This window comes from Gossypium hirsutum, chromosome D01, assembly GCF_007990345.1.
Source record: "Gossypium hirsutum isolate 1008001.06 chromosome D01, Gossypium_hirsutum_v2.1, whole genome shotgun sequence".
In the NCBI taxonomy this organism is placed as follows: domain Eukaryota; kingdom Viridiplantae; phylum Streptophyta; class Magnoliopsida; order Malvales; family Malvaceae; genus Gossypium; species Gossypium hirsutum.
This window is the reverse complement of record NC_053437.1, coordinates 55,006,627-55,078,715: the sequence shown is the minus strand read 5'-3', so window position 1 is coordinate 55,078,715 and position 72,089 is coordinate 55,006,627. Positions and strand designations below refer to the sequence as shown.

At 32.3% G+C, this 72,089-nt stretch overlaps 3 protein-coding genes and 1 long non-coding RNA gene across 11 annotated transcripts; all 4 read left to right on the top strand.

The window, feature by feature from the left end:
• Window positions 1-13,137: 13,137 nt before the first annotated feature.
• On the top strand, window positions 13,138-30,776 carry LOC121213950 (uncharacterized). Its single transcript, XR_005909532.1, has 3 exons — window positions 13,138-13,469; window positions 15,653-15,655; window positions 30,766-30,776. It is a non-coding gene; the product is annotated as an uncharacterized lncRNA (long non-coding RNA).
• Window positions 30,777-38,982: 8,206 nt separating this feature from the next.
• LOC107922467 (L-ascorbate peroxidase 3) lies at window positions 38,983-44,630 on the top strand. Its single transcript, XM_016852516.2, has 9 exons — window positions 38,983-39,250; window positions 39,443-39,567; window positions 41,060-41,109; window positions 41,938-42,003; window positions 42,084-42,132; window positions 43,071-43,153; window positions 43,235-43,314; window positions 43,398-43,500; window positions 44,258-44,630. The coding sequence occupies exons 1-9, from the start codon at window positions 39,138-39,140 to the stop codon at window positions 44,453-44,455; spliced, it is 867 nt and encodes a 288-aa protein (XP_016708005.2). The 5' UTR covers window positions 38,983-39,137; the 3' UTR covers window positions 44,456-44,630.
• Window positions 44,631-46,747: 2,117 nt separating this feature from the next.
• On the top strand, window positions 46,748-48,324 carry LOC107922466 (myb-related protein 308). The gene is made up of 2 exons (XM_016852515.2): window positions 46,748-47,500; window positions 47,607-48,324. Exons 1-2 carry the CDS (start codon window positions 47,238-47,240, stop codon window positions 48,136-48,138), a joined length of 795 nt encoding a protein of 264 aa, XP_016708004.1. The 5' UTR covers window positions 46,748-47,237; the 3' UTR covers window positions 48,139-48,324.
• Window positions 48,325-66,682: 18,358 nt separating this feature from the next.
• On the top strand, window positions 66,683-69,559 carry LOC107921469 (polyadenylate-binding protein-interacting protein 5). Of its 8 annotated transcripts, none has more exons than XM_041087453.1 (4): window positions 66,683-67,191; window positions 67,311-67,392; window positions 67,978-68,372; window positions 69,169-69,559. In XM_041087453.1, the coding sequence occupies exons 3-4, from the start codon at window positions 68,217-68,219 to the stop codon at window positions 69,331-69,333; spliced, it is 321 nt and encodes a 106-aa protein (XP_040943387.1). In that variant the 5' UTR covers window positions 66,683-67,191; window positions 67,311-67,392; window positions 67,978-68,216; the 3' UTR covers window positions 69,334-69,559. The 8 variants fall into 8 exon arrangements, 5 of the variants coding, with proteins under 5 accessions (XP_040943387.1, XP_016706807.2, XP_040943386.1 ...); XM_016851318.2 differs by having other exon boundaries at window positions 67,965-68,372; XM_041087452.1 differs by having other exon boundaries at window positions 67,288-67,392; window positions 67,965-68,372.
• Window positions 69,560-72,089: the final 2,530 nt, after the last annotated feature.

Genomic DNA, 72,089 nt, shown 5'->3' with positions numbered 1-72,089 from the left:
AAGAATTATGCACCGACAAGAAGAACCAAAGTATGTTTGCTATATCTTGTAGTAGCTCCTTGGTAACCAAAAGGTAAGTGCAGGAGAAAATGTCTCTGCGGTTTTACAAAAGAAAATTCTGTCTAAGTGTAAGAACCAAGGTATGTTTGCTATATCTTGCAAAATAGGTAATGTTGACATTAAAAAGGTCATGTGTGATTTAGGTGCATCTATTAACGTTATGCTTATATATATTTTTAAACTACTAAACACGAGTCCTTTGAAAGAGGCAAGGGTGATCATTCAATTAGTAGATAGATCAGTTGTGTATCCAAAATGGGTGTTGGAAAATGTCCTCATCAAAGTAAATGAACTAATCTTCTTGTAGATTTTTACATCATTGACATGGAGGATGAAAAATTGACAAATTCTTCTGATATTCTACTCGGAAGACCATTTTAAGCAACGCGCGGATGAAAATTAATGTTCGGAGCGGAACACTCACTATGGAATTGGACAGTGAAGTGGTCAAGTTCAATATTTATGAGGATATCAGTCACTCCAGTGTAATAACAAATGTCTATAGCGTCAATATAATTGAAACATTAAAAAACTTACATTTTGAAAAGGATAAATTACAAGCTGTTTTTTGTAGGAGTGTAGTTCTAGATGTTCTGGAACAACTAGATGAATTATTGACGATCAAAGAACCAATGCGTGAAGCTTTCATTCGCATGGAGGCACTACAATTTCCCAGAAGTGTAGGTAAAAATTTAGAATTGTCTCATTCGCAAACTAAACTGTTACCTTCTATTTTGCAGGACCCTAAAAATAGAGCTCAAACCATTATCAGAACATTTAAGGATTCTGATAAAGTAAAAGGCGATCCCAAATGGAGAAACTCAAAGATGCCTCAATCCATTGATGATGGAGGACGGGAAAGAGGAAATTCAGAAATTACTAGACGTCGGGAGGATATACCCAATTTTAGACTAACTGGGTTAACCCAATTCACATAGTATCTAAGAAAATGACATGACTGTAATTAAAAATTCAGTAGGAGAATATCAAAAATTACACATTCAAGGGCTCAAAGAAATTTGGCATGATGCATATGAAAATGCCCGAATTTATAAAGATAAAACTAATGTGTTTTATGATTAGAAGATATCTCGTAAACAATTTTTAGTAGGAAAAAAGTGCTGCTTGATGATCCCACACTAAGGATCTTTGTAGGTAAACTTCTAACCAAGTGACTAGGTTCTTTCGTTATTACTGAATTTTTTCTTCATGGTGCAGTCAAAATTAAGAGCAAGAAATTCGGGAAGAACTTCAAGGTCGATGGGAAAATGTTGAAACCTTTGAAATTCTAAGTGAACGTAGAGGACGTTAATTATTGATTAGCCAAATGGATAATAGTTTTAGGGAGCTAACTGCATTTAAAAAAAGCGCTTTTTGAGAGGCAACCCATATTTATTTTATTTTGAATTCAGTTTAATGAAAAAATAATGATAAGATTATTATTTATTCTATTTTAATGTGTTCTTTTCTAGGAATGATGGTGGATGTTGTTCTTTTTCATCCCAAAATAAACCAGAATCGAATTTCTATTATGGCATGGGCACGCATGTTCAAGTGCTACAATTTCCCTTCACAAAACCCTACCCAAAACCTAACCAACCCAAACCGACCACTCATACTCGACCCATATATCACATTTGCCTCAAATTTTTTTCCATTTGGAATTGGTTTCTCATCTCTTACATGTGCGTATACTATGGATCATTTAGATGAATATTATTTAGGTTCTATGAGTTTTCTTCCTGGCACACCTACTGCATATTATTTTTCCCCCATGTACACGGATTACTCACAACAACATATTTTTTTGTCGAAAACTGCATCGTTCTGTGATTACATGCAAGTGTACATGATCGTACACATAATAAGTAGTAAGTAAAAGAGTTATCGTATTCATAGGGACTGTGTGGTAATTATTTGTAAAGTTAATTTTTAATCAATTTGGCTAAACAAAACAAGAAAAATAATTTTGATGGAATGTCACAATTTAAATTAAAGAATTAAATCAATGTTCAAATACCCACAAAACAAAACAACATACTTTGCAGAAATGATCACAACAGGAAATAAACACAAGGCTTAATATAATATAACATGAATAAACTAAAATAAAATATTTCACTTTAATAAGAATTCATTAGTAATCATAAAATTAATATTGCAAAAGATTCGTGGCAATATGAAAATTCATTAAACTTATTTTAATTAAGACATAGGCTTCTCCCGAAGTCCTATTATGTTCATATGTTAATTAGCATATCTTTAATTCAAAAACTAACTTAGAATTCACCCTCCCGGGCATTTATACAAGTTATACATACAACAATTATCTTCCGAAATCGACATGATATGCATCATTTAGATTTTATGTTTATTAACTATTTCCTCTTCCCATATTAGATAGTTAATCTTCCCATATTAGACAGTTAATTTAATAACTTACAAATATTGGTCATACTTTCACAATTATAAACATGCTTCAAACCTAAATGGATAAAATAATCATTTGCACAAAATATCCAAGAAACAATTATCTAATGAACTCAAATCAAGATTCATATCTATTTTGAATCAACAAAATTAAGCCATGTCATATTAAATTGAAAATATAAAGATGAGATGCAGTTTTATCTCTTGACATAGAAAATAATAATTTAATAGAAAGAGAAGGATAAGAAAAAGTAGCTGAGGGGGCTATCCACGACCATTTCACAATGCGAAGAGCAAACAACTAAGTGTAGGGGGCTACCTACGGCTGCTTTTTACGGCTTCCCATGGTGGCTTTCCTCCTCGCCTTTAGGTTAAAAATCACCTAAACACCATCAAGTTGATCTCCTAGTTGCTTTCATTTTGGCAAGTGATTGCCTGATTTTGTGGACTAAGTGTTTAACAAGCTGTGAGAATGTCAAAAAACACTTAAGAAAGATAAGAGTGAATTTTTGTATCTCAAGTTGTGTTGTTGTTGTGTGCTTTGGATGAATGGATGAATGCCCTATTTATAGCAGTCAAACCCATGCCAAAAATAGAAAATGCATCTCCCTTAATCTTCCATGCTTGTGTCGTCCCTTATATGATGGAAGACTAAGTCTTCCTTGCTAAATTTAGTAAGGAAGGTTGCTTGAATTCCTCTCCTAATGGTTGTCGTCCCTTATGTTGAGGAGGAATGAGTCTTCCTTGCTATTTTTAGTAAGGAAGTTACATTGTTCTCTTTATGCATGGCTAACCACATGTGGTCCAAGTGTGGTGGTATTTGATCGCTATTGTAATACTCCGAAAATTTTTACAGTAAGGAAAGTAATATAATATCTCTGATATAGTAAAATAAGGAAATAAAGTGCTAAAAAGGGGTAATTTTAAGTTATGGCAATATTGGGAAGTATATTATAACATATTAATTCAAAAAAGAATTAAATCACAAAAGTGAGAAAAGTTTTGTTACCCAAGAGTAAATACTCAAAAGTTGAGGGGTTAAAGTGTAAATATGAAAAAGTTGAAGGACCAATGGTGTAAATATTTTAAGGGTGGAATGATCTAGAAACTAAGAAAAATGGATGGGTTAGGACCAAATTGAAAAAGGTGAAGAAGTTTGAGGGACTAAATCACAATTTTACCAAATTAAATGATGACTCAAGGATGGAATTTTAAAAGATCATAAAGGGAAAAATGGTCAATTAGAAGAGAGAGAAATCTAGAAGATAATGATGATGTTGGACATATTTTAGATTAATAAATAAATAAATATTAGTTTATTAATATTTTAATTTGATTTTTTTAAATGATATTATTTTATTATTAATTTATTTAGTATATATATATGGAAAGAAGGATGAAAAGCAACCATCCCACCATTTTTGCATGCATTAACGTGAGAAGAGAAAATAAGAAAAAGTGTTGAGAAATAGTGTAGAGAAGAAAAGTAAGAGTGTTATAGACTTAGTAATCAATATTTTGCACTAAAACAGTTTTGGACAGCAGCAGTAGGTTAACTTTGAAAAATCACCATAAATTGTGGAAATTGAATTAGAGGATGAATAAAATATGAAATTAAATCTTATTGAGTCTAATTTCTCATAGAAGAAATTGTGTAAGCAATGGAATTGTAAATCATGAGATATATTAAATTTTGTGAGATAATGTCAGAATGATTTCGGGTTCCCCTGTTCTGACTTTGGAAAATTGTTAAAAAATTGTACATAAATAATTATGAGTTATAATTTATATGTTTAGAATCCTTAATGAGCCTATTTTCAAAGGAAACAAATGGAAACATCATCCAAATTTTGTACATTGAGATAATTAATTTTTAGTGAAGAGAGGTCAGAACTGTCAAGCAGTGAAACAAGGGAAACTTTAAAGAATAAACTGTACTATTTGGCTAAACCAAAAATTATGAAATTTTTATGGTAAGAGGATATGTGAATCTAGTTTTGGGGAAAATTTACAGATCCTAATTTGAAGCTCTGTATCTCTAGATAAAAATAATTTAGTGACTCTAACTCGGACAGACAGCTTGAATTTTACATACAAGAAAATAGTGAAAGTATGAATAATGTTGTTTAAATGTGTTATACACATTAAGGATGAGGAATGGAGAGGAGGTGGAGGAAAATTGGGAAATATATGAATGATTTGTGTATAATTGGTCATATGCTTGATTATAATTGATAAACGATGAAATAGAAATGATGCTTATATTTGTGCATTATTGGTCATGGTTTAAGCTCGTGTGTGAAAATAAAGTTTCATAGTTTATGTGTATGGTACATTCGGTATATGATTTGGCATGAAATAATGTCATGAATGATTGATGAATTAACACATGTTGGTAAGTGTGATACATGAATAAATGTTGTGCTCATCCATGCTTATAATGCTTATGCTATATGTTTATTTGGCTAAGATATTTGGTATACATGCTTAGGTTTTGGCTAAGTTGTGGCTGGATTATGCCACGTTAAACCTAAAAGTTATGCATTGAAATAGTAAGTGCCTAAATGGAAATATGCTTGTGATCATGAAAGGGGTAGTAAGGTTTAAATTATGAAATCACTAGTGAAATGGTTTATTATGTGATTATTTCCAAAAAGAATTATGTTTCAATACACTAGCTTGCGACTATGGTTGAATGACATGCTTATATCTTGTGTGATATGCATAGGAAACGGGTGTGGAAAGGTAATGAAATATTAAGTTTATACAGCTGAATTTTTATGATTAATTGTTAATGTAAAAATGATATATTGTATTAATTCGTATATTGTTGTTGAATTATGATTATGGTAAAAATGTGAAAATCAATTTGTATGTTCAAATTAAATGTGAAAATCAAATTGTAAGCTCAAATTAAGGGATACGCAGGATTGAGTACATACGTTCGGTAACCAGTGATGAATTGACGGATAAGTCCATGGTGGATCCATGGCAAAGTGTGAAACGTAGGTATGGTATTTCAATAAAGAAAACCATACTAAGTGTTGAAAAAGTAGGTATGGTATTTCAATAAAGAAAACCATACTGAGTTGTGAAAAGTAGGTATGGTATTTCAATAAAGAAAACCATACTGAGTTGTGAAAAGTAGGTATGGTATTTCAATAAAGAAAACCATACTGAGTGTTGAAAAAGTAGGTATGGTATCTCAATAAAAAAACCATACTGAGTTGTGAAAAGTAGGTATGATATTTCAATAAAGAAAACCATACTGGGTTGTGAAAAGTAGGTATCGTATTTCAATAAAGAAAACCATACTGAGTTAGAGTATAGTAAAAAAAAGATTCAAGCAAATCTTGGCATTGGGCAAACGATATACTCAAATCCGTAAGACGATCCTTAATTTGACAAGTATTTGTAGTGCAATTGAAGTTAAATGTTGGAAAATAAGTTGACATCTGATATTGAGCTCGATTGACTAAATTCATTATTTGAGATTGTGGTTGGCAGGAAATGTTGCATTATATATATATTGTGAAGAATTACAAAAGCATGTTAATAATTTGAAAATTTTAATTTGGATGAAATTTTATAACTCGATTCAATACGTTTACAAATGTATGTGTTCTGGTAATGCCTCGTACCCTATTCTGGTGTCGAATACGGGTAAGGGGTGTTACAGCTATTTTTAGCAGTGAATGGACAATTGAAGGCTTGTTTTAAGGAAGATGTTGTGTTGATTTATTTTGTGAAATTTTGGGTCATATCTGTTATATTTAGGAACCTGAAAAGTTTGTTAAGGGTTGCTATTTAAGTAGTGGATTTGTCAACTTATTTTCTTTGGTAACATGGGTAGGTAAGGAATGGTTTTGAGCCTTTTGTTTAGGTAGTACTGGGCCTCCTTGGAATTATTACTGGATCATTACCACTTTGAAATCTATATGACTGAATTATTAATCTTTCAACCTATACCTGTCTAAGATCCAAATACAACAAAAAATCTACCAACCTTTCCCTTAGCCCAATTAATCTAAAAAAAACACAAAATAACATGCTTTAACGTAAAATTCATAACCTTAACACATTCCATAGAAATAATAAAATATTATGAAATCCAATATAAAGCTATAGAAAGTGTTGTATTTATACTCAGATTTGGCATAATTTATAAATAAAAGAGTGCTTAAATATGTATATATTTTAGAGTTTACAACGACACAATCCAACTCCTAAAAAGCAAGAGGAGCATCCCTCTTCTGCTGTGGATGAACGACTAAACCACATTAATGCTCACCTTGACACAATAGGGGCTCAAATATCCAATATCCTTCTCATTATTATTCTTTTAAAATTGCTTATTAAGGGCAATGTGGGCTAAGTAGAAGGGTTCGTAGGACATGTCATACTATTGTTTGCTCTTCATTTCATGTGTTAATTCTTATACTAAGAGTATCTATTAATTTGTTTGAAAAAACCCTTTACTTCCTATGCTTATTTAATCCAAATGGTTGGGTGGATCAACATATCATAAAAGTTGTTAGTTCTTTAAACTTGCTTCATAAAAAGTACTTATATCTCGATTTTATGTTACTATAAAAAATAGAATAAAAAGCAAAGAAAAATAATAGAATAATAAATAATAAATAATAAATAAAAACGGTATGTATATACTACTTCATTGATGACTTTGTTATGAGTGAAGATTTTTGAAAATGTGACCAAATTGAGTCACTGGGTGAGGTGTTTGGGTTGTCATCTCATCTCACATCAAAAGATTTGTGTGACGAACCAAAACTTGCAAACACTCCACTAACCAGGCTACCATGAGTAGGGAAAAATAATATGTTTGGGGACGTATCAAATTGAGTAACCGGGGTGAGGTGCTTGGGTTGTCATCTCATCTCGCGTAAAAAGATTTAACTATGTCCCAAATTTGTTGAATAATTTGGCCGAGAATAATTGTCTTGCAAGTTTGATTGAGTTTCAATTTAGTGAAATGGTTTATTTTGCACATTGTTAAAATTTTAAAAACACTTGTTGGTTAAACAGAGTAAGTTCTTATTCATGTTAACACCTAAATTATTTTCATTACGCATGGCTAATAAATGAAACTTGATTTCGGAACAAAATTATTGAACGGTTTCTAGTATGGGAATACGCAACATCCTTGAGGACAAACATCAACTAAGTAAGGGGAATTTGATAGCAAGCTAATTTTGTGTGTTTATTTTACCTATTTTTGCTCAATTTTTTAATAGAATGCTACTAATCTTGTGATTTCTTGCTTAAATTTTATCAGGGATGCAATTAGAATGCTGAAGTTCAAAAAAAAGCAAAACCGGGCTAAATTGGAACAAAAAGCAAGACAAGGAGCTGAATTGAAAATTGCAAGATTATTTTTGGGTTGATAAAAAATAGTAGATTCTTAACTTTGACAAAATCCTATATTTAGAAAAAAAATTGATTTTGTGGTTGGTTGTTGAGCATAATTTTAGGAGTAAATAATGTAAAACTAGCTCTTTGATAAGTGTATATAAAGGCTTGTAATTGTGACTTGAAGAGACACTTGAATTAACACTTTAGAAAGCAATTTTCATATTCTTGCATCAGGCATTCTGCCATTTCTTCCTTCTTTTTATATTTTGGTACAATTCCCTTTGTACTCCTATATCCCAATCGAGTATGATTAATTTCATGTTCAACTAATCTTCATTTAGCTTTAGGTCGATTATCGTTCTGATCGAGAATCATGAGATATGAACTCGCGCTAAAACCTTACAACACAATATTCCTTATCTCTCCGAAATATGGGATATCCATAATCTTCCCTTAAATTTAATTCTGTTTCATCACAAAAAGTGTATGTTGGGTTGGAGTAGTTTGGTGTATAATTGGGAAAATGAGATGGTCATCTTCTGCGTTCGAGTTTTACAAACAAATTGGTGTGTCTAGGTGGGGAAAGGTCAGTTGGATTCCTTCAAGGGAGATAGTGATCAGATTTAAATGACCCACACGGTTGAGGCCGCTGATTCGAGTTGGGCTCCTCTAGATTGCAAGGCTACCAAGATCTTAAATTGCATACGCGTGTTACATGGTTAAATAGTCGATAAGGGTTGGTTTGTAGGTTGTACCGGAATCAACTACACAATGAAGAGTTGGTGGTTGAGGCGTTCTTGGTCGCTATAACCAGCTTATCGTTTGGAAGGAAAAATCCACTTTCAAGGATCGGCTCAAGTTTGAAATATTTCGAGTCTAAGGCTAAGAATTCGTATATTTAATTTCCTAATTCAATTTTAGTTATTTAATTTTATTTTGAAATTATAATTTGATTATTATTTTGTTTTGTTCATTTTTATATTTTTAACCTTAATAAACTAAACCCCCTTTTATTTATTTTTCAGCCAGCACGTTACAAGTTGTGGGCATGACAACTGCCACAACTTTGGAAACTGGTCACGTAAAAATGATATTAGGAATCTCAGTCCCTGTGGGATCGGACCTGCTTCTCTGTACTATTGTTTAATTTAGTTAGAATGTATGAAATTTATATTTGGCGGTCTCAACAGCCATCACTTAACTAACTTCTTATTTGTGAACCTACATCGACAATTACACTACTAAGCTGCACCAAATCAGCAATGGAACGATTACTATTGGTACTAGAATCGTGCAACGTTGAATGAGTTTGAATGAGATTTCATGGCTAGTTTTGTCTTTTGATATACTTCTCGGGGTGTTTCTCAACAATGACCTCTTCTCTCAAGGCTATTAAAGTGTAATGTCTATGCTTCAAGACTGCAACATGATAGTGTAGTGAGGTTTGCTACCATTATCCGAGATAGTCAAGGTCATGTGATTGAGTGCCTTTCTGACTTTAAAAAAGTACCTTTTAATGTTTGTTTAGTTGAGGTGTTTGCTATTCGAGAGGCTCTTTCATGGCTAAAGTCACTGGGTTTAGATAATGTTATGATTGAATCGAATTGCTAAGTGGTTGTGATTACTCTTACAAGTTATTTGGATGATGTGTCTGAGCTAGGTATGTTGGTTAATGTTTGTTTAGTGTCGAAGGAGCACTTTCAACATTTGTTCTTTTGTTGGACGTGTAAGAGGTGCTAATAAGACAACTCATTCTCTTACTCAGGTGGTCTTATTATATGCACCGCTCTGAATGGAATACTCCTCCCGTCTCTCTTTCTTGTGATTTTATGTTTTTGATAATCATAATAAATTTGTATTTAATTCAAAATTTTCAACAAAAAGTGTTGAATAAAAATAGGTACATAGCTACTTATCACTTAATGTTGAAAAAATTAACTTGATTTTAAAAAGTATATATATTTAAAATAAAGTATCTTTTAATTTTTTTATAAAATAAAATATTTAAATTATTATATTATTTTTTATCCAAAACTATCTACAATAATATAAATATTATATAAAAAGATTAAATTATAAAATAAGTAATTTAAAAAAATATTATCGAACAAAATAATTATATTTCGTACTTAATTTTTATTAGCAAACTACAGTTTTAATGTAAATTCAATACTTATAAATTTATGTATAGAAAATAATGAATTTAATGTATAAAAACCTCTTGATATATTATTTAAAATTAAGCATAGAATAAAATTAAATTGTTTGTTAAATAAAAATTTTAAATTATGAAAATTTTATTTTACATTTTGTCCTTAATATTTAAACCTTTCACCTTCTTCCAAATAAAATCAATTTTTAAACATAAAGGCTATAATATAAAGTTAAAATAAATAACATAAAATTGAATTTTCCATTTTTTTACAAAAAAAAAGCATTTTATTACTGACTCTTATTTTGAACTATCAAATATGTAAAAAGCAATATAATTATAAATATTAATTTGAATTGATTTAAGATTTTCATGATTTATTGTAGAAGGCTTTACTTTTTTTCAACAATTAATTTTTCAATAAAAACATATAAATTCACATAAAAATATTTTATTTTTATTATAAAATTTTGAATATTATAAAAATACTGAAATTGAATCACACATTTTATCCATGTTAAATTGCACTTTTACTATGATTTAAATTAATCTATCAAATATAAAATTCTTACCTCTACAATCGAAATTATAAGGAGTAGGGTCGATCCCATGAAAATTGATCTAACTGAATTTGGATTTCGTTATAACTAGAATGCGTCACAAGCAATTTTCGTGCCCATAACTTGTGCCAACTTGTATGAAATAGAATGGGGGATTAAATTAAAATAGAAAATTAAAATAAAAAATTAAACCAAAATAAAAACAATGTAAATATAAATAAAACAAAATTAAGTATGGATAAACCAAATAACAAAAACTCCAGTCTCAAGGAACAACCTCAAACATCCTAATTCTTCCGTAATGGTAAAATAACTACGAGTTGAAAGCAATTTTTACAATTTAATTCATTGGAAACCTAACAAACTAGAAAAACATGACTCAAATCAACGACCTCGACTACGCAAGTTGTTTAAACTTGATTATTAACTTCCTTGATGAATCTAACCACTCACTCAATTGGTTGCGTCAATTTGTTCTTTGGTGAGACAAATACAAAATGATAGTTTTGGAACTCCGCTTTCGATGATCGAGTTAGTAAATATTATTTATTAATATTATATTGAATTCTGGTATACTAATTTTCGTTATTTGGAAAGTTAGTTAAGGTACAAGTGTACCGGTTCAAAAGTCAATAGTTTATAAGATTTTTAAAGTTAAAATAATTTTACTGAATTACCGATTCATTAAGGTATAAAGACTAAATCGTAAACACCGTAAAAATTAACCGCTAGAATTTTTAATTAATTGAAAGTACAATTGGGCAATCGGACCTGTGTTATTTAGTGGCCGATTGTTGTAGTTTTTCTATTTAAAATTATTATCTATATTTTTCTAATGAAAATATGATTTGTAAGATTTTTAAAGTAAATAAAAAGGAAATGGTGGAAGGAAAGAGAAAGTTTTCTTCCATATTCCACCTCCAACCGATTTTCTTTATGGAAAGAAAAACATGGAAGCTTTCTTAGGGTTGAAAGCATTCGGCAACTATTAGGTGAGATTAATTTTTATGGTTTTGTAATCTCAGGGTTTGATTTAGCTAAATCGTGTGTCAATTTTTGAAACTATTGAAGTTTACAATTATTCTCATTGATGATTTCTTGAATTTCTTTATTTTATTTGGTTATTTTTGAAGCTTAGATATGTAAAACGACTAGTTTATAAAGTGAAACTTGTTAATTTTGAATATTGAGACTAAAGCGTAAATATTTCAAAATTTGTATGAAATTTTTTTGTAATAGAGGGCTATAGAAGGATGTATATGAAATTGGTTTAAAAATCAGAGCTCAAATTTGAAAAAATATAACTAATTCGATTTTAAGGACTAAATTAAACAAAATGCAAAAATTTAGGGCACATTTGAAAAATGAAATTGAATTAATATATGGTTACAATAGGTAGTTTTGAGATGTTTGAAATTGATAAATTGAAATAAATCATTATATAGATCGAGATTTGAGCTAATACGGGGATAATCGAGGAAAAGTCAATTTTGCAAGTTAGTCCTTGACGTTTTGTGCGTCACTGATTTTGTTAGGTAAGTTCGTATGGACTTACCTTATTAATTCTTGATATGTTTGTATTATTCTTTTCTACCGTTAGTTAGAAATGTTAGATATATATAAAGTTTTTGGCATCAAATAGATTAAATCGTAAATTATGAAATATATGATAAACATGAATAGATGTGTAGTATTGAATGAATTTGAAATTGTTATATAATTGGATGATGAGTATATGATGATATTACAATGTTTAAAGTGTATTTTGATTGCTTTTGAAATATGAAAAATGTGTATACGACTACAGAGATTGAATTAGTATGAATACGATAATAGTACCATATGAATTGAAATGTATATATGAAATGATGACATGTATAGAATGATGATAAAAAGATTAAAATGCTACTAAGACAGTGTTAAGACCCATGTGAACTTAGTGAATAGCTAGGATACAAATGACATGTCATTAGGGTTATATTCAACATGTAATATGTATCGGTGTTGGCTATGTGCCATTTACATTCAGCAGGTACTATGTACTAATGTTGGCTATGTGCCATTTATATTAAGTAGGTATTATGTACCGGTGTTGGCTATTACACCGTTTTTATACAGCAGGTACATTGTGCCCATGATGGATACCTTATTGATGGCTAAGATCCTGCATGTGTTGCGGATTCTCCACAAATTGTGTGACCAATCTTATCTCGTGTATCCAAAGTAAATTTGCTATAGCTCTCCGGGCGTAAACAATAATTAAATGAATATTATATGAATAGAAAGATTAAATGTGAAATCGAGTTATCATATGTATGAGTTGAGTATGGTTAAAAATATAGAACATGGATTAATTAATATATTGCCAAACGAGTATGGTTGGTATGTGATATGGATATAAACTTAAGGATATACATTTATTAATTGAGTACGGATTGGATTTCATATTTTATGCTATATTGAATTGTTATATGTATATATGTTAGTTGCTTTATAAACGTTTGATGTTTGAGCAAACTAGCAATTTGGTCCTTTCGTGGAAATAAAAATGAAACTTCGAGTTGTTCCAAAGAATCAAAACGGCCAGTTATTAATGGAATTCCTTGTCGGCTCTCTGTAAAATACTCGTTTGGACGAGGGCTTCAAACACATCATAAGCTAAACCTGTGCTGACGAATAACCAACCCGCAATGAATAGGGAAGGTATAGTAATACTATGAATGACCCAATATCGAATACTGGTAATAATATTAGCAAAAGAATGTTCTCCTGTGCTTCCAGACATGCCGAGCTCCACATATTCTTGTAGGGGATCGATTCCGTAAAAGATAGGATCAGTAAATGGGAATTCACCGAAACTCAATCTTTGTGAGATCGTCAATATTGTACCAAAGGTATTTTTAAAGTATAAGGATGCCAAGGGTGCCATATTAAGTATTGAATTGATTTAATTGCTTAAATTATTTTTAAAGTCAAGCTATGTTGTGTAAAATTTCATATGAACTTACTAAGCATATATAATGCTTACTCGATATCATTTTTTTGTTTCTATAGTTGGCATTTTGCAAAACGGGTCAAACGAATCAACTTGGAGCTCATACTATCCAACCTCTGATTTAATAGTCTTTTATTTGTTCTAGACTTGGTTATGTGACATGTATATAAGGTTGTATTTGTGTTAAAGTTATCTTGGATGTTCATGCTCTTGGTTTAATGATGTTGATGATGTTGGATGTTTTGATATTATTATGAGATACTTATGTGGCAAGTGGATAATCAACTTGAAATGTGACTTATTCGAGATAATAGATGTATAATGGCCAAGTTTGATTATGGTTTGTATGTGCTAAAATTTAATGAAAGGCACAATGGGAACTGGAATTGTTGTGAGCCACGTTTGAGACTAGTAAATGACTAAGTTTAATGTTTTGTTTAGCTTTGAATGATAAGTTTTGGTATTTGAAAATGGTATTGAACGTTTGTCATAATGTTGCCTACATAAGAGTACAGGGGCCTAGTAAGTAAAGCTAGACACGGAGAGCCTAAATTAACGTAGAGTCGCCACTAACAAATTAGGGCTAGGTTGGTTAGCCACCTATCGTCTAAAAGTCTAGAATTAATACTATGGAAAAATCCTAAAAAGTCTAGACTCGATCTCATCACCAAATTTCTGGTTCGGGAGTACGATTATGTGTAGGGAAGATTATAGCACCCCTACAACGCCTATCTGGGGATAGCCGACGAGGTTTTGGGAGCTAGGTTTTTTTATTTAAGCATATTAATGTCTTAATCTAGACTAAAATCTTATGGAAATCTTAAATAAAAACTCTAAATAAAATGCCTCCAGTTTACTTGTTACTCGATTAAGATGTGTTTACCAAACTTATCTAATTTGAAACTTAAATTAAAAATTTTTACTTTTAACGAGAACCCTAAAGGATACCTAAATAATTCTAGTAAAATACCTTCAATTCCTAAAATTAATTCTATTTTAGAATTCTAAAACAAACCTAGAAATTACCAATGAATTAAGAGAAATACAAAAATCCATCTACAATTTATTCGATCTTTTATTATTATGATTTTCTTAAAAGATTTAATTAATAACGTTGAACTTATCAATATTTTACGAAAATATCCTATGCCGGGTTTATGATTTATCTTACTTTAAAATTATTGATCTAAGGTTTAAATTCGTCAAAATCCTAAAATAATATATATTAAATAACATTTATTAGCTTTCTTAAAAAGTTTCTAAAATAAAATACTTAGAAAGAACTATTCATGATTTACAATTCACTTACAAAAATCATTAGTTTTAATCTTGAACAAAGTCCTAAAGAATATTTACATATTAATTTAAGATTCTAAAGAGGAATCCTATACGATATTTAAAATTAGTTTAAAACTCTAAATTCAAATGGTATAATCCTATACGATATTTAAAATTAGTTTAAAACTCTAAATTCAAATGGTATATAAGATCTTAAAGACTAACCTGAATTTAAATGTAAAAAAAATCTTATGGTTTCATTTAAATGTAACACTTACTTAACTAACTTCATGTCAACATTTATAGAATGAAAAAATGACCTAAAGTTCCCTCTTTTAAAAATGAATAGCAATAAAATAGAAAAATTAATTAAATTGGCTAAAGTTAATGAAAAGTTAAAACTCTTTCAAGAAGGGTAATAATAAAAATAAAACTTAAATAAATGAAAGAAATAAGACCTTAACATAATGATGATAATAGTATCAATAATACACATTATAAATAAAGATGAAATAAGAATAAATAAAAATTATACAAGTGTGAATAAATATAAAAAAACATTAAAATGAAGTGCATAATTGACATAAAATATATAATGTATAAATGCAAATGAAAGGGAAGATATAAGTGTAAATAACTTATTAAAGATGGAAATAAAATGACATAGCTTCATTTTGGGACTAAAAGATCAAAAATGTGGAAGACAAAATACTGATGTAGCAATTAATTTGCTTTTAATTTTGAAATTTTGGATTAAATTGAAGGTTTGAATAAAAAAATGGGGTAAGGATGTAAATAGGCCAGAGAGTGAGGGCGGCGCTGCAAAAAAATGGTGTATTTTGTATAAATTTAAAAAGTAAGGGCGATGGGAAAAATTACCCATTTTGGCAGCTATAAATAGGAAAAAAACTATGCATTCTTTCATTTTTAACCTTATTTAAAAAAATTATTCCTCCTTCTATGTTGGCCCATGACTCCACCACCGAAGAGCCCAATGACTCCCAGCTTCCGGTGGTGGAGTCGTCGCAAATGGTGCCCAAAATCCTTTTTTTTTTTGCAAAATCAAAATTTTCTTTTAAAAATCACTACTTTTCTTAAATATCAAAGCTTTTATTTCGAAATAGTTGAAAAAAAAATCAAAATTTTGTTTTAAAAATGTAAACTTTTTCCTTTAAAATGACTAAAAATATACATTTTTATTTTTAAAAATCTAAACTTTCTCTTTTCTAAAAAAAAATCAAAACTTTTCCCAAGATCAACCCCTTTTAAAAAAACCTTTATTTTAGAAAAGGGAAGGGAAAAAAAGGAATTTTAGGGCTTCTAGGGGAGAAGGACCAATGGTCTGGTGACGTCCTCTTCATCGGAGCCCAAACCCGATCCCTCAAAAGATGTATATGAAAAAAAAAGAAAAAAAAAGACACAACATGCTTGTTATTGTTGTTATTTTTTTTACCTTTTAAAAAAACAGAATATGAAAAACCTCATTCTCCCTTTTTCTTTTCTTTTCTTTTCTTTTCGTTTCATGTATATATACTGTTTTTCAATCTTGTTTATTTGTAATTTTTTGTTATGTTTCCATTGATCTTTTGATTAATGGTTTAGTACTATTTTGAATGTTTGTGATGTGTGGCAAAGGGGAGGCTAGGGTTTTTGAAACCCTAGCTGACCATTGTAACAGCTTGGGCCCTAAAAAAAGATAATAATAATATTTAATAATAATAATAGTAGTAATAATAATTTGGGCCCTTGATAGGCCCAAAAAGGAAAGAAAAAGAAAAGAAAAACAAAGGCTTCCATTTTACAAAAATCGGGTAGGCTTCGAACGGGCCCAAAAGAAAACATATATTTAAAGGGAACAAATGGGCCTCCTATTGGGTTTGGACAAAAATGGGTGTCTACAGTTGTCCCTCTTTGTTCGTGGCTTGTATAGCAAGGAACATACAAAGACATAGACACCTAACCACTATCAAATCCCACTCAACATCATAGTACAAGGAATAATGGATTTTGCAATTACCAAAACTGAAATAGATCAAAACATGCTACGTTATCCAAAACTAGAAAAGTAGATACCAAACCATCAAAACATGAAGAGTGAAACAAGATAAATTCAGACCTCACAACCAAATATTTGAAATGAGAAAGCAGAAGAAATGTAATAAACCTCACACCTCTGCCTTTATATTCAATGTAATGAAAAGTAAATGGACCTCCACACCTGGGCCTCTTAATGTAATGAAAAGTAAATAGGCCTCCACACCTGAGGCTCTAAATACGATGAAAAGTAAATGGACCTACACATCTGGGCCTCAAAATGCAATGAAAAGTAAATAGACCTCCACACTTGGGCCTCTAAATACAATGAATGCTTTCCTTTCTTCCTTTCTTGAATTTTCATAAAAGGTCATCATTTTGAGAATCATATTTTTAGGTTGAAAAAGATCAAATCCCTATCCATACATAACAGATCATGAAAAATCAAATTCCATGAGATATCAGCTTAACAAATTTCAAAATGATTTTCTGACCCGTAAATTAAATTATCAGATGATAATTCACTTAACAGACTTGGTACTATGAATTTTATAAATCCACCATTGAAACATAAATTTCTTACGTCAAGAGTCAACTCATTAATTCTTGTGAAGCCGAATTTCCTTTTCCTGACTTTGGACTATTCCAACTGTGAACCCTATACCATGCTCTTTTGCAAAATTGCGTATTAAAGTAGATATTCTTCAATATAGTTCCTTTCTCTTGCTCTCTACTTAGTATAAAGTTTGGAAATAATATTTGCATTCGAGCTACTTATTAATAAAAAGTATTTTTTGAGTATGATTTTATTGATGCATAATTATAAGAGAAAATTGATGCTGATTATAAGAGAAAATTGATGCTGCTTTATCATTTTGCAAAATTGCCTTAGCAAAAGTTCTACCGTGCATGAACGTTACTCGGGACGAGCAATGGTTTAAATTTGGGGTGTGTAAACTCAAAATTATATAGGGTTTTTTACATGTTTTTACCACTTTTTTTACTTAATAAATATGTTTGTCTTGAGTAATTTTTATTAAAATAAATGAATTTTACTTAATTAGTAATATTGGGCATGAATTTATAGTGTATGTGAAATTGTGCTTAATTACATGATTTTTGTACATATTTTAGATTATTTCATGTTAATTTATTAATATGTGATTTTTCACAATGTAGGAAGACCATTGAAGATATGACTAATGTGAATGAAACATGGACATGCACAAATTAATTCATGTGGACGGCAAGACCATGATATTTGGGTCATGAGGTTGATAATTTGACCCAATAAAAGAAGTGCCAAAAGATGGACATGTCGGCTACATTATTGGACTAAGAAACCGTCCAACAAGAGGGAACTAAATCCTAGTTTCGGCACAAGTAGATGGCTGCTCAAAAGCAAGCTTTGGGGTATTTAATTGAAGGTCATTGCAGTTGGAAAATAATCAGAAATTATCCCAACAACTTGTTGTTGAAACCGTCCACCTTATGGTTATTAATAGTCTTGGTTTGAATTCAAAATGAGGAGACTAAGTCATCCCCTTCTCCTTGAAATGTGGTCGGCCATGTGTGGTAGAAAAAGAAAGAATTTCAAATGTTATTTTTAGCAAACTTTACCCCTTACCTTCACCTATAAATACCATACACCTATCACTTCTCAAATCATCCCTCAATACTTATTTCCCTTCTCTCATTTGCATTTTCTCTACATTCTATTCCCATTTTCCTTCCCTTGCAAAGCTGCCCATCTCCCTTCCATCCTTTAGCCACAAAATCTTTGTCAAAAGCATTCTTTGGCTGGCCACCTTAGTAACTCCTTAGCAAAAGAATCATCAAGTAGAACGAATGAGCGCATCAGTCAGAATAGATCTGAAAGGCTGCTGAACTGAATAGAGTTTACCCTTTCCTCTCGTTATTTATTTTAATTATGTTTGCTTTGAGTTTATTATTTTTTACATCAACAATGATATTTTCAATCCTATTTGCTAGGATGATTATGTTAATTCAATAAGATCTATTTTTATTCATGTTTAACATGTTTAGGCCTCTGATCGGCTGTTGAATGTCACAGCAATAATGTGCAAGCGTACACTATCGATGCAAGTATAGTAGACAGATATGAGTCTGGCGGATATCGATCTCACGAGGATGGTTGTCTTTTGTCTATCAATGTTAGTGCAATAATTAAATAGGAACGAGATAAATTGTGACTGTAGTTGTCGAAGCAATAACTTGGAAACAGTAAGATAAAATATGATATTGACGAATTGGGATTCCCAATGTAAATATTCAACAGAATGCTAAATGCTCACAAGGTATAAAATGATAGGTAATTGTTGGTGTATTAAATTGCAATGAATATCTTACCAATCTTAACTTCTATATTTAATCAAAGACTTAAAAATGCATATTAGCCACACTTTCTGATGATGGAAATGGAACGCTGTTAAGAACAAGTAGATTAAATTCCTCTAATCCTCAAACAACTTCCATTGTCATGCTTGTTAGCTTGAACTGTCACTGCGCCTTCCAGTATCTGTGACTGCAATAACACTTCCATGCTAAAAACATTCAAACCCAAAGATTAAACAGTAGAAGCAAGATTGAAAAAAAATAACATTTAACCCAGAAATCATGTGTGCTTCCGTACTAACATGAAATAGAAAGTAATCACCAGCATTTAGAAAAGAAAAATAAAAGAAACAAGTGGGGAATACTATTCCTAGACAACTCGACTTGAATCTGTCTATTCCTTTTTGTGTCGCACTCAGAGCTCCTTGTCAAGAGCTGGTCTGTATCTTTTTCACATCGATTCACTCGTCGGAGACTTAAGCCACCATAGTCGAAAGCTTCAAAGGATAGGTGGAAGAAGATGATAATCCAAAAAACTCTTTTTTTTTTCTTTTTATGTGAATATTTATAATTTTCCCAAATAGCCCAAGTGTCCTTTCACCAGAATCATGTTGCCTCTATACGTACAAGTCAGTTGTACTAGACTGGATAACTCATGTATTTTTGTTTCTATCTGGACAGCTGTTAGGTGCGACGACAATTCTAGGCGCAATCTGAAATTACTCATGCAGTGACATCAGTACCAAAATATGAAAAAATTAAGGGTAGATAAACTAAGATTCACTGAGTCATAAAATGTAAATTACTAAACTGAAAATACTAAAATATGTGCTAAAGATAACTAAATAGGAACAAATTAACCAATAAGTAGGGAGAAAATATATGTTCTTTCTAGTATTATCACACCCCCAAACTTGAGTTTTTACTTATCCTCAAGTAAAACAGAAACTGGTAAGACTACCCAAGAATTCACTAAGCTAAATGATCATTCTAGCAACTTGAATCGCCTAAAATCCCAATGGATGATTCACATTCAAATGACAGAATATTACATCGACAATACATAAGTATGAATGACTAAGATTGCATCTTCATCAAAACCAGCATCATGCTTCAAATTTTAAATTCTATCTACCAATACAACATTTATTGCTTTTTTGTGAATAAGGGATATTATTGAATTACTGTACCCTTGTTCCTGAGAAGTAGTGCAACAAACCCCCAGGAAGTACGTAACTGCCCCGATACACACTCATGTCACGACAGCCTTTGGCTAGATTCATTTTTATAACGCTTGCATTGGAGTGTTCCATTTTTAACATTTCATAATACACCCACTTTGGAATGTCACTTATTCATAACTATATATACATATAAGTAGCTGTAAAAGGCAGATTCATTCAGAATTCAAGGAATGCTACTAGTCATCCATTACTAATGCAGCCTAAATCATTCATCAAAGAATTGAAGGTACAACATTCAGTCAAACTTATCCAACTCATTCATTGATAGTTCACATGATTCAAGAATTAAGCATTGAATGTAACAAAAAATATTTTCAACACATTTGCATAACCACAAATAAACCTTGCATGCTTCATTAAATTTTTTTTTGAAATGTGGGTGGATTTCCAATCCTCATATGCATTCCCCCAAACTTAAAGTTTGTATTATCCCTAATGCACTAAGATTACAATGCAATGACAATAGCAATGCAACGACAATATTAACTAACAAAATAAAAAGTACAGCTACATGCAATGCATAAATACTACAGTTAAAACTTGAAATAAACTAACTTAATTTTCTTCGGCCATCAATGTGGTTGCATGATGTTTCTTTTTCCTCCTCTTTTTCTCCCCCTTATTGCGCTTTTTGTCTTTGAAACGCTTTCTCTTCTTTTCTTTGGATTTTGCACAGTCCTCGGATCGCTTTTCAAGTTTCGGCTCTGACCCGGCATTATCGGCTGCTTCTTGTGTAGGAGGGGTCAACTTGAGTAGTCCGGTAAAGAACACTATAGCCAATGAATTGTGGTGCTCCTCACTTGTCACCTCTGCAGCTTCCATCGATTTAGCTCCATCTTACTCCAGATTATCTTTAGTTGTATCTACAAACTCGGATCCATTGACAATGTCCTCAACAGATTTTCTCTCAGCAGCTTCTGTCTTAGTAATTTCTTCATCGGCCTTCTCGTTTACAACTTCAACATGGACGTCCTCCTCTTCCACAGTGACTTCCTTCTCAACAGTAGATGCCTCTTGACCAGCAATACTTCACCCTCGACCAGGCTATCAATCTTTCGCATGCACTCCTCAACGTCCATTGATTCCTTTTCTTTCTCAACATCAGAGACGTGCACAATGGGAGGAGATTCTACTGAATTGCCTCAATCCCTTAGGTCATCTTCCTCAGATGAGGGTTCATACTCTGAAATAATTAATAGGAACATTGGAGATTCTGGGAGTGGGGTTAGGCTTAACGAACGTCATATGGCTACAATAGAGTTGTTATAGGCCCTGGTATAAGCGTAGAACAAATTTTTGATCTGTCCATATCCTCTATTATAGCAACAAGCCTGATCTACTTATTACTGATTGAATTGGCCAAATTTTTGATATCCTTCGTCTTACACAACAATGATGTTTCTGCAGTCAAATTTGTTCCCTTACTTTCTGCTTCGGTTTTTCCCATCCTTCTCTTGTTGGTCTCTACCTCCTTCATTATCGGTGTATCTTTGTCATGAGTTATTCTTTCAATAGACGCTTCATTGACCGGGTACTTATTTTCTCAGATCTCATCATCATCACAAGGCACGATCCCTTTCTGCTGGCACAGTAGTATCACCAACGACTGGAAAACAAAAATTCCATTTTACCTCATGACGTTATCAGCAATTTCCTGGTGGAGTATTATACTGACATCAATGTTTTTACCCTTGACAATTGAATGTATCAGACACATTCTATCAAGGTTGACTGTGGTGCTGTGAGTACAGGGTAATAGCCTGCAGTTGACAAAATGAAACCAGATTTTACTTTGCAGTGTCAGGAAGCGATGGTGCATTGTATAATTCTTTTGATGTGAACCCCTCTACAATGCTCCTTCGACACATAAATCCTTCACCAACAGGTAGCTTTTGTCGTCTGTGATATCTTCAATAAACTTGGAGTTTTCATCGACATCCACATTAGTGTTGTACAACTCATTGATTTTTGTAGCATCCCATGAGATTATACCTTCTCGAACAAAGATAAACTCCAACTCATGGTCATAAAGGTTAGCGTAAAACTCACATACCAATGAAGGAGAATAACTTCCAGGATGCGTGCAGAAAGTCACCCACTTCAACTTAGAGATGGTTCTAGAGACTTGTTTACCCAAATCTTGCTGTTGCGAAAGGAGAATGCCTTGTTCGAGGTAGAAGTTTAACCTTAAGATGTTGTTTTGAAATCAGTCTTTGTCAGCTTTCATTAAAGAGATCACTAGCTCCTTTTTCTTCGTTGGCATGGAGGATTCTGACTCACGAATTGCAATTACAGAGGATGAGTGTTCTTCAATAGGCTTGGTGGCTTTCTTGACTGATCCTCTCATTCTTGCCATATTTTGCTTGTTTTGTAGAGTGAAGATGGTTTAAAGGTGTAAAGGTACAAACTTGGAAATAGAAAGTGAACAAAAATTACTGCTTGGGTGTTTCAAAGTTGGCACAGTGAAGAGAGGTTTATAGTGAGTGAAAGAAGATGGAAATACGTGATTTTCTGAAGGGAAATAAAGCTGGCGGGAATAATTACATCCAATGAGAATTGCGCCCTATCAGATAGATCAGACGACTAGGTGACTTTTGATCAAACAGTAGGAACTGAATTTCCTGAGCTGTCCTCATTCTTGCTGAGTCAAAAGCGATAGTACAATAGTATGAGCTGTATTGACAATAGAGTCCAAGTGCATCGAAAATGGTACCTAATTATTCTGTAAAAATAAAAATAAAAATAAAAAAACAATCTTAAACAGAAACAAAAATAAAATAAAATAACCTAGTAAGAAATTATAGAGAAAAAAATTCAAATTAAAATTGTTCGACCAATTTAATGGTCTCTGCCTTCTTTTGATAAATATTTCCAAGATAATGTTTCAGTCGTTGACCATTCACTTTGAATTGGTGTCCATCATTTAAATCTCTGATTGTGACTACACCATGAAGAAATACTTCGACAACTTCGGAAGGTCTAGACCAACGAGAGCACAATTTACCTAGGTGCAATTTCAGTCTAGAATTGAATTATAAAACTTGTTGATCCGCGATAAATTTTTGTTGCAAAATAATTCTGTCATGCCATCGTTTGGTCTTTTCCTTGTAAATTGCAGCGTTTTCATAGGCATTTCGCCTAATCTCTTCTAGTTCAGTGATATCCAACAACCCTTTTTTCCAGCAGCTTCATACTCCATGTTCACTTGTTTAATTTCCCACATTGTTTTGTGCTCTATTTCAACTGGCAAGTGACATGCTTTCCCAAAAACCAATTGATATGGCGACATTCCTAATCGAGTTTTGTATGTTGTCCGTAATGTTCATAAAGTATCATCCAGTTTGGAAGACTAATCTTTCCTTAAAGGGTTTACAACCTTCTCCAGAATGTTTTTAAGTTGTCGATTCGACACTTCGACTTGTCCATTAGTTTGCGGATGATAAGTAGTAGCCATTCTATGATTCACTCCATATCTTTTTAGCACGACTGCCACTTGGTTGCAATGAAAATGTGTACCTTGATCACTAATCAATGCATTTGGGACTGTCTTTGCATCATCCTTTGGGACTGCAATAGCTTCAACCTACTTTGAAACGTAGTCAACAGCTACTTATATATAAACATTTCCAAATAAACTTGGAAATGGTTCCATAAAATCCATACACCGAACATCAAACAATTCAAACTCCATAATTGGCTGCTGCAACGGTTTATTGAGTCGGGACATAGAACCTGTGCGCTAACACCTTTAGCATTGATTCACAAAATTGTGGGCATCTTTGAATAATAAAGGCCAGTAGAATCTTGATTGGAGAACCTTAGCAGCAGTTCGCATGCCACCGAAATGACCTCCATAAGGATCATCATAACAGTGCTTCAAGATTGAAAGTATCTTCCCTTCTAGAACACAACACCGAATAATGTTGTCATTGTATACCTTGAATAAATATGACTCGTTCTAATGATACTTCACTACTTCATGAAGAAATATTTCTTTTTTATGGTCTGTGACACCCAACGGGAGTTTTCCATACACTAGATAATTAACCAAATCTGCATACTAAGAGGTTGTATCTACAGGAAATAACTTCTCATCTGGGAATGTATTGACAATTTGAAGTATTTTTCCATCTTCCCTGCCAACTTCCAATCAAGATAGATGATCTGCAACTTGATTCTTTGAACCCTTGCGGTCTTTTATCTCGAAGTCAAAGTCTTGCAACAATAAGATCCAGCGTATCAATCTTGGTTTTATATCTTACTTTGCAAAAAGATATTTTAACACGGAGTGATCAGTAAATACGGTAACCTTTGCACCGACAAGATAAGAACAAAACTTGTTTAAAACAAAGACTACAGCCAACAATTCTTTCTCTATAGTGGTATAGTTGATTTGAGCTTCTGTAAGAATTTTGCTAGCATAATAGACGGCGTGAAATATTTTTCCCTTGCGTTGTCCTAGAATAGCACCCACAGAAAAGTTGCTTGCATTGCACATAACATTAAAAGGTTTAGACCAATCGGGTGCTACGATAATTGGTGCATTTTCTTGCTGCATCTTCAATTGAATGAATGCTTCCAAACATGCATCGTCAAAGAGGAATTTTCGATTTTGTTCCAGCAATGAGCATAACGGCTTTGCAATTTTTAAGAAATCTCTAATAAATCTTAGTAAAACCCTGCATGCCCAAGAAAACTGTAAATACCTTTCACATTTGTTGGTGGAGGTAATTTTTCAAACCTGGGTGATTGTTGATAACTGTCTAAATCGGCACATTTTATCCTAATCAAAATAGACTTTTCGCTTGAGAAGTTAGTAGAATTGTATATATCAGAGATTGTGAAGTTACATGGGGTTCCCACATCTATTATTTCAGATCGAGATCCGAGGTTTACATCGAGATTTTAGAGTAAATTCAAGTAGCTCTAGGTACAAAGTTAAATTTCAGCAGTGTGTTTCATCCTCAAACTGATGGGTAGTCAGAACGAGTGATTCAAATTTTGGAAGATATGTTGAGGTGTTGCATACTCAAGTTTAGAGGTAGTTGGGAAAGGTATTTACCGTTAGCTGAATTTGCATATGACAACAGTTATCAATCCAGCATAAAAATGGCACCATTTGAAGCTCTTTATGGAAGAAAATGTAAGACTCCATTGTATTGGTCTGAATTGAGTGAATCCAAGCTAGTTGGAGAGGACTTAATCCGAGAAACTAAAGATAAAGCTCGAATCATCTAGGATAGTTTGAAGGCTACTTCTAACCGTCAGAAATCATATGCACACTTGAAAAGAAGAGATATAGAATTTGTTGTTGGTGATCGAGTGTTTTTAAAAGTCTCTCCTTGGAAGAAAGTACTACGATTCGGTAGGAAAGGGAAATTGAGTCCAAGATTTATTGGACCGTATGAAGTTATTGAAAGAATTGGCCCTGTAGCTTATAGATTAGCTTTGCCTCCGGAACTTGAGAAAATTCATAACGTGTTTCACGTATCTATGTTGAGACGGTGCAGATTAGATCCATCACATGTGATTCCTCATAGTGAAATTGAGCTATAACCGGATATGAAATACTCGGAAGAATCGATAAAAATTTTGGCTCGAGAGGTTAAAGAACTACGGAATAAATGAGTACCATTAGTTGAAGTATTATGGCACCATCACGGTTCTGTATTTGGGAAACAGAAGAATAGATGAGATCAGAGTATTCGAACTTATTCTCAGGTAACAAATTTCGAGGACGAAATTTCCTAAAAAGGGGAGAGTTGTAACAACTCAATTTTTAGTTGTGTCAGAAATAGTGGTTCGAGACCACTAAATCCAACAAGTGAGCTCGTAAATTTTATTATATAGTGTTTATAAGTCGATTGTGAATTTAGGAAGGCTTATGAATCAGTGAATTATGCTTTAGAACTATTTGTTAGATTAATTGGTTTTGAAAACAAGGTATCGAGACCTCGATTTTATAAACCAAGCTGTAAATATTTTTATAAATATTTATGGAGTGTCATTAATGTAGTACTAAAGTTTCGTTAGAAAATTTTATCGTTTCGATAGTTAATTAATTAAAAATGACAAAATTGAAAAATGTACAAAACTTGCTAAAATGATTAAATAGCATAAATGGTAAATAAGGGAGGACTAAAAGGGCAATTAGACACCCAAGAAATGGCTGAGGCGGCATAAATAGAAAAAAAATCTTGGAATTAGGTGATTTAAGGGCAAAATTGTAAATTTGGTAAAATTAAGCTTAAATAAAAAGAAATCTAAAGATTTCTAGGTAATTCTTCTTCAATTCTCAGCCAAAAATAGACATTAGAGAGATTCTTAAGTTGGTTTTTATATTTTTACTTCATGTAACTTTAATTCTTGCTTTTTTCTTGAAATTTTTATGTTTTTGAGACTTTTATAATTAGGTCCAACTATCTAATTCATTAGTTTTTGATTCTATGGGTAATTTTGAAAGTTACCATTGATGAGTGCTGGATTTTTATGATGAATTATCATGGATTTTAAGTTTTAATTTTGTTATATGAAGATTTTATTAAGTAATTTCAATAGAAATTGATTTTAGGACCAAATTGTGAAAAGATTAGATCTTAAGGTTTGGTATTAAAGTCTATTCATTAAGGGCTATGTAATAGCTTATAATATTTAGATAAAGTGTTAATTGAGAAAAATTATCTCATTTGCTGAATTAATTAGTAAGGGACTAAATTGTAAAAATTATAAAAGTGGGTGTAATTGTGTAATTTCAAATTTTAAGGGGTATAAATTGTCTGCCTCGCAGTCAAGCACGATAAAATCAATTGAAAAAATGAAGTTTTCCACACGAACTAAGATATCTTTAATTTGCCCTTTAGGTTGAGCCAAAGATCGATCAGCTAGTTGCAATGTCACGGCAGTAGGTTTCATGTGACCAATTCCCAACTTTTTGAAAGTTGATAGCTGCATTATGTTGATGCTAGCTCCCAAGTCGCATAAAGCCTTACCCAAATAATGGTTGCCAATTGAACATAGGATAGTAAAGCTCTTAGGATAATTCATTTGGGGGGCAACTTATTTGTTAAAAGAGCACTACAGCCCTCTCTGAGTGCAATAGTTTCCATATCATTGAGCTTCTTCATAAATTTCTCATAAGTTAGAATTTGCATAAGAGTTTCTACTAAAGGAATATTGACCTGAAGTTGCTTCAGTGTGCTCAGGAACTATTGGTACTACTTATCCTTCTCATTCTCCTTGAATCTTTGTAGAAAAGGTAAGGATGGAGAGACATCTAATTGCATTGACAGTTTCGAGGGTCAGACATTAGGCATATGAGTGACAATGTGTGGAACTTTTTTGTCTGATATATCGACAAGCTCTTCAGATTCAACCTTCTCACTAGGGATCACTTCACCAGTATCTTGAAGTGCTACAGTAGAGTCTGTAGTCAGGTTGTCTGTTTGTTTACCACTCCTAAGCGTGATAGCCTTGCGGTGTTCTTTCCCCCTCAGACTGGGATTTTACGTGTCACTAAGTAATGTGTCTGATGGTTGAGTATTCAAATTCGAAGCAAGTTGTCCTAATTGTGCCTCTAACACCCCAATAGAATATGAATTCCCTTGCACAATAGCTTTTGTACGAGTCATATACTCTTGCATTAAAGCCTCAAGAGTAGCTAACAGGTCAGAAGGAGAAGCTTGCATGTACTGTTGTCGTCGATGTTCTTGACCATGCTGATTCGGTATTGAAGAATGTTGTGGCTGTGTTTGGGTCTGCTGTGGATACTTCTGGGTGTGCTGATTGTAGTTCTACTATTGTTGATTGTATTTCTCTTGTCTTGAATTATAATTGCCTTGAGTAGATATATTCCCATATCAGAATGTCGCAGCATTTTGTCTAGCATTTTGAGTTCCCCAAGACTGTTGATTGCGTGCAGAATTATTATAAGAGTTGCCATAAGAATTATTGCGAATGTTACTAACATAAAAGACATTCTCTGCATGTTGTGGACAATCTTCATAGTTGTGGTTGTCACTGCAAATCTCACAACAAAGGTAGGAACATTAACTTGTTGAACGACTTGTATTGGTGCAACCTCAGCAGTCCCTTGTATATTTTTTTATCATACTTGAAAGAGAAGAAACTTGAGCATTATGTACAGATATTGCATCCAATTCAATAACTCTCGAAGTAGCTTTTACTTGTGCAGCTCTAGAAATAGGGCATTGATAATCATTCTGAGCAATTCTCTCAAGAATTCCAATCACATCATTATAAGTACAATCTAGTAAAGGTCCATTGGCTGACGCGTCAACAAGATTCCTCGTGTGTGAACTTAGCCCATTATAAAAAATCTCAATTTGTGTTTCCCACTGAATGTCGTGCATGGGACAACGTCGAAGCAAAGATTTATAACGTTCCCATGTGGTATAACAGTCCAATTTTTAGTGGTGTCGAAAACAATGATTTGAGACCACTAAATCCGACAAGTGAGCTTGTAAATTTTATTATATAGTGTTTATGAGTCGATTGTGAATTTATGAAGGCTTATGAATTAGTGAATTATGCTTTAAAAATATTTGTTAGATTAATTATTTTTGAAAACAAGGTACCGAGACCTCGATTTTATAAACTGAGCTGTAAATATTTTATAAATATTTATAGAGTTTCATTAAGGTAGTATTAAAGTTTCGTTAGAAAATTTTATCGTTTCAATAGTTAATTAATTAAAAAAGACTAAATTAAAAAGGTGCAAAACTTGCTAAAGTGATTAGATAGCATAAATGGTAAATAAGGGAGGACTAAAAGGGCAATTAGACACCCAAGGAATGGCTGAGGCGGCATAAGCAGAAAAAAATCTTGGAATTAGGTGATTTAAGAGCAAAATTGTAAATTTTGTAAAATTAAGCTTAAATAAAAAGAAATCTAAAGATTTCTAGGCAATTCTTCTTCAATTCCCAGCCAAAGCCATTAGAGAGCTTTTCAAGCTGGTTTTTATATTTTTACTTCATGTAAGTTTAATTCTTGCTTTTCGCTTGAAATTTTTATGTTTTTGAGACTTTTACAATTAGGTCCAACTATCTAATTCATTAGTTTTTTATTCTATGGGTAATTTTGAAAGTTACCATTGATGAGTGCTGGATGTTTATGATGAATTAACATGGATTTGAAGTTTTAATTTTATGAAGATTTTATCAAGTAATTTTAATAGAAATTGATTTTAGGACTAAATTATGAAAAGATTAAATCTTAGGGTTTGGTATTAATGTCTGTTCATTATGGGCTTTGTAATAGCTTGTAATATTTGGATAAAGTGTTAATTTAGAAAAATTATCTCATTGGATGAGTTAATTGGTAAAGGACTAAATTGCAAAAACTATAAAAGTTAGGGTAATTGTGTAATTTAAAAATTTGAGGGGTATAAATTGTAAAGTGGGCTGAAATTGAAATATATGCTAATGAATGAAAAATTTTACATTCTATATCAAGAGCTCGTAGATCAACGTGAAAAGGGGAAATTAACCGAGTAGTTTCTGAACTATTACCAATTTTACAATCCAACCCAGGTAAGTTCATATGGTTAAACTTTCATTATTTTTTGTTAATTTAGGAATGGTATAATATATTTATTCATATTTTGTTGTTGAAATTAAGATTATTGTAAAAGTATGAAAATTAAATTGATTGTTTAAAACGAGTAGAACGCAGGATTAAGTACGATCGTTCCGTGGCAAAGAATGAATTGACGGATAAGACCATGGTTGGGCCATGGAAATGTTTAAATGTAAGACCATAGCTGGGCTATGACATTTTAATGAAAAGACCATAACTGGGTTATGACACCTTGAACGTAAGACCATGGTTGGACCATGGCAGTATAAATACATGTGTAAGACCATAGCTGGGCTATTGCATTCTGATAGTAAGACCATAATTGGGTTATGGCACTGCAAATGTAAGACCATGGCAGGGCCATGGCAATGCATGTGTAAGACCATAGTTGGACTATGGCACAAAAAGAACGATATACTCATATTCGTAAGTCGTTATTCGATTCAGTAAGAAATGGTAAGAGACTTATGTGATTGAATTGAAAGATTTGTAAATTATTATTGATATTGATCTGAAGAAAGTGTGTTTACTGATTATATTGTATTTGACAGGGAAAAATGTATGATTTATTTACAATTTAATTTAATTTATTATATTAAGTTCGGTAAGATCAATATTTAACCTATTGAATTTACTAAGCTTCATTAAGCTTACTCGTGTTGTTTAATGTTCTTGTAGATTAACATGTAGTCGGAAGATCGGATCAACACATCAAGCTACACTACCCAGTTTGCTTTGGTAGTTTTTGCAATGTAAATTTTGGTTTATATTGCATGTATAGGGTTGGTTTGGCAATGAAATAGTTTAAATAGTGGTTGTGAATATTAAATGTTTGTATGCATGTAATTAGAAGTAGAATTTCATAAATCAATGAAATGAGTTAAATAGTTAGGTATAAGTAAATGAAATATTTGTAATGTTATGTCATGTTGAGAACATATTTTAGCTTGTATTGATTGCTTGGTTGGGATATATTGGTGTATGTGAATGTTGAGTACAGGTTAATGTCAAAATGGGTGAGAAAAGTGGCCTTAAAATAGCCTATTTTCGTTCACACAGGCAGAGACATGGGCATGTGTCCCTTGCTTCTAAGAAAATTTTTAAAATTTTGGGAAAAATTCCCTGAGTACCCGATTTAGTCCTGATTTACTTCTAAGGTGAATATTGGGCCTTGAAGATCCATTTAAGGGACAATATGAGTGTTATATAATTGATTCTTAATATGTGTAACAAAAGTTAGGAAATGTCCGTATTTAATTCGTAAAGTTCGGTAATGCTTCGTAACCTTGTTCCGGTAATGGATAAGGGTTAGGGGTGTTACATCGGTAATCTCCATCAACTTTTATTTCAAGTTCCTCGTCAATCAACTAGTCATTACCCTTGCAGAATCTTCTAATCTTCTACTAACATAACGAGCCAGCAAGAACTACTTATCTTCCGACCTCATAGTCCAAACTGGCTTGGGGTGAACGTGTTCACGGATGAGTCATATCAATTTTGGGTTAATTCCCACCTTGATGACCTCCCGGGGTTGTCAAGTCTAGGGTTTGTTCCACGTTCTTCCTTTCCCAAATAGTTGATCTGTTGAGAAACCCTACAAAATAGTTAACATATCATACCTCCACTCGCCAATTCCCCGTAGAGGGATTAGTTCCTCATAGCTTTCACAAACAATATAGAATTGATGTAAAGAGAAAACATAATAATTAAATCGACAATATAGAGTAAATGAAAGAGCTTAATTGTATTGAGATTAATCACGAATCCATAGAGTTTGAATGCTTCCACAATTTAGATCTCTTGAAGTCAACAAGAACAATTGAAATAAATCTAAAACCTATGAATCAAAGAAAATACTAAACTAAATTTTACACAGAGAATCTAGGCTATAGGAATGATGGTTCATAACAAGTGACAAATGAGACTATTTATAGCCTTCAAATAGTCGTCGTCCTTAAACCTAGGTTAGCTGACGCTATTGAGCTTTAAGTTTGATTGTGCAGACCAAAACACCTTTACTTCGTGTTTCATTTCCGTCACAGAGTAGATGTTATGACACACCAAAACCTGTGTCATGACATAGCAATCAATATACTCCTCTTCAGTTATCTTCAAGGGTATGTCACGACTCCCTCAATTTGTGTTGCGACATCGAAGGCAGTCTTGAGCTTTCTCCATTCTGTTCCCTATGCTGAGACATCGAGTCATCTGTGTTGCGACATAGCAACCAGTATCCGTTTAGTACACATTCTAATGGTTTCCTGCACACTCACAAAGTGCGTTAGCTTACTCTTAGGCCTCATTCGGCCCCTAAGGTCAATAAAAGACTCAATTTGCACATTTTATTGAATATAAATAAAACTAAGAAAATTTAACTAAAAAATCACAAAAATGCTTATATTCAAGCTCTTTATATGTGAAAACTAGTTTAACCTGCTACACCAAATTATGGCAAATCAATTACATAGTATAACCCTGTGTTTACTGTCTCGAAGGACTACCAAAGGATACCATAGCGTCTTTCAGCTATGGTCTTAAAATAACGGCTACTTAGAACTCATGCAACCTTACAACATACTTAGCTTTTCAGGGGTTGAGTGCAAAAACTCACCTGATGCTTCTTCTTTTTATCTGTTTAGCTTTTCCAGACACCAGAGTTTTCATTCACCAAGCAACTAAGCAAGACAACTAATTCATGGGTTAAACTTACTAATACCAGTTTAAAACTTAGTTTTTTAGAAACATGCAGAACCCCTAAAATGGTTCTAGAAATCTTTTTCTTCATTTTCTCAAACTTGCATTTACAAAATGATTAAAAATCTTACCCATTTACTGGATTTTTTACTTCTTTGACTAATTTCTCACGATCATTACTCCATGCAAAGCTTTCCGTGTTTATAGCTTCCTCAGAGCAACCAAGGAAGATGAAGAAGAGGAGAGAATGCAACATAATTGAGAGGAGTCTCCCTGAGGATTCATTTCTCAACTATTTATAGTCCATCATGCATGGTCTCCCACCGTATCACAACCATTCATTTATAATCATTTTGCCCCCACTAAACGACCTACTGTTTCTAATTCAACTGAACCAGACCTGGTTCTCAACCCTGTCCAACTTCAGTTACAATCTTTTCCTAATCTTTTAGTAAAGACCGCCAGCTTACAGTCTTTTTCAATTTAACCCCTAATATTCCTGATTTCTGGGTTTCAAGGGAAACTGGGTTTGACAAACCTTTTCAAGATCGGTCTAAATCAGAATTGGTGTCATCCAAATTTACCACAGATTGAAATTTGTGATGTCATCAAACTTATAAATATCAAACCTTGTTGTTGTCATCTTTGAATGGGTTGCATGCGAGAATCGAACTAGCTCTAATGTCAGTTTATTAGGGATAAACCCGATTAAGTAACGAACAAGTAAATTAATTTAGAAATTGAAAAGATCAACAAAAATATTTTATGTGGAAAAACCCCTACGGAGAAGATAAAAAACCACGGGAAAAGATAATTTCACTATAACGAAAAAAATGAACAGTACAAAGATGGAGATAAAACTAAACCATGAAACTCAAAATAAGAATCCTCAAAATGTAAATACAAAATTCTTTGAAAGCTTATAAAAGCTAATACCTAAATATGTAATGGGTTAAATATTTTAGGGTAGAAAACTGTCTATTTATAGGGTAAATTCGCAGGTCAAATAATATTAAAATATTCTACCCTAATTAGAGTTCGACTGGGACAAATAATTAGAGTTTGAATGGGACAAATAATCAAAGATTAACTAGAAGAAGAAAACATAGAAAATTACATGTCACGTCGCCACGTCGTGACATGGAGTTTGCATTATCGAGACGAGGTGGCGTAGTGTCATCGAGATGACGGTCTTCTTCTCGTTGTGTCATCGACAGCTCGTCAGGACAAAGAGTTTTTTTTCTTATTGTGACATCACTATTTGTTTTTGTCCTAATTTGACCGAAATGTGAGGCATTCTCCACAATTCGTTTGTTTGTTTGGGCATTAGCATTTGTTTATCAACTAATCTTGATATGAAATTTATTAAATTAAGTTGAAATGATAAGTAATTAGAATTAAAATAAATATTCAATTACATTTAAATATATTAAAGTAGGTTTTATAAAATTGTTTGTGACTTTGAGAGTCAAAAAGCAAATTATGGCATTATTTTTAAGTAGAAAATAGTTTATTTATAGTGTATTTTTTTGTAAGTAGTTTATGTTTTTTTAATATTTATTTTTTAATATTTTACTATATTTTATAGGATATTTTTCAACTCTTTAATTTTGTTAATGAATAGAGGTGAGCAAAAACCGACTCGATTTTAAAAAATCGAAAAAAGTTTCGAATTTCGAGTTAATCGAATCAAGTTATTCGAGTCAACTCGAATAAATAATTTGAGTTATGAGTTTGAATTGAGTTGAATTTTACAATTCTAATAACTCGAATAATTTGAATAAAAATTTGGTATAAATACCCCTTTGGTCCCTATCAATTTTGAAAATGAGCAAATTGGTCTCTTACTCAACAAAAATTCCAAAAAAAATAAAATAATTTTAAAATTTTAAAATATTTATAAGAATTCCAAAATTTATATTTAAAAAAAATCTAAAGAATATATAAAGAAAGTTAAAATTTTAAAAATTTTCTAAAATAATAATTTTGGGAACTAAATAAGTTAATTAATGATTCAAGTTTATCATACTAAAATATTTATTTTTTGCTTTGAAAAAGTTTTTAAATATATATGGTTTCAAATTAATGTGCTCCAACATGGAATTAGATATATTGTAACAAGATTTTAATTTGATATGTTGAATTTTTTAATTTAACTCGAATAAATTTACTCGATTCAATTCAACTCGAATTTTCATTTTACTCGACTCGATTCGAAAAAATTTTAAATCAAATTAGAATAATAAAATAGGACTTACCAACTCGATTAGCTCAATTTTTTTTACTTGACTCAATTCGATTTAACGTTTACCCTTATTTATAAAATCTTAAGTCTCTAGTGTTATAAATAATTTGTCTTAAATAGAAAAAAACCACGGAGCCATCATAATAATGTATACATCTTTCCTCTTAGCTATCAACCATTAATCAAAAAAAAAAAAAAAGAATGAGAAGAGAACCAGAAATTTCATTAAAAAATAATTTTGTTTAGGCTATAGATAATTAATTCGACTGTTTAATACTAGCATCTAAAGTAGAATTATGATTAATTATTTCAATTATTTAATCAACACAAATCATACATTTCCATTCAGATCTAAATTATTTAATTCAAATCTGTTGTTTACAAACATTTAATTTCAAATTTTTTTATTTTCCTTTTTTTTACAGATTAATTAATTAATTAGTTATATTAAGTAGATTTTTTTCACCCAAATCTATAAACTCCATTATTAATTAATTAACTTTTTTCAGCTTAATTTTTTATCTTCAAAAATTTTGGTACGTTGTTCATTACCTTTTTTTACTCAATTTGCTCGTCTAATGAATTTGGGGTTCTTTTTTTTTCTTTTCTTTTTCAGGATCTCTTGCTTATCACAAGAACAATGCATCTATGCTTTCACGACTTGAGGTAATATCTTGACTATAATCTTTCTACCTTGCTTCTGCCTTAATAATATTTAATGTAATAATAAAAATTCTTATAATTTGATTATTTTTTTGTCATGTTAATTTCTGTGAAAATAGAATATCGATAATGAAAATATATCGCAAAAAAAATAGAAAAAGAAAAATAAAGAACACATGAAAACCCTTTCGGGAAAAAACCACGGATAGAGGAGAAGAAAATTCACTATGTCGAATTCGAATTAATTACAAGAGAAATAGACTATGTTTATTTATAGGCTTGTAAAACCTTATTCTAATAGGAGTGAAACTCCTTATTCTAATCAATGGAGTTTAATAAGGTTTAAAAAAAACCTTATTCTAAAATAAAATAAAAGAACTATAATTTTACTTTTATTTTATTTTACCACTATATTTGATTTAAATAAGGATTCGAGTCACTTAATTCTAACAATTACAAAGTTAAAAAAATTTTGCTTCCATTATTTAGTATTTGGGGATTTAGACTTCTATTTTTTTAATCATTTGTTTTTTCTCTTTTGTTTTACCGAGCAATAGTGTCACTATTTGGTTTTTCTTTGTCCCACTAATTCTCTCTTTTTTTCCTCTTTCACTCCATATCTATTCCGTGGACATTTTTGTTGTCTTTACAAGTTGTGATAGACAGATGACGGTATTTGTTGTCACCGAAGCTCCACCGGTCATCGACAGCTTCCCATGGAAAGTGGGTGGCTCTTTGTCTCTTTCTTTTTTAAGAGTATTTCAGAATAATAAATGATTTCACGAATCAATTTGGAGTCATTTTGTTTTAAGCTTTTTTTGTTTGTTTTCCATTGTTTAATAAGTCTTCATTTTTAAAAGTTTTTGTCTACTATTGTAGCACGTTTCTTAGTCTTATTTATACATGTAGTCTTGCTTTTGCAAGTGATTTTAAAGATGGTTTTTTTCACCGCTTGTTCCAATTCGGTGGACGCTCGGTTCTTTTGGCAATTTTGCCCGCCGCTTTGTACCATCCGTGATCGATTTCCTTATTGTATTAAGTACTTGCAATCACTCTAAATATGTCGTGCTTGAGTTGTGACAGAGTCAATTGTTAATGTGTCATATGTTCTATTGATGCTAAGGTTGAAGCTTTTATTGTGTTGATCGAGCTTACCTTTCACTATTTATTACGAGTGTTAATTTTTTTTCTCCCAAATCTTATAATAATGAATTTGTTTAAAAAATTGATTTCATTATAATTCATCATTTAGTTGATAAGAAGTAATGATGTTTAATAACTTCATTAAGTTATGTGCTATTTTGAAGTATTTTTCTCTTTCAATCTTATTGTGCAACTTCATAAAAGCAGCTTGAGACCTTTAATTTCTCAAATACACAAATAGGTGAAAATTCAATTTCTAAGTTACATGAACTTGGGTAAAATTCATAAGATATACCCTTAGTTTTCTCTTTATTCCTTCGAAATGCCATTATATAACCATCAATATAAATTTTCTCTAAAAATGATTTTAAAAAAAAGTAATATATTCTTTTCATTTACTTATTTCGCATTTTCTTTTATGGTGCATGATTTTTACTCTCAACAGGTTATATAGATGAATTAATTTGAGATTATTATAAGAATAATGACTTCACTATTTGTTTTTTTCTTTCTTTTTAAACTAATTCATAATTCATTCTAACTACCATAATTATAATTAAAATCACCCTATAATTCATATGTGTTGCAACTTATTCATTTAAATTAGTATAATTCGCATGTATCTCTATTTTGTTTAGGGAACATCTCGGTTGATGTAGATATGATCTATAAGCTTACTAGAGAAGTGTCTAGCCAAGTGACACTAGATATGCTAAGGTAAGGCATTTAAATCTTAGTTGATCATTCAATCCTCTAGAAGCGTAATATGTATAAATAATTTTCCTAACAATACCAATATCTCTCTTGTAAGTTGCAGATCATATTTACGTCAATTGAGGCGCTCCTTAAACCCAAAATCATGTGTGGGACAATACCTTCTATCAAGGATTCAAAATCAAACTCCCCTCATCAAATTCGTTTAAAAACCCTACTCTCTTTTTTATGGCTTCTATAATTTTCTTTTATCAGAGTTATAATTGAAAAAAAAATGTTATGTCATTGACTTGCACACGTCTTAAATGAGCTCTATCACACGAAACCACTGCTCTCAGCCTCAGGCTCTCAATGTGACCGAACAAACCACAATATCTCATCCATTTCATTGGCTTAGCTTCGCTTTTGAAATCCCAAAAAGACAAACACAAAAGATAAAGGGTTAATTTCATCAAAGGTCCTCAAAGTATTATTTACATTCTAAATTAGTTTCTAAATTTTAAAATATTCTAATTAAATCCATTCAATATCAGAATTTATCATCCAAGTCCTTCCACCAACATTACTGTCAATTCAGATGATAAATGCAATTGGAATATGACATGAAGCATATTTAAAGCACGTTATTTAAATTGTAAATGTGTTATATATATATAGCATGAATAACTTGAATCTGACATGTTAAAAATTGGTTTTAATAAAATTTATGATGTTTTTTTCTTCTACATGCCTGATCCAAATTGTCCATGCTATGAATACATGTGTGTTTATAGTTTGATCAACAGTGTCTTAAATATGCTCCATATCTAACTTGAGTTGACATTTAATGTTCGAGGTAATGACTATATTGAAGGAGGGAGTTAACTGATATGACACTGATACTTTAAGGACTTAATTAGAACGTTTTGAAGTTTGAAAATCAATTTAGAATTTGAATCATAGTTTGAGGATGTCTAGTGAAATTAACCGAAAAAAAAGTAATAAAATTAATAAATCACAAATTTAGCCCTTAAAATTTACTCTTTTTGTCCACACTTCGATCCTAATTTTTTCTCACTTAAATTCTCGATTTTCAAAATCTAATCAAATTACTTTTTTGATGAACAAGTTGAATGAATTATCGTGTTATTTTATGTGTAGTTGATAATAATTTTTTAAAAAATTATTCGTATCATGATTTTATTTTATTTTTTAAAGTCAATGCCTAAAATAAAAGGAAAGAAAAGAATTAGAGTGAAAGTAATAAAAAGAATAAACTTATAGGCAGGGATGGCGCTTAGGGGCAGGGGACTTCGGCCCCCTCAAAATAGTAATTTATATTTTAGTCCCTTAAAGTTTTAAAAACTATAAATTAATCTAATGATATATATATTTTGGACTTCAAAAATAAATAAAAAAGTTAATTTAATCCCTTTAAAAGTTTAAAATACCAACCACATATACAAAGAAATAGGCTAAATTTGTAATTATAGCAATAATAATAAAACAAAATTCTAAGACCCCTCTTCCCCCTCGCCATTATATTACCTTATTTTCGGGGGGAAAGGCTAACGAAGTCAGTTGACAGTTAGATACACTGAAAAGAGAAGGGAGTGAGATTACAATGCCGTTCCCTGTTGTCGATACCGAGTACCATAAGGAGATCGAGAAAGCTCGTCGCGACCTCCGCGCTCTCATCGCCTTCAACAACTGCGCTCCTATCATGCTTCGCTTAGCGTATTTCTTCTTCTTCTTTCTCTCTTTCTTGGAAAGCGCAACAAGCATAATGAGAAGAAAATCGAATTCAGCAGAGATAGTTCAGAAAGACCAGATAAACCGGAAAAATGAAGCAAAAGAATACGATTATTTGAGTGCGAATGATAAATTCTCCTTTTCATTCGATTGATTTTCCGTTTTCTTTTGTTGAAGGTGGCACGATGCAGGGACTTACGATGTCAGCACCAAGACCGGTGGACCAAATGGCTCCATAAGGAATGAAGAAGAGTACACTCATGGCTCCAATAACGGCTTGAAAATCGCTATTGATTTCTGTGGTCAGACTGATTTTTTTTTTTTTTTTGCTTTTTCCATTTTATAGTTCTTTAATCCAAATATCTTACCATGAAATTCGCGTTAATGTTTATGGATTAACTTTGTAATCTTAATTAATTTCCAATGCAATAGTTGACTCACAGTTAACATGAATAGCTTTGAACCGATAGGTGATTTAACTACTATTAGTAGACTTTTTTTAAGGATGTAATCTTGCGAGAATTTCCAGATTGAGAAACATATGGATGACTTATTTCAACATAATTTCTTTTTGGTATGGTACTTCAACATAATTTTAGTATTGTTATTTTGTTCTCAGCATTGAAGTTTAAAAAACGTCAAAGGCGACATTTTACCTTTGCTTTTTTTTTTCTTTTATTTTGTTATTAACAAAAATGTAAAGACAATCAAATAGGAAATGAACGTAGCATATTTAATTAAAGGTGCATGTAACAAACTTTTAGAATCAATTATTGAGTTCCTAGATTCCACTACCCTAGATCTTATACGGTATTGATTCTAATTTTAAACGGACGAGAAATACAAGTAAAATTTCTATGGCGAATGTTACTCGGACTCGGGTATAGTGTCGAATACGAGTATGTATCCGACATGGGTATGATTAGTTTTTCTAAGTTTTTCCATGTATTTGAAGGATTCTCAAAGGTCATATCCTCATATTACAAGGGTGCTTCATGAAAAATGAAGAGTCCAAGCACCATAGGCTATGGCTTCTAGTTCATTCATTTTGATACAGACATTTCAGGATCTGCAATGCTGAAAGGGGTTCTTTCTTCCTTGTTTAAAAGGTGGACTTAGCATGTCGGGGGCTGTTGCTGGTGTAAGATTTAACAACATAATTACTTGCTTCAGAATTTCACATGCGTGCATGACATGATTGCTAGACAGGGAGTATGAAGATCTGCATTAGTATAAGTGTAGTTCATTGTAATATAATCAATATGCTTATTTTGCAAAAATGGAAGATACTATAGGTTCAAAAAAATTGGGCCATCATATTCTGATCTAACCATATAAGATTGAGCTATGCAGCTCAGTTAGGTTTGAGCCCCTTGAAGTTTAGTTGGTACTTTGTTTGTTGCCTTGGATGGCAAAGAACAATCTCTTTTTAGGTGAACTTCTATTGTCTGATAGTAAGTTAACTACTCCTTTAGATTGCATGGTAGAAATATGTCAATCACCAAAAGTATTTCGTGCCAAGTTTGTTCCAGCTTCTATCCAAATCTGACTTGCTAACAAGTATTTGAATAGACGTATACACACTTACACATATATTAGTATATCTCTATCTTCACATGTATTGTATATTATTTTATGTTAGAATATACATCTATAAACTAAAACAGGTTTTATTTTTTATTAATTTTTTTATTCTGGGCACTTCACTGCTTCGGCTAGCTGCTTGACGTATTACTCTTCAGCAACCGCAAGCCCATTTTCACAGTTGCTAATTATTTTCTTTACACATTTTAGAGGAAGTGAAGGCTAAACATCACAATATCACATATGCAGACCTATACCAGGTGATTACAGAGTTGAAAGAGTTAACATGCATTTTATTTGACATTTCATTGCATCATGGTGAATTAAAAAAGTATACGCTCTGTTATATTTGATTTTATAGAAAGAATCCTGAGATGAAGAAATTAAAAACCAGAACTATAGCAATAAGAAATCATGATGATGTTGTGGAAGGAAGTTCTTAAACCAAATTTCTCTAAATCTTTTGCCCTCTAAAGGATAACATTACATGCTTCGTGCGACTGGGCTTACATGAAAAAGGGCTCTGTTTCTCTTCTGCTACTAGGCTGCTAAGGAAATAAAGAAACATTTTACATACTCATTGGATAGAAAAAAGTGAAACTAAAATTGTTGGTGAAGTTGGAGGCAAAGTTTTGTGTGTAGATCCCGCGAAATAGGGTTATATTCACTGTAAAATAAAACTAGTATTTAGCTAGGCTAAACGATATGCCTCATACAATTGTTCTAATACATATCTTAGACAATTAGATACTAAGATGATTACTGGTACTTAACTAGCTACTAATTCTAGCATGGTGTTAATAGTTGTAGAAGAAAAAAAAAGTTGTATATTTGGTTAAATTTATTAAATGTAGAAAGCTAGTTAGAATTGAAACCCAAACTGTGTATGAAATTACTTGAGAGGTGTTGTAGATTTTGAGAATGTTTGTTGCACTGAAGAAGGAACGCTCTGATTCTTAATAGCATGTTTTCATATGCCATACCAAGCAATTACTGCACTTAGATTAAAATTTAAATCCAAAGTTGTTGACTATGTTCTGGATGATGAATGATCCATAATTGTGTTGTTTTCAACTTTTCGTTTTCAGCTTGCAGGAGTTGTTGCTGTTGAAGTCACTGGAGGTCCCACTATTGACTTTGTACCAGGAAGAAAGGTATGTTATAGTGGCCTATCATTCCCTATAAAGCTCGTTTCCTGTTTATTTAATCTGATTAACTATGACGTGTTTAATAGGATTCAGACATTTGTCCGAAGGAAGGGCGACTTCCAAATGCTACAAAAGGTAACACAGGTTTCTGAAGCCATCAATGAAACAAAAAATTTGAATCTTTTATTTCCCCTACCTTGTAGCTTTAAATTCCGAGTAATTAGGCAACTTGAGTATTTGCAAAATTTGGTACTTAAGACAATCTATCTAAGATATCTGGTCATATCTTTGCAGCTTTTAAAATTCTTTTAGTATGTGTTTATTTAAGCTAGATGGAAGAGATAGAACTGAAGGCATTTGGAACCAAACCAACATTTCTATATTGCTAGTATTTGTGTTACCTCAGTCCTTGTTATGTTCTCTGTTTTTTATGGTTCTACTAAACTAATATGAACTTTATATGATATATTCTACTGAACTAAAAATGAGCTTCATCGAATATGTTATGAATGGGCTGTCATCATTAACCTCTTTGATAGAAAAGGTCATGTATTCTAATCACTTTTAGTGCTTTCAGTTTATTCGAGTAAAACTGCTCTCTAAGAGTTCTTAGTTTGGCTGGAGAATAGGTTTCTCTTAACAGATCCTAAGATCATCCCTGTGCCACCTATTTTTCTCTCACAACTTGGATCTTGCACTATAAATTATGTTGATTGGAAAATAAATGTCTGAATTGGGATTGTTGATTAAAGGTTCACTGCTCCCTTTTGGGAGGTACAAATTCCAAAATTTCTATTTTTCTCTTACTTCGGTAATGAGTTGTGGAGTTCATGGTAATCAGTTGTTGTACTTAATAGGGTATCAGTGGAATTCATGGTACTCAACTGTTGCACGTAATAGGGTATCAGTGGAAACCATATTACATGATTAATCCATCAGTTCAGCGAACAATTTCAATAGCTCCTTCTACATGTTATCATCTTACAATTAAATGCATATATGATCTTATCTTTCTAATTTATGAAGTTGTGGATGCTAAATTTAGCTTTTCTTTTTGTGGATCCTGGTTTTAGGTGCTCCTCATCTGAAGGACATCTTTCATCGTATGGGTCTATCTGGCAAGGATATTGTGGCATTATCTGGCGGTCACACCCTGGTACTTGGATGTTCTTTTCTATTCCCGGTTTTGTTGGTTATAGTTTAACATCAAACTTTTGTGTTGTCTTTGGTGTTACAGGGAAGGGCTCATCCAGAGAGATCAGGTTTTGATGGCCCTTGGACCAATGAACCACTGAAGTTTGATAACTCTTACTTCGTGTAAGATTAAATCCAACTAGTTGGCTATTAGATTTCCTTCTTACTCAGGATACATATGAAGCCATTTGCTATTACTATACCAGGGAGCTGCTAAAAGGGGAATCAGAAGGGCTATTGAAGCTTCCAACAGACATAGCTTTGATGGATGACCCTGAGTTCCGAGAGTATGTAGAGCTCTACGCAAAGGTAAAACTACAACTAGGTGGCTGCCAATTGTCTTTTGCATATACATCATTTTATTTTTTATTGTTTGTTCATTGCATGTTCATCATTTTATGAGGACTCTTTGAGACATCTAATAATACTTATGCCTAATTATTTTCCTTGTTACTTTGCAATGGTGCTATTTTATTGCCCGAGTACTTAATATGGTTTTATATCTTATTTGTGGTAGACCTTGTTCTTGGTAGAACTTGATGTTTCTTTTACTGTTCTGTTTGAGCCACTTGTGCACTGGTAGAAATGTCAGAATCTTACCTAGAGCCTATCTTGCATACCTACTTGAAATTATTAGATTAAGGTTGAACCAATATTTGAGCGGGTAATTATTTCATCTCAACTGGTTCAACCTTGCTTCAAGTGGGGTTTGCAATAAAGACACTTTGCTTACCACTTACTAGCATGATTCTAGCCTGTGCTTTTAAATTAGCAATTTGTTGTGTATATATGATGTTTCTGCGTGATTCTAGTCTAATGTTAGCCAAATTGGGTGAAACACTGACTAGTGCCAACCGCTATCAACGAGCTGTAGGCATCTTTTCAGGTAGACAAAGAGATTATGCAAATTCATATGTTTTCAGTACGTGGTTAAATTGATTAAAGTGGTTTGTCGGCATCATCCAATGCTCGATTATGATACTCTTTAATTAAGCTATTATTACCCCTCTGAATCCTTTTACTTATATTATATGCATACTCCTACACCCTTCATGGTATTTGGCAGGATGAGGATGCATTCTTTAGAGATTATGCAGAATCACATAAGAAGCTTTCAGAACTTGGGTTTGATCCTAGTTCCTCTCGATCCAATTCGGTTGCAAAGGACAGCACCATATTGGCACAGAGCACCCTTGGGGTTGCGGTTGCCGCTGCCGTTGTGATCGTTAGCTACATTTATGAGGTTGGCAAAAGAATGAAGTGAAGCTAGTTTACTCAAGTCGTTGTAGAACAAAACATGCATTATAATTATTCCCTTGTCAAATGAGCAGAACTTTAGCCCAATAATCTGGCTAGCTATTTATGTAAAAGATGAACGTACAAAAGTTGTCCCATTTGAACAAAATAACAAACACATAGACCTGATCCACTTCGATCCATGACATGTATGTTACAAACCCTTTCTGTTGTTGCTTTTATTTTCATGTTGTTTCAACTGGAAACGAGCCACAACTTCCCAGGCAGGAGGGAGGGGCCAATAATGAAAACAAGGACCGCAAGTTGCAACCAGGTCTGCACTGCCTGTACTCCATGGATAATTACACGAAAAAAAAAAGGGAAATTGTGGTAAGGTGTGAAGTTTGGATATCTGAAACAGATCTTCCACTAAGGTTAAAAGAGTCCCACATGGTGGGGGCAGCCAAAAGGTAGGTAGGTAGGTAACGTAAGGGTCTAGAGCCACTTTTTGGACAGCTCTTCTTATTCATAAAGTTTTTGTTCAAACTCAATACCTAAGCACATGATATCCACGTTCTGCTGTGATGGTCACCACAATCTGATTATTGCAATCCTTAACCTAAACCCCTTACCCCATTTTTAGGACCTTAACCAATCATGTAGTTATAAAATTAAAATCCCTATCAATTTTTTATTTTATTTTTAAATTCTCTTTTGTTTGGGGGGTTGTTAATAATCAAACAATTCTGAATTCTCTTTTAGGAGTCTTATCTTTTAAAGTCATAGGACAGTCGGTCATGTGGTTGTGCAGTGTGGGAGATTGGGATTGCTTGGGTTAGGAAAAAGACTTGGTTAAAAAGCCAACCTAACTGATAGCGATCATGATGTGCGCCGTCTGATTGAAACAGGTTAGGCACCATTCAATTAATGCGCGTAGGTAAATGTTTTGATCCATCATTTTTTAGCCCATTCTTAATTTTCTTTTTTCCCCTTATGATGTAAAATTCAATTTGTTGTTTGTTCAAATGTTGAGAAACAAAACAAAATGGATAAGCTTAGGTGGGTTTTTAGTTAAAAATAAAGATAATAAAAGTAGAAAAAAAATAAAAATCTTAAATGGTGACCCTGTCTGTCCCCCCCTTCCCCATCCCCATATAGTTGAACATCAAAGTAAGGCCAGGAATTGGACTCGTTGCAAGGACAGTCAGAAAGGTGAAAAAAGTAGGTGAAATCTCCCCCTCTCCCCCAGTCCGAAAACAACTTGTTCTCATCATCCTTAGCTCTTACCATCCACTTGAATTTCACGATGAGAGAGAGAGGGGGGGAGGGGAGTTTTGTTATGTGTGGTGGTGGGTGGCAAATATCATTATGCAAATTGGAGAGGGAAAGAAAACAACAAAAAGGGTGAAAAAAGAATCAACCTTTCCCATCCCTAACCTCACTGCTGCCCATTTGTTGCCTAAACTTAAACCACAAGGTTTGGGGGGGAAGAACCAAAAAGAAATAAAAAGGAAAGTGGAAGGTGGAAGGTGAACCAAAGCCCACAAACAAAGACAACCACAACCACACTCATATAATATTAGACTTATTTTAGAGTATTTATCTTTTCCCTATTCTCCCTTTTTCTTTCATCATCATCCTGCCCCTGAACCCCAACCTCCAAGTCTTCTAGAAACCCCCCCTTTCTCTCTCCTGCATGATGATGGTATACCAATAGAATAAAGATCCACAACTACCATCCCTATTTCATGATTTCTTCACTAATATATCCCATCCACCACTCCATTTCACTAATATAGCAACCTTTTATATATATATATATATGTTTTCCTACCAACATATAAAAAATATTTCCAGCTTCAAGATTTGATTTTTCTTGTAAACCAAAACTAGTCAACTGGACAACATTTAGTGTCATATATTTACACAAAAATAATTCTGTAATGGAGCTTATTATTATAGTTAAGGTTCCTTAATCTTATAGTATTCAGACTTTTGAGTCATAGTACTCTCTTTCTAATTCTTTTTCAATTATAAAAGAGATCACACCGGTTAATAAAGAAAAACAAGGGTGATAGATAGATAGATATATATTGAGATTTAAATCCGGAAAACCTTTTGGTAAGGATGGATGTTAGTTCCAACAACATGATAAAATATTTAAGTTGAACATGTACTCTGGTACATGTCTAATTTCAGTTGGGGGAAAGATTATGAAAGCTAACTAAATTATTAATCTAAAGTAGTACAGGTTTAGACAAAGAGCCAAAGGTAGGGAAAAAAAACTATTATAGAAAAAGAATGGGGTGGGAGAGAGCAGAGATCACACTTTGTCCTACCCATACTTTAATACCTTACTTTACACCTACCTAAAGGTTACCTACAGTTAATATATATCCCTTTTAACTTATTATATATGATTGATGCTAATATCATCAAGAGAGAGGCTACCAGCCACTCCCCTCAAACCTGTCTCACCAACTCACATCTAGAAGCTAAAATTAGGGTCACTGCGCTCTTTCTCTTTCTGGTTGTGTGTGTGCGTAATAGTCAAAAGGCTATATAAAAAAGCATCTAAAGTGCTCTCAAAGGGCCGGCCTCAATGTTCCTGCAACACAAAAAACAAGGCCTCCATTTCATTTTCCACCCTTACTGCTTCTCCTAGATTCTAATTATAATATACACACACATATATATCATATCATATTATATTTTATACTAGTGTGTATAGTATTGAAAAACTGCAAACGTAGGCTACTAGTGCTGCTATTTTCCACAAGTTGAAAAAGGTTTCTTTGTGTTACTGAATTATGGGAAGGTCTCCTTGTTGTGAGAAAGCTCATACGAACAAAGGTGCGTGGACTAAAGAAGAAGATGATCGCCTCATAGCTTACATCCGAGCCCATGGTGAAGGTTGCTGGCGTTCACTCCCTAAAGCTGCTGGCCTTCTCCGCTGTGGCAAAAGTTGTAGACTTCGTTGGATCAATTACTTAAGACCTGATCTTAAACGTGGCAATTTCACTGAAGAAGAAGATGAGCTCATTATCAAGCTGCACAGCCTTCTTGGTAACAAGTAAGTGTTGTATATAAATATAGATAGATTATATATTCAACTTTGTTAGTGTGTGGTGTTTGAAATTTTGATTGGTTTTTTATGGGGGATTCCTTGAATTTTATAGGTGGTCTCTTATAGCGGGGAGATTACCAGGAAGAACAGATAATGAGATAAAGAATTACTGGAACACGCATATAAGAAGGAAGCTATTGAGCAGAGGTATTGATCCAGCAACTCACAGGCCACTCAATGAGGCTTCTCAGGATGTAACAACAATATCTTTCAGTGGTGCCAAAGAAGAGAAAGAGAAGATTAATACTAACAGTAATAATAACCCTATTGGATTTATCACCAAAGATGAAAAGAAAATCCCAGTTCAAGAAAGGTGTCCAGACTTGAATTTGGACCTCAGAATTAGCCCTCCTTATTACCAGCAAACCCAACCAGAGTCATTCAAAACTGGAGGAAGAACTCTTTGTTTTATTTGCAGCTTGGGAGTTAAAAACAGCAAAGATTGCACTTGCAGCACCATCACTACTGCTGCAGGTAGCAGCAGCAGCAGCAGTAGCCACAGCAACAGCAACAACAGCAGTGGTTATGATTTCTTAGGCTTGAAATCTGGTATCTTGGAATATAGAAGTTTGGAAATGAAATAATAAAGAGTGAAAATTTGGATTTTTAACTATGTAGTTCAACTCCCCCCCCCCCCCGAAAAAAAATATTGGAGAGAAATGACAAGGAGATCATTGTTATTAGTTTTAAAATCTCTTTCATTTCTCTTTTTTTATTTCTAATTTGTATGATTATTATATCACATTATATATGCATATATTAGTAGAATAGATGATCATTGTTGTTGGTGAGTGTTTATGCATTTATTGAGTTATAAAACCTTCTTCTTCTTTCAATGCAAATCACTTCAACTTTGAAGAGAACATGGAAGGTGTCCCTTTACACATTTGTTTTTACCTCTCTTTTCCAATAAAAAGAATTGACCAAATCTTCAGAAGGGTGGCTTTATTTGCTGTTATGATCTAATGTTTATTAGCAGTGAGGGAAGGAGGGAGATTCTTCTCTTATATTTCTTTCATAATTAATATATATATGTATTTCTCATGGATATAGTGACACAATACTTAATCTCAAATTCAAATCCTAAATAAAAAAGAAGATATAGGTTTCTCATTTTATTTTTCAAACTATTGTGATGTATGTAGGTTGGTTCATGTGACAATAACAACTTTTTCTTTCTCAATGGAGTTAATAATAATTTTGGGTTTTGTCTTGTTAATAAGGGTAAGCAATGGATAAGCGATGAGAGGAGGAGAAACGAAGAAGGGAGTGGTGGGTACGTACGCCTATAATTTCTTCAGCCACTCTCATATTAATAATAATAAACCTCCATTCCCATTCCCATTCCCATTCCCTACAATAAAAATGCGTGAAGAAACTAACAAACTCTTCCATTCCCTGTACCTACCAACCCTAACATTAATCATTTAGGCCAACCCACCTAACTATTACAATATTCCACAATAAATATCAACAAAATTACTGATAAAAATAGAAGGATTCTTAATTAACAACGAAATGGGAGTGATGAGTGTCGCAAAACGGATTAAAAACGATTGGGACAGGCATGCATGCTCAACTGTTTCTTATTAATTTATATTACATTAAGGTTTGACAGATACTGTACTTTTAAAGGGGGAGCCAACTAAATGAAGGTCTGATCATGGCTTCAGTGATGCCCCTGCCAAGCCAGAAATAAATAATTAGACTCCATTTCAACAACTCGAAGAAGAAGAAGAAGAAGTGAAAATGAAGTTGAATTTGGTAGAGAGAAGATGGGGCATTGATGAAGGCAGGCAGACAGAGGTTGCAATCTTCACTTTAATAAAGGTAATCTCATAATATAAAATAATGTCAGTTAACTACCACTTCTTCTTTATGAGACTCTGTCATTGAATCTTAGACTATGGTCACGCTACTCTTTAGGTCTTTCTACACTACATTTTAGTTTTTATAGACTAAACAAAAATCTTTGAAAAATGAGTAAAATAATCATTTATTTAAAACATGACGTAGTATTTTTTTTTTTTGTAATTAAAATTTAACTCGAATTTATGTGTTTTGATTGTAAGTTGATCGTTTGAGTTATTCCAATAATAGATGCAGCACTCTATATTCAGTCATGTTTCAGACCGGGTGGAAGGTATCTCAACTCATCACCTTGATGATTTAGAGTTTATGGAAATGGGTTGGGTTTTTTTGGCAGTTTTGTTTAAGTACTAGGATGAACAACAATCACTCGGTTGTTTAATGTTTGGGTTTATGAAAACGGTTCAAGGTTTGTAGACGACAAGAACCATATTTACCATGGTTGGGTTTGTTGTAAGAATCAAGGAAAATGGTTTGGTTCGAGGTGAACTGATAACACTAGTTGCATGGATGATGTAGGTGCTTTGCCTGAACCAACAAAATCCACTTGGGGATTTGTCGTTACTTCGTGAGTCATGCATTTCACGAAGGCACACATATAACCAACATCAAGAATCTCAATTTGTTAATACATTTTTATTTGTTTATCCTTTTTTTCTCAATGTTTGATACAGCAATTGAAAGAATTAAATGATGTAAAAAGAAATATTTTGAAAAATATAATAAAATTCTAAAGCACGAGATTGGGGGGCTTGGGGCTTCCTCTTCTTCTTCCTCTCTATGGTCCCCGAACCAGGACCCCATTCTTGACCACCATCTTGACTTATGTTGACCACCATCCAAGCCCTATTAGGAATTAAACAAATTAGAGATTAAAATGAAGACTAATCAATGACCGTATCATCGATCATCAATAGGTGGCTATGATGATACCAATCAAACACCAAGTCAACAAACATCTAATTCATCTCCTTTCAATCATAATAAATGAGTAAGGGAAAGAAAACTAATATATTTAGTTTATTCAAGCCTAAAGTCCATAACTTATAAAAGTATGTGTTTGGGATGGCCCTTCACTTTTCCACAATTCAATTTTTATTTACAATAAATTTGCTTGCTTTTTCAAAGGTGTTAGGTAGAGACATTAGAAGCTTCCATGAGATATTTCCCCTCAAATAAATTCACCCTTTTATTTTCTTAAAAGAAAATAACATAACATAATATAGCTATTGCTACCCTCTTTAGTCTCTATCAATAGCCTAATAATTGTTCCATCTTAATTTTTATTACTTCAACTCCCACCAACATCACATGCACCACTCTTGAGGTGGGACCTTTTTATTTTTTCACCCTTTCATTTTTTATACACATTAAAATGTGTAAATCAATTTAAATACTATCTTCAATTCGAATAACATTAGATTAATTAGACCGTAAAATAAGGATGATTTAGTATTTAAACTCCAAATTAGGTGTCAACAATTTACTTCGTACTTCACTTTTGCACCAATAACTTCACCAATATCTTAAACTTATATTTTAATTATTGGTAATCAATATTTATTAATAACCCTTCTACTTCTATCATGGGTTTTTATTACATTTTACCTACCTAAAAGTGTGTAAATATACATATACTTATATAGGTGAAATTTTTAGTATATTGTCAGTGAAATTTTTAAATTCTACAAGCAGGTTAGATTAGATCTGTTCATGGGCCAGGTTACCAGTCTAAGCCCAAGGCCCCCGTCTGAATGTTGAGAGGGTTTGGGTAAAAAATTAAGCCTAGAAAATGGGGGCTTGGGCAAAAGAATTAGGCCCATTTAAAATATAGTCCGGGCTCGAGCTTGAACATTCAAGGCTCGAGCCTGGCCCACCCATTTAAAGTTTTTAATACTTTATATTATGTTATATTTATATATTATGTAATTTAGAATACATTAAAAAATAAATATATAGTAAATATATAATACTATTCTAATGTAAATATTAAAATAATGTTAAGATGACTATATAAAAATTTTCGATAAATAAAAAATGTATAAACATATTAAATATTAAAATAAAATTATATAAATAATTTTTAAAAAAATTTAAAAAAAAATAATATGGGCGAGCCTAAAATGGGCTTGAGTTAGTCTTTTGCAAATATGAGCGAGTTTGGACAAAATTTAGGTTCAAATTTTGGGTCGGGCCGGACTTGGACAAACATAAAGTATGTTAGTATCATGTTTAAACACCCGATCCCGACCCACAAACACCTCTAGGTTGTATGATGACATATATATCTTTTTCATCCAAATAAGATATACCTATCTAATTTTATCATCATTCAACATATATATCTTTTTCATCCAAATAATATATACCTATCTAATTTAATTATGGAACTTGTAATTTAATAAATTGAGAATTTAGGTTAAGCAAGGTAATTATGCGTAATGGTGAAATGGCAGTGTTTGTAAATAAGAGGAAAAGGAAGGGGGAATGCTGAGGGGCTGGGAAACGTCTCTATCCCAAATGGTACCAACCGGGGTGGTAGTTGGAGTTGGGAAGCCGCCGGACGTAGGCTCATAGGACTGTGAGCCGTTCCCACTTGCGGCGTTAGGGGATGGGACCCACTCGCACACCACTTGTGGGCCCAAACCTAAAACCCTCCTTCACTTTCTTATCCCCAACGGCTCAACCCCGACCCCAGCCCCGCCTGCCCACTACACCTATCTATCGGTTGGAAGGTCGGATCATCTCCTTAGTTAAGATTTAATAACCAAAATTTAAGATTTGAAATATTTAAATCAATTTGTTATTATCTTTATCATTATTTTGAATTATTATTTTATTTATTTTACTTTTTATAAATAGATGTTTCTATTAATAAATCAAATTGAGCTATTTATGAGTCCCTTTTTTATTTCAATAAAATTAAAAACATGTTTGATAAAATGTTGAAAAAATTCAATCAATTGCTTACAAGGAAAACTGCTAGATAAATTATTTTTCTAAAAAAAAAACTTGACAAATGATAAGTTAATAGAGAATAAATTGAATTATTATTTTTATTTTATAATATTTCATTTAAGATTATATTATTTTTTATTAAATAATTTAATTTTAAGTAATATACTAAACAAGGTTTCTTAAAATTTCAATTTATCCCAAAATTGGATTCAATCCTAAATTTAAATAATAAAAGATATTTTTAATTATAAAGTAAATTGGATGTGGTTTTGCTTTCTTTCTTTTATTTGAATTTGAATTACAAAAATATTTTAAGGTCTAACAAATCTAAAATTATTTCTAAATAATTTATTACTCATTTTACATATTTCTGAAATCAAAATATTAATTCCCAAACACTACTTCCATTGTCGAAATGTCTAGTTAGAAACGAAAAGATGGTTATCGCAAGGATCATATTATGGCTTTATGATGTGATTTTGTACGAAAATTTTTAGTCATTTTTTTAAAATTTAAATTTGTATTAATTATTTTTTTATTTTTTCTCTAACTATTATTATCTAAATAAACTTTTACCTAATATTATTATCCGAGTAATCATACACTTGCAAATTTCAATGGACTACGGTAGGAACCCACTTTACTCAACCCTAGAAGAAGCATGTCAAAAACTAAAGAGTAACAATTTATTAAATTCTAAAATCCTTCAATTATTTGAGGTTTTTTACGTGGAATCCATCATTATAAATTTAATTTAGTAAATAACTTTAAGTTTTGAATTCTTAATTATAATACAATTATTATCGAAAAATGGTTGGAAAAGGTTCTTAATATTTTTATTAAGTTTGAATATTGAAGTCGACATTATTAGGAGAATTTTACTTGAATACACCCAAATAAAAGTTAAAACTCTAACTGTAAAATAAATAAAAACACAAATAATTATATAAAAATTATAATACCACTATTGCCACAAGAATGCTATTATATATATATATATATATATATATATATATTATGATAAAGAAAAAATTACAAGAAGCAAACTACATCAACTAGCCTAACTCTCCAAACGGGGATATTTCAAACATTCGCAATCCTTGGCTTCCCAAGTGAGCCAACTTGGCAAGACTATCAGTTTCTTGATTCTCTTCTTTAGCTATGTAACAAATATTCCAATGAGGAATCTGAGACAATAACTGAAGAATCCTCCTAATCAGAGCCGAATTGGACCCTCTTATGAGACTCTCCTAGATGGTCATAACCACTTCAAGACTATTAGTCTAGATCAACATATTGTCAAAACCTCAAACAATTAAGATGTCTAACCCATCCAATATGTCCCACAGTTCAGCCTTGAACACTAAACAACTCCCCAATAACCTATTAAAATCAATTATCCACTCCCCATTTTAGTTTCTCACAACTCCTTTTGCTGCCGCAGAACCATTCTCAAGCCTAACGGAACCATATGTATTCAAATATACCCAACTCCCAGGCAAGTTAGAGCACAAACTAATAACCCTACCCGTACTCAAAGGACTCTTACCTGTCTCCAAAAAATGTTTGGCCCAACTATACAAGACTCTAATAGTATCGTTACTACTCCAGGTTGCACCCTGAAAGATAAATAGGATGCAGTTCTTCTAGATACGTCAGATGATAATCCCAAAAAGACATTCCTAATCGACCTCCCCAAAGCAAATGTCATAACGATTATGTAAATTTGAGACAAGCCATTCTTGTATCAGTGGGAATCAAAAGATTCCAAATATCTCTAGATGTAGGACAATCCCTTAATACATGTAACACATCTTTAGAGATATGATCACAAACTCCACATGCCGGACTATGCCCCAAGCCCCGACAAACTCTTTTTACATTAGTGAGTAACCTCTACTTGAGCACCAGCCAAACAAAAAACCTTACCCTTTGGGGGACTTTGAACTTCCAAGGGATCTTTTAGGCATCTTCCTTCAGTTTCCATGAACTTTCCCAAATTTTCCCATAAGCACTTTTAACAGAAAAAGAACCTGTCATTGTCTCCCCCAGATTATCCTGTCAACACCTGTTGCTGAATGTGGTGGGGGTATTCCAATAATCTTTTAGATGATTATCTCAGGCAACCAGATCCAAAATATCTCAAGGTTCCAAGTACCATCCGCTGCAACCATGTCACTAAGCAAATAGCCTAAATTTAGACTAGAATGTCCGGGAATCAGATTAACGAGAGACCCTACATTTGGAATCCAAGGATCATGCCAACACTTGATATTTCTCCCCTCCCCCACTGACCAAAGCAGATTCTCCCGAATATGTGGCCAAACCTTAGTAAGGGATTTCCACAAGAAAGAGCTTCTACTACGGGATAAATTTTCTAGTATTCCATTAGCCACCCCATATTTTGCTCGAAGAACCTGTACCTAGAGAGCTATAGAATCGACCACAAGTTTAAAACCCAACTTCATCATGAAGGAAGTGTTATGATCTTGCAGCTTTAAAAAATTGAGACCGCCATGCTCTTGAGGCTAACAGACATCCTCCCAACCAACCAAAGCCACTTTCCTACCACTACTTGAGGATCCCCAAACAAACTGACGCACCATACATTCGATTTCCTCACAAAGTCCTTTAGGAGTTAGCATTGTCTGCATGAAATAACTTGGAATCACAAGTAAAACGGATTGTGCCATGGTGGCCCTACAATAAGAGACAACGACCTTGCATCCCAACCCTGCAATTTACTTTGAACCTTGTCCACCATAAAATGCAAAGAGCTATTGGTTACTCTATCATAAAACAGGGATACTCGCAGATAATTAAATTGATAATTTATAATAACATGCAAGCAGTGAAATAATTAATTAAGACAACTCTTTTTATTAGACTATGCATATAGAATTATTTAAATATAATTCATTAATCTTTGATAATTTCAAACTCATAATACAATCTGAATGTGAGAAATAATGAAAATATAAAACAACACAAAGTCAAAATTTTCTATAAAAATAGAATATATATTATTCATAAAGAGTTAGATAGAATTAGTGTTATTTTTCAATCGGGTCTAAACTCAATTGTTACAAAGTAATAAATAATATTTTAAGGATATTTTTAGTATCTTTCTTTCATATAAAATCTAAAAGAACATATGTATATGAAAAGATTTGAACATTCAATCAAATTCATATTTGGTTTTCATGCCAATTTATATTAAAATTATTACTCACTTATGTTCTAAACCCTATGCCACGATCTAGTATATTTACAATGTCGGTTTTGTCACATTTATGCATTCATCTTATTTTTCATATCATGTTAATATTGGTGGGTTCAGAATATGATAAACATATTTTTAATTATTAATAATTTGTATGTGTTTTTAATGCATATTGTGCTTTTGTATTACGTGATCTCATATTTTGCATATATTTAAGAAATTATATATTCCTATTGCATGTACTTAAAATGATATGATTTTGTATTTGTTATAATCATTTAATTTAACTCTATATTCATATTTTTATGAGACCAAATTCATTTGAAATAATTGTACTTGTATCTCTCTTCTCCTTTAGTTGTTTTACCTTAGTAAAAACAAAGACTCTCTTATGGATATGCTCCCATTTTACAACTAACAACCATGTAATTGAAAATAGATCAATTTCAGTCCTAATAAAAAGTTGAATCAATTGACTTTTATTCTGAAAAACTGTTCTTTATTTTTAAAAAAAAAATGTTAAAGCCCGTGATGAATGTTTAAGTTTGTGTTTTGTATAAAAAATTCTATAATATTCTAAAGAAAAAGTTCAAAAGAATATAAAAAATTTAAATGTTTGGAAATTAAAATCTTAATTTTCATGTATGAAATGATTAACATGTTATGAGGGTATTTTAAATTAATTATTTTCTTTTTGCCATAAAATCTTGACATAATCATAAATTTAGTCCTTATTTGGGTCATTATTCTTTGGGGGGTCATTTTGACTAACAATATTTAAATTTTAGTTAAATTGCTTGTTTTTGAATTGAAAATTGACACAAGTGTTAAAATTTTAATAGCCTAAATACAATTATTAGAGAAGTGTAGCTTAGTTAACTGCATTTCAGTTTCATTAGTTTTATTCTATTAGTGAAGTGCAGAGAAAATTATTTGAGGTTGTTGCAACTAGTATAAATACCTAGCTTCAGATATTAGAGCTAAATCAATAAAATAAGAAGACTCTTTTCTGTTTTTTTGCTTTCAATCCTCTCTTTTCTATCCTTGTTTGGTAGATTGTCTGATAATAATACATAAAATTTTGTAGGAAATTTATCCATAAAATAGCATGTCAATGCCATTAAAATTTTAACAATTAAATCATTTCTTTTTTAACTAATTAAAAGATGGAGGGCTAAAATGAAGTAAATAAAAACTAAAATGCCAAAATGAATAACAGTTATTTTAGGCTTTTTTTTAGCACTACAACTACAACTCAAACCAATTACAGATTTTAATTCCCCTTTCACTTTCCTTTCAAGCCAAAGTTGTTCAAAATTTTGAAAATATAATTTATATATTCAACAACTAATTAAATTAGATGCGCTCTAATTAGCTTTGGGTTAATTAGTACATGATTTAAATATTATTATTTTACTTTGTTGTATGTTTTTATGGGATATGGTTATTCATCATTTTGTAATAATTTGCTTCTAACAGCATGTTTTTAAAACATGAAGCAATATCATTTCTCTCTCCTAATTATCCTCAAAAACTAGAAAAATAAGTGATATATATATATATATATATTTGGATGGTGGTAATATTGTTCCATCCAACAACATTTTTTTTATAATTAAATAATATTTTTATTAGATCTTTTAAAATTTTTATAATTTTTTAATAAAAATCTTAGCCCCACATTACATGTTTAAACATTAGTAAGAGGACTTAATTTTTTTTAATTACATAAGCTCAATCAATTACAGTTTTTTTTTCAATAAAGACCTTAATACTAAAGGATTAATTAATTTAGTATCACTCATTAATCGAGTTCCAACTCAGTTAAGAAATTACTAAAACTGCATTCCCTTTATATAATAACAAACATTATTATGATAATGTTTTTTTCATTTTATATTTTATGTAAAATCTAGAAAAATTCACCTAATAAATTTTGAACAAAAATACCATGATCTCCAATATCTTAATTTTACTATTTTAATCAAATTTTTATTTATTTTTATATCAATTTTTTATAAATATAACCCGCATCATAACTATGTTATAATCTAATTATTATTATTAATTTTAATAATTAAGAAAAGAGTATATATATATATTATTCAAGTATAAAGTAGCTGAATGAGCATAATATTGACTCCATAATGTTCTCAGGTTATAGTTTACAATAATTAACATCTCTCTAATCATATGTTTAATTAACATAATCAAAGAGTTAAAAACGTATGAAGAAAGGATATGCAACACTTGTTTTATTCAATACAACATCAAAGGCAAGAAACTCTAACATTTTTTTTTCCGACAATGTGAATCAAAATCAAGCATGAACAAGAACTTTGTATGGAAGTACTGAAAGGAAAAGTAAAGGTGTACAAGACACACAGTGGCTTAAGATAGCAAAACCCTAGTTGGTGGGAAAAGTTGAGAGTTTGGTGAAATGCCCATACATAATAATGACCATATAAAGGATAACATATGAGACATGAAAGTGTTGTGTGGCTGAGGATTGAGAAGTATAAGGTTGAAAATAGTTAGGTGGGTGGGTAGTCACCCATTGTTTGAAGGTGATGGTTCCAGAAGCAATCAATATGGGTCAAAACTATCTGTCCTCCCCACATAACTTACTTAGCTAATCTTCTATCTCCCTTCTCTTGCATTAACTATATGCCCTAATGCTACTGTTTTTGCACTTTGTTGTCCACATAAATCTCTCCATTTGGCCAACATCTCCTTAAATTATGATTCATATTATAGATTATATTTAAACTTTAAAAAATTTAGAATCCTCAAAATATCAGTACTATATCAATTAAGTCATTCTATTAACAACCACTTCAGATTTGACATGAAACTTTTCTAAAAACATTGTCAAATTGAAAACATGTGTGCACACATTGTATGAATAGTTTGGATTTGGCGTGTTTAAACAAACAAAAAAAAATATAATAAATCCTTTGTGTTGGCTTGATGGCCAAGGTATTTACCGCCCTAGGTGTGGCCTGGGTTCAAGTCACGCTAGTCGCGTTGCTATTAGTACTTTGACTTAGGATGTAGTTAACTTTTTTTTACCTTAGAAAAATTATAGAGTATTTGTATGAATTAACTAAATTGTTATATGTATTGCTTTATTTTTAATTTTTTTTACATTGTATAGCTTACTTTTGCAAAAACCTTATTATATATTATAAGAATCTTGGTTTGCTATTTGTTCAAACAAACGTTTAGACTGGTAGTGTTTAAACATAATGCAACCAATAAACAAATAAAATATGGAGAGAAATAAAAAAAATCCAAAATATGAGTCAAAGGGATAAGTAAAGAGAGAATAAATACACGATATTTGTTAACATAGTTTAGAAATGATCCTACTCTGCGGAGCCTCATTTACAGAATGATTTTATTCAACAATTCTTCTCGTACAACTCTTGGTTTAAGCCTAATCTACCATCTCTCTAGGATAATTATAGCCCCAAAGTCGAACCCAAATTGTTACAAATCACTCTTTTCAAATTCCAACTCAAGGTTGTTTGATGCAACAAGGGCCAATAATGTCCATTATTCCAACTCAAGGTTGTTTGATGCAACAAGGGCCAATAATGCCCAAATGGACGTGTGTTTCACAACGGGAGAGAAAACATCATGAAAATAAACTCCCTCCACTTGACTGTAACCCTTTACAACCAACCTTGCCTTATATCTAGTGTCACTCAAACTCGAACCTTCCTTCTTCTTGAACACCCATTTATAATTAATTATTTTCTTTTCGATTGGTGGTTTTACTAGTTGCTAAGTCTCATTCTTTTGAAGAGATTCAATCTCTTCTTCCATCGCATCGAGCCATTTGTTAGAATCGAAGACCTAAACCGCCTTGGAATAATTTGTAAGATTGGTTGAACCAATACTCTTTGCAACACTTAGAGCATATTCCTTTAGATTTCCTTCACAGTATTTTTACGGTGATTGGATTTCTCATCTTTTCCTATCACAAGTAGCTTGTAATTTTGCAATTGAGATGAAGAGGGCACCTATGAGTTAAATAAAGCCCCAAATTGATCTAAAATAAATTCAATCTCGCGAGAATCAGAGTTCTGTCGTGTCATCATGACATCCCTTGTTTCCTCATTAGGACGTTGCCCGTGTTTGTCGTGACGTTGCGCTGTGGCTTTTTATGTTGTCGCGATATCAACCATTGCTTCTTCTTTCCACTCTATATTACTTGTGACACTTTGGTTTGTTGTGTTTTTAAATGAAAGCGACCCTTTTTTTGAATGAAACATAGCAGATTCTTCGAACATAACATCTCTGCTAATAATGGTTTTGTTGGTTTCCAAGCACCACTTGAAACCTTTAATACCGACAGCGAAACCCAAAAAATACACTTCATGACTCTAGGTTCAAGCTTTCCCTAGCTAATTTTTGCATAAATAGGACAACTGAAAACTCTAAGGTTAGAATAATTAGGAGGATTACCTGACTATATCTCCTCTGGAACTTTTTCGTTCAATGCTTGATGTAGAGACTGAAATATCAAATGGCTTATCATGTTGACGGGTTCAACCCAAAATTCTTTCCCTAAGCCTGCGTTGAAAAGTAGACATTGAGCCTTCTTGAGTAAAGTTTTATTCATCCTTTTAGCAACCCCATTCTGTTACGGAGTACCAACAATAGTGTGATGTCTTTCTATCCCTTCCTGTTTGTAGTAATCATTAAACTCTAATAAATAGAACTCAAAACCATTTTCCGTTCTTAACTACTTTATGGACTTCCTAATCTTTTTTTCTAATAGTGTTTTCCATTGGTTGAAGATTCCAAAGACCTCGTTCTTTTGGTTCAAGAAATAAACTCAAATTTTCCTAGAGTGGTTATCAATAAAGGTTAGAAAAGATTTATTACATCATTTTGAGAAGTCTTGGGTCAAACCCCATAAATCAAAATGAACATAGCTGAGAATCCCTTTTATTCTGTGCACTACCGAATCGAAACTGTCTTGTGTTTGCTTCCCATAAATGTAGTGTTTGCATAAATTTAACTTTCTAACTCTATTGTCTTTGAGAAGACCTCCTTACTTAAAACGATCATACCTTTCTCTCTCATATGACCGAGTCCCATGTGCCACAATTGGGTTGAATCAGATTCCCCAGAAAAATAAGCACGTCACGTCATCGTGATGTCATGATAGTTCTCGTCGCAATGTGGCGACAATTTCGGTTCTTCTTCGATAATTGCAGCTGCACCAATCACCACCGACTCTTGCAGAACGTATAGGTTGCCTTGTTTCTTTCCTCTCATCACAACAAGAGCTCCACGAGAAACCCTTAAGCCATTTGAGTCAATAACAATCCTGCAACCATTTGATTCTAAAATTCCCAATGAAATGAGACTTTTCTTTAAATCGGGCACTTGTCTAACATCTGACAGTGTTTGAATAATTTCGTTGTGCATCCCAATTTCTATTGTTTCGATTCTGATTATCTTACATGGAAAATTATTCCCCATCAATGCAACACCAATTAGCAAGGGTTTTTCTTTGAGGGCGATAAGATGTAACTGCAGATGAGTTTTGGTGGTAACTATACAGAGAATTTTGTTCCCGAGTTAGGACTTTATTTTCGAGGTTTTGGGTTTGTATGCTTAGTACATTTAGGTTTACTTTTTTCTATTGTATTTTTGTTTGTTTACTCATTTAGTGAAAAGTCAAAGTCTCCTTTGCCCGTGGTTTTATCCTCTTCGGAGGAGTTTTCCATGTAAATATTTTTGTGTTTAATTTTCTCTATTTTATTTGTTCGTTGCTTATATGGGTCAATCCACAACAATAAGGCCTCATTGGTTGTAGTTGATTTAAAAAAAACGTTATAAATAATAATTATAATTTTTTGACATTTTTTTTTATAAAAATACATGTTAAATACTTAAACTTAGTTTTATAGTACTTCAATATGTAATTATTTTTTATTCTTCTGTAATTTAAAATGGACAAATAAATAGAAATTACATAGATAAACAATTAATAAGTATAATTGGTTTTTTTGTTATTCAAAGTTTACTTGGTAAATAAATCTCAAGAGAGTTGATGGAATTTTCTTCAATCCAGAGGAAGAAAAGTAAATATTCTTCGAACTATAAATATAAGTATTTTACATTTACTATAATAGTTTTTTTATACAATATTTATAATTATTTATAATTTTTACTCAACTATTAAATAGAAAGATAAAATGTTTCTGAACGCACTTGAACTTATACTTTTCTATATCAACAATAATATTAATATTATCTCAATGACCTAATAATTAAAAGTAATGTTATTGGAATACCTAATCAACCTTTTGGTAATGCTGCTGAGCTCACAACTATGAGGGTTCTAGAATGAGGGCAACAAAGTGGTAGGTTAAAGTTTCCCACATTTTCCACGCAAAGAAGGGTTGGAAATTCATGCCAAAATTGGTCATTTTCGGCTCAAAAACTGAAGGTGTTTTTTTTCTCTTTTGCTTGAGGGATTATCACACTGCCTTGATGATATTAGGTTTATTTGGTACCAAAAGACTCAGCTTTTCGGTTGACCCATTGGCCATCGACATTAATGATGCATGTCTCGTGCGTGGCCACCCCCTCTTAATTTATAACAAGACTAGGAGAAGAAGATACCCTAATAATTCCATTCCCATTTAGCTGACCGAAAAAATAGCAATAAATCCCTCTAACTTTATTCAAAATATCATTATTGTTTGGGTTCATATTAAATATGGGTACTAGTCTGTGTTTCAAAATTTTGATATTATTTAAATAATGGTATATTAATTAAAATTATTGATAAAATAATGTTTGAAATATATAAATAACGTACAAAAAAATATTAAAATTTTCAAATATAATATATTTTTAATATTATGAGGAAAAAATTGAAAGACAAAATTGTTACAATACATATATATAAATATATAATTAATGATTTAGAATATTAATGTTATAATTAATTTAAATTAGAATTAGAATTAACTTAAAGTACAAATATGAAATAGCTAAGAAAAAGTGAAATCAAATAATGATATAAAAATATCAACAAAGAGTTATATAATTAAATATGGAATAAAAAATAAAATTAAAACTAAATAAAGAAACATATCAAGACCCCAATCAAATTCACTTCAATGAATCACGTGAAAAATTTTAATACTAAATATTTTTTATTATTTATTTTAAATAAAACCTATTTAATCTAATTTTCTTTCCTTTCTTTTTTTCTCTTTGAAAGAGAGAAAGCTTCTTTTTCTTTTTCTCTCGACTTCTATTTTTGTTGTTTCCGTCGCCAATGTTGTCTTCGTCGATCAGTATTCGCCAAATTTAGAAATAAAACTATTTAGAACCTCTAAATCTTATCCTTATTTTCAAACTCCTCTCCATCGTATCTATATTGTCCACCGCTAAATTGACATGCAACGTCCATCGTGGCTCTTGGATGCAAGACACTTCTCCATCATTCGGAATTTCGAATGGAATGTATATTGTCCACTGCTACATCAATATGCAATGTCCATCGTGACTCTTGAATGTGAGACACCTCTCCATTCTTCGGAATTTTGAATAAAATTTATACTTTCACAATTAAAATTCACTACCTGCTATTTTGTCTGAAAAAAAAAACTTTGCCAATATTCTAATGGGTATTTATAGTCCATAAAAACCCCAACTCAAGTTAGTATCTAAAACATAAAATAAAAAATTAAATTAATATTGTATTTATCACTTTTAAATTTAAATTTATTTCAAATTTTATCACTTTAAATCAATGTTTTAAATCAGATTTTACAACGCAAAATCAGTACTTTATTTCAAATTTGTCACTTCGAGTCTAAATTTTAAATCAATTTATATTATGATAAATATCATTATTTTAAATTAATTTTACATAAAGAAATGGAAAGAGAAGAAGAAATCAATTAATTTAATTTAACATATTTAATTTTTCGATTATTACTTATTTGGTTTTCCATTTATAAAAAGAAAATAAATTAAGTACAAATATTTTCTGTGTTAGTCAAGAGTGCTCTCTCTCAATGTCCTAGAGAAACAGTGTTTGCTGTGGTTGGGTTGAAGGAGGGTGGTGACTTTATCGAAATCGAAAAGAGGAGAGATGAGATATCCCTTCTAGAGGAAGAGTTGGTTCAGTTAACACTGAAGAGTTCACAAGTTGTCCCTAATGAGAACCCAACATTGATATGCTCTTTTTGGACGCAAAAGTCTTACAATCCAGATAGTTTTCGGGCACAATTGAAGAGCATTTGGAAACCGAAGAAGAAATTTGAGATTCAAGTGGCGGGGCAGAGCTTTTTTTTTTTATCTCGTTTGAATGCGAAGATGATTTGGAGATGATTATGGAGGGTCGCCCTTGGCCTTTTAGGAGAGTTATTTTTTTTTATCGTCTAAGAAACCCTATAGATCGATCAAAATCAGGCTTGTCCTTTCCCCTTTTTGGTTAAAAATCAATCCTTGCTCGCCAAAATTTGATAAAAAAGGATCTCTTACATGCGATTGGATCGGCTTTTGGCGGCGTAATAAGGTTAGAAATTAAATGGGAGTTTTGTCAACTTTGGGCCCAATTGGATGCGCAGAAGCCTGTACGTCGGGGTATATTTATTTCAACGGATGGGAATGTAAGGGTTTAGATCTCCTTTTAAGTACGAAAATTTGGTGACCTTATGTTTTGGTTGTGGGAGAATGAGACATTGGGTACAAGAATGTGATTTGATCCCGTTGGGGGAAAGGGAGGAAGTGAGCTAAGATTTCCCGTATTCAGTTGCGCTAAGGGCTGAAACTTCGTTGCTTGGAAAGGAAAGTTTGCAATTCAATTTTTCCACTAAAAATAAATGTGAGTGCTTTTAAATAGGGAATATTGAGCTATCGAAGATAGGTGAAGGAGGTGAAGGTGGAGGAAACCCTACGGTACAGTTTCCGGCGACGGTTCACCATTCAGTTGACGATAGGGCTTTGGGAGAGTTTTTTACCAAATATAGTTACTGATAATTTGAGGCGCGATTTGGGGGATTCTAATATGGTTTCCTCACCATTGATTGAGGGAATTAGCACTAAATTGAGGGATTCTTTTGAGTCAATTGTAGCAGATGTAGGGATGGACTTTGAAATTGGGGAAGGTCAGCTTGGAAAATCAGGCTATATGGATGGTAAAAGTGAGAATGCAAAGAAAGTTCGGTGGAAGAGGATAGCATGGGGGTGATGGCTACACAATGAGAGGAAGTGAATGATGGGAAAAAAGGGGAGTTAGGTTCGAATAAGGACAATGAAAATGATGAATTTCTGCCTGATGGGGAAGGTAACAAAAAATTAAAATTCAGGAATGAAGAACCTGTAGTGTCGATGCTTCCGGATGCTGAAAGGACTACTTTAGAGTATCATTCTACTCTATTTATAATTGGACCGAGGCCTGCTCCGAGGCAAGCTGACTGAGCACAATAAAAACTTTATGTTGGAATGTTTGTGGACTGGGGAATCCAAGGACGATTAGAAGGCTTCGACACGTGAGAAACAGATGGCAACAATTAGAAGCAGATGAGGGTTCGTTAATGGGATTGATGTATCGGTAGTAGGTACTCATGGAGGATTATGCCTGGCATGAAAGGATTCGATCGTAATTACTCTACGTAGTTTCTCAAAAAACCATGTGGATGTAGTGGTCAAAGAAGCGGATGAAGCTTGGGAATTGAGGTTCACTGGGTTCTATGGGGCTCCGTGTGCAAGTAATAGAGAAGATTCGTGGAACATCCTCAAAAGTTTAGGGAGGAATCATGAGCTCCAATGGCTTGTTTGTGGGGATTTTCATGAGATAATTTTTTTTTTGAGAAAATTAGGGGTGCTCCCAAAAATGAATGACGAATGGAGTTGTTCAACAATGTTCTAGATGAATGCTGCTTAAGAGATGTCGGGTATGCAGGTTTATGGTTTAATTGGGAAAGAGGAAACCTTCCAGAAACAAACATTCGGGAAAGGTTAGATAAATAAGTGGCTACGAATGATTGATTGTGTATGTTTCTGAGTGCAAAAATTAAACATTTACCCCATTCTTTTTTCGATCACTGCACGGGAAAAGAACGAATGGAAAGTGAATAAATTTTGGTTAGAAGCCTGGTGGACGTTTGAGGCTTCGTTTGAAGAAGAGGTAAGAAGGATTTGGGGAATATCCTGGATAAGTTGAGCTGTGTACAAGTCATTCCTAGGAGCAATAATACTTTTTTGTATACGAGTCATTCCTAGGAGTTTGGTGTCCTTGACTCCATTTAATAATAACAAAGTAGAATTGTATAACGATAGTACTAGAAGAACGGAAGAATACGTATCAAAAAAAGGTTACTCTGGTTTCATAAATGATAATAATTTTGCTAGCCCAGATTACCCAGCTTAATACCCTAATACTGCTAGGAGTAAAAGGATTTACCACTCTTAGTGATAAAACAGACGAATTAGCTTATAGAATACAAAGCTTAGAATTAAAAGTAAAAACTAAATTAGAAATCTTAGAAAAGAAAATAGAAGGGATAAAACATATCATTGATAGGGAGGATCAATAACACCAGCGCTAAACTAGAAGCAATCTATAACGACGTCTTAGCTATTAAGAATAAACTTCCATCCACTAAAGTCTCTAGAAATAAAAGTTGATAGACAATTAATAATTAGAGACTTAATAGCAAAAGATAGTAGAAGCTGTATAACAGATTGGATAAACCAAATAGGATCTAATTTAAAAGATACAGGTGTAACAGCGGTACGATCCATAGAAAGTAGAATTTATCCACAGAAAGGGTTAATAATAGACCCAAATTAAAGAATAATAGAAGATAAGGATGTTTAAGCCATTCAGTGGTTCGAGCGTCACCCTTAAGGGATCCAGCTCTAATGGCCATGACAATAATAATGAAAATAAAAGTATTTTTAGTAAAATCTTTAATACAAGAAAAGATATGGATAAAGTAGAAATATCAGAAACAATAGATATCGATAAAGATATAGAAAACTTTAAACAACATAATCACAAGTTGCTTAAACCATAAATATTATATGAACATTCTAAGTTTATAACAAGAACAAGATTAATAAAGAATGACTAAAGGTTATGGGAATATGGAAGGAGAAAATTTAGTAATAACATTAGCACTGCCAATACACCCCTAATCGGTGGGCCCCACCTAATACATCTTTAGTCCTTCGTTTGGTTGAATGTGCTTCTAATACCCGTGTAATACAATACAGATCTAATCGGTGAAAACCACCGATTTGTAATACAGCCCTTTTGCTCAGATTAGGTGCTGCGTCCAAATCCCTCCCTGTTTTACCCTCCCAATTGGCTTCCCCATTCCGTCGCCTCTTCCTTCATTCTACCTTCGCCTCCCGATTGGCTTCCCCATTCCTTCGCCTCTTCCTCTGTCTCTCAACCTCTTCTTTTCTTTTCTTTACAACCAGTCACTCTTTCGTTTTGCCTTCTCAACCAGTCGACCTTTTTCTTTTCTTTTTCTCTGTGTCACTCCTTCGATTGCTCTCAATTGATGGGTTTCCAGGTTACTGCTACTGAAAGGTAAAGGTTTCTAACTCTCTTTTGCTCTCAATTATCCTGTAATTGTTCTAACTCTCTTCTTCTCTCTGTACTGAGTTTTAATGGCTGTCTTGTTAGTGTCTTCTTCATTGCACTTTCAGGGCCTGATCATATAAACTTCATCGAAACACGGAATCTTTTGTTTCTTCTTCTCTTTTGCTGGAGTTTTTGCTTTAATTTTCGGTAAAAATTTCTTACTAATCTTTGATTTTGGTTGTTTTCTCATTGGTTGATCTTTACGGCCCTCATGGAATCAAAGACCTGAAAGTTTAAAGGGAATTTTCCTTACTTTCTTGATAAAATTCAATTTAAAACATTCCAATAATTTTTTCCACCTTGTGATTGGTAATTTTCCACTTCTTAATTCTTTTTGAATAATTGAGTTATCTACTTCATTATTAGATGATTATTGTTATGATTATTTGAAGAACAACAACTTGTGTACATGGAGTTTATTTTGTTCTAATTGCGTGACAGGTTTTCGATGCTTAGTTGCATGTTAAACAGAAATCCAGAATGATCCTATCAATGCAAGAAAAGTCACAGTTTATTCCAATTTACAATCATTTTTTTCTTTTTCTATGTGTGTTTTTATCTTGTTAGGATTAGAGTTGCTCATATTCATTTTCGTTCAGTATGTTGTTTTTGCTATTAGATTTTCATTTTTCTGGATTGTTCTTTTAAAAAATGAATGATTTTGCCTAGTAATATAATTTAATTTGTGTTTTTATGTTATGGGGGGCTAAAATGATTAGTATTCTTCTCCAGCAAAGAGAATGAAGCCAGAGGTTTCTTCGTTGAATCCCTGTGCAACATCATACGTACCACTTGCCAAAAGGGAGGGTTCCATAGCTAAAGATATTAAGGCTGGAAATGAGTCTGCTTGGTTTGATCCTTCCTCACGTAGCAATGCTTCACTTGAATCTGCAATCCCTGGCATTGGAAACCACCTGGTTGCACTGAAAAGCGACCCTGGTCATGGTTCTTTGATGCAAAATTAGGGTGAAATGAGTGGCGAGCAGATTATGGATGAGGAATTCGACATGGATTTGGAGTATCTTCGCATGATGTTCCCCGGTTTGTCCAATGACTCTGTTCTGGATGTCTACATGGCTAATAATGGAGACTTAGAAGCCACTATTGACATGCTGAACCAACTTGAGGTAAATTTTGCCTATCTTTATTTTATAATTTATATAACTTGATTGTCTGAGTGGTCTTGCTGGATTCGTTTTCTATATTATTTTCATCTCGAATGTTTCCTATATTATTAGCTCCTCTTGCTGTTCCATCCTGCAGATTTCCAAGTGTCCCTCTATGAAAGTGCTAGTAGTGAAGAAATTGAATTTATGAATAATTTTCTGATGTTGTTGGTAACATATTTCACTTGTTTTTAACTGTATGACATCAAAGAGTTAAGGATGTTAGTCTGCATTCAGGCCTATTTCAGCATAACCATGGTTTTTCTTCATTTGTTTTAATCCTCCCTGTGCAAATGATAGAGATTTTTCCACCTGTTTTTGTCTCCCACCTTTTGAACTTTCATATGATTTTATACATTGATTTATGTCAATGATTTCCCCACATATTTTGTTCTTATGGATCGTATACCTTCAGATGCTTTTATTGTTTTTATTCACCTCACTTTCAGTTGAATATATTATAACTGAGGGTTGTGTAGTGTTATCTTGTTCATATAAATTTGTTTGGAAATTTACCTATTCTATAATGCCATTAATAATGTATGCTAATTTGAATATTGGGGATAGGATGTTTTCCTCATGCTGCTTGCTTCTTGTTTACTCATTGTACGGCAAGTTCTTTCTTTGGTTTCATTGGAAGTGATTTCTGGAGTATTTGTGATTTTGATTCTTGAATTAGTTTATGGTTGGGATTAAAAAATGCACCTTTTTGCCCTTATTTCGGTATTCATGTACATTGGATAGTTCTCTTTGTTAGATGTACACTGTTGAGTCATCTGACACTCTTCCCGACACATTGGATATCGGTGATATCTCTGAATCTATCTCTTCAGCAAACTGTGGTACTCTTAAACTGAAGAATGTGGCAGGTGAAACCGGCGCGTCTTCATCAGGCTCTACAGAATCAGCTGTTACCTCCTGACTGACATAATCAAAGGGGTTTCAGTGTTTCTAGTTTCAGTTGTATCTCTCAGTGGATAAGAAGTGTACACAAGTAGGGTTCTTCTTCAAGGTTGAGAAATGTAGTACTTTGCTTTTAACACTTGAAGGGTTTAACATTGGATGTGTAGTTGTATGCTGTAACATTTGTTTGGTCGCTCAACTTTTTCTACATTTGTTTGGCGATGGAAGAGTATTTGTTTTGTTTATGCCTTTGCTGGGGGTTCATTTTCTCTATATAATATAATAACTTATATTAGAAGTAAAATTGTATTTTGCTTTCTACTAAAAGAATGGGCAAATTAATTCGTGTACGTAAGATCAAAGAGCAAACTAATTTTTTTGTTAAAAATTTCATCCATTTTTATAGTTAAAACCGGTCTTTATATGTCGGCATGAGGTACACGTGGTACATTACATGTAATTGTCTGATTATTTTTATTGTTAACAATTGATCTTTTTACATAGTTTGTGATATATGCACAAATGAGGTGAAATTTATTAAATTTTATTCACCGAATTTATCAATTTTCAAATTTGGAAAATCAGTCGACTTGCAACGACTTTTTGGATAGGATCAAATATTCTTGGATTGAGATATTTTCATAGCGTTTGGAGATCTCTTAATATAAGAATATTAATTGTTAAGAATTTTATTAAATTATATATTTTAATTATAATATATTTAATAATAATTATGTTTAAATATGATTAAAATATTTATTATTGATATTAATAATCTTATTAAAATTTAAATAACAATAACAATAATAATTTACCAAAACAAATTTCTGCTAATTATTAAGAATTTTATTAAATTATATATTTTAATTAAAATATATTTAAAAATAATTATTTTTAAATATGATTAAATTATTTATTATTGATAATAATAATCTTATTAAAATTTAAATAATAATAACAATAATCATTTACCAAAACAAATTTATGCTAAGGGTATTCTAGTCATTTTAGTTTTTTCCATTATGTTATTACACCTCTATTCCATTCAACCAAACACAAGATTACTATTACGCCTCTATTCCATTACATTCAACCAAACAGTTGATTTGCTATTACACCTCTAATCCAATACAGCGAACCAAACGCACCCTAGGTATGTTAGGAAAAGCTACCCACAATGCAGAAATAAGCTATAAGTGTGAGATTTGGGATGTAATTGAGGCAATTGCATCTAAATCCATAAATTTTATAAAAGCTCCAGAATTTAGTCCTGGAAATTAGAGGATATTTTTCAGACGCATAATCAGACATTAATTCCTCAAGCAGGAAGAATTTCATGCGATAATTTTGGAAATCTTTCGGTAGGATTCAATAATTATAAAAATATTGATATATCCTCGACACAATCAGATATAAGAATTAATGAATATAGAGGACAAATATGAAGATTATAAAACAGAATTCAAAGATTTAGAAAAATAGAATACTTTAGAACATTAAATGAAGAACAAAGAATTAAATACATAAAAAGAAGAATTCTTAATCTAGAATTGTTTAAAATACTTCATAAAGAATTATTAGAAGAGTCTTAAAGAAATCTATAGCATTTCAAGGCAATGATATAGAAGAATCCTTTGGTAAGTTCTTCAATAACATACCAAAAGACTTAACGGATCAAGTGTCCGCACCACCTCCTAGAGAGATAATACCAGGACAGACTAGTAATCCAACACCAATGAAGGTAGATACACCAAATAAAAACCCTCATAACACACCATTAAACCCACCTAGACAATATTCTGATTATAGAGAACCTAAATACCCCTTTAAGAATAAAGGAATTAGAATGCCATTAGAAGTATATGTAGAACATAATTTGCTAAACTTGACTAAGTATAGTCCCCAGGTTTGGCCAGAAGTTATACATCAATGGAAAACAATCACTATTAATAATTACTTAGAAAAAATTTTTAAATATACTACAGAAGAAATGGTAAGATACTTAGAAACAACCTTAGGAAATACAGCCAAGAGAGCTTGGGATAATTTCAAAGCCTCTTATGAGAATGAATATAGAGAGCTCTTATCCACGTACTTTATAAATCTTGTTACTAACCTATCAACAGGAAATGATCCTAATATGAGATCAAGATACCAACAGTCAGACGCAGTTAGAAAATTAGAACAATTAACTCTTAAGGATTGGGCTCATGTAATCCTTTTCCTCAATGATTATATACATTATGCGTCATTAAGTCGGAACATTCATAATGAAGAATTTCACCATAAGCTAATAAGCTACCAGGAGCACAAGGTAGGGAAATAGAAGAACATAAAATATGGAAAACTCTTAATAAAGAACATTATACTTATAATGTAATAACTTTAAGTTATTTTATAATGCAACATCTGAGTAGAAAATGCGATCAGATGGTAATACAACAGTAGATAAAAGGAGGATCATATTCCTTCTGTAAGAATATATATACGGCTCAGTAATACGGGTCAAATTCTTATGAATGCAAACCCAAGAGAAAACCCCATAAGAAACCCAAGAAGATTTATAGTCCAAGAACCAAGAGAAAAGCCTAAGAAAGTTTGGGCTCGAAAATCTGCAGCCTGAAAGCCTTTCTTAAACCCTCGAAAACATGTTAGAAAATACCATCAAAATATATTATGTTTCATATGATACTATATTATTTTCCTAGAAAGCATAAAACCTATAATAGAGAAGCTAAGCTCACTAATAATATGAATATAGATTTTATTCATATA

Bases quoted from the DNA above. Each gene is read 5' to 3' on its own strand.
- LOC107922467 (XM_016852516.2), top strand. From the start codon at position 39,138: ATGCCGTTCCCTGTTGTCGATACCGAGTACCATAAGGAGATCGAGAAA. The intron at 39,568-41,059 runs GTCAGACTGATT...TACACATTTTAG, and splicing joins AATCGCTATTGATTTCTGTG to AGGAAGTGAAGGCTAAACAT. The intron at 43,315-43,397 runs GTAAGATTAAAT...TTACTATACCAG, and splicing joins TTTGATAACTCTTACTTCGT to GGAGCTGCTAAAAGGGGAAT.
- LOC107922466 (XM_016852515.2), top strand. From the start codon at position 47,238: ATGGGAAGGTCTCCTTGTTGTGAGAAAGCTCATACGAACAAAGGTGCG. The intron at 47,501-47,606 runs GTAAGTGTTGTA...TGAATTTTATAG, and splicing joins CACAGCCTTCTTGGTAACAA to GTGGTCTCTTATAGCGGGGA.
- LOC107921469 (XM_041087453.1), top strand. From the start codon at position 68,217: ATGAGTGGCGAGCAGATTATGGATGAGGAATTCGACATGGATTTGGAG. The intron at 68,373-69,168 runs GTAAATTTTGCC...TCTCTTTGTTAG, and splicing joins ACATGCTGAACCAACTTGAG to ATGTACACTGTTGAGTCATC.